A 70,662-nucleotide genomic window follows, 5' to 3' on the forward strand; every position below is an offset into this window, starting at 1 on the left:
CGAGCAAGACTGGGCGGTGCAACCTCCCTGACAGAGAGGTGGCACCGCCTGAGCTCGGTCTTCGAGCTCTGGCAGAGAGGTGCAACCGCCTCAGTCAAGAGGTGGCACCGCCTGGGCTCAGTCTTCGAGCTCTGCCAGGCGGTGCAACCTCTCCAGTCAAGAGGTGCAACCGCCTGATCCCGGAATTCCGGGATTTGATCGTTTTGAGCTCCAAATTTGAATTGGGTTGGGGCCTATAAATACCCCACCCATTCAGCACTGAAAGGAGATAGATCCACACCGAATTCTTGATCTTTTCAGTGATTCTAAGAGCTCAAATTTGTGTAAAGTCCAAAAGTTCTCCTCTTTTCTGTTCTTCAAGTTTTGAGTTGTAAAGAGAGGAGAGAAAGGATCTGTAAGGGTTGTCTCCTGAGCCCGTCAAAAGGAGAGAAACTGTAAAAGGGCAGTTGGCCTTCGCCTATTGAAGGAAGGCCCCTAGTTGACGTCGGTGACCTCGCCGGTGGAGGAAGCCAAAAGTGGAGTAGGTCAAGACTGACCGAACCACTCTAAATCTCTGGTTTGCGTTTATTTTGAGCACTTTATCATTACTGCAAACCTCCTACATAGCCACTGCTCTCTGCGCTTTTACGAACAAGTTTCTAAGTTCTAATCTTTCCGAATCTGCATTCAGACGTCAAAAGGTGTTTTCGTACGATCTTTACATTGCAGCTTACATTTACGTCTTGAATCTGTTTATAACTGCGAACTGTCTTCTGTGCTTTTACGAACGAGTTTCTTTGCTGTTTACATTTACATTTTGATTCTATTTATAACTGCAAACTGTCTTCTACAATTTTACGAACGAGTTTCAACATTTAGACGTAAAACTGCATTTAGACGTAAATCGGCTTTCCTCGCACAATCATCAGATTTCAGTTTACGTTTACGTCTTGATTTCAACTGCATACTGCCTTCTGCGAGTATACAAACGAGTTTCAAAGTTCAGACGTAAATCTGCGTTTAAGACGTAAATCTGCGTTTAGACGTAAATCTGCGTTTAGACGTAAATCTGCGTTTAGACGTAAATCTGCTTTTTGCATATTACGTTTTGAGCTGTATAATAGCAGCACATTGTCTTTATACTTTTGCTTAAACTACGCTTAGACGCAAACTGTGTTTAGACGCAAACTGCGCTTAGACGCAAACTGCGCTTAGACGCAATCTGAGTTTAGACGCAATCTGCATTTAGACGCAAACTGCGTTTAGACGCTAACTGTGTTTAAACGTAAACTGCACTTAATCATAAGTAATCTTAGAATCGGCTTTTGCATCAAAATAGTTTTTATCGAACGAACGCAGCTTTCGTTTTTAATCGCTGAAAGATATCCGCTGCACTAATTCACCCCCCCCTCTTAGTGCTCTCGATCCTAACATTTATCCACTGCACTAATTCACCCCCCACCCCTCTTAGTGTCGACTCGATCCTAACAGTCTACATACCCCAAGCAAGGGCTGTTGACTAAGGAGGAGAGGGAGAAAGGAGTATAGGAGGTGGTCGCCAAAAAGGGTCCAGCCTATGACTCTTTAGTTCTCTCCTATTTACAAAGGTCCCCTATCAACTTAACCCTAATGGATCCAATCATATTGGGTATTGGATTTCCATTCAACTACTTAAGCTTCTTGGATTACTAGATATCTATCTAATAATCTCTCATTGACTCTTATTAAATTTTATCTACAAGATCCAATAATTTAAGGGCTTATTAGACATACAATAAGATATGGGCTCCAACAGATATCTCATATCTGAACCTTTACTCGTCGGAATACTTACCATATGTGTATGACGCTTTAAGCTCAATATCGAGTTAATTGTAAGTCATACATGTCAGAACTCCTTCTAGCTCAATGAATTATTATTTCTATAATAATTCACTCGACTTATCAACTTCGGACGTACTAGGTCATTACGTCGTAGTCTCTAGACGATACAGGAGAATCCAATCCATTAGACATATCTGCCCTCAATTACCATATATCTATAGTCCCATATCTATCAAATATCCTAGAGACTATATTTCGAGCATGGTACTTACTATCAAGCCCATATAAAATATGCTTGAGTCTCGCTCTAATCGAATCTCCCAAAGAAGTCTTTATCTCTCAATCCGAATGACTTTGGCTAGAGATTTGCTTGAGTGAGAATATATAAGATATTTCTCTTATGACATTGAGAGCGAATGATCATCTATTGACACTCAATAGTACTCGTAAAGTTGGTTGCCACTCCTGATGACTAGTTGTGCTAGATTTGAAACTTTCATGCCTATAAGTTCGGTATCAAAGAGTGGAGTACTCATACAGGAGATCCTTGATGTCTCAAGTCTAAGGACCATATACACTACTAAGACGATAGAATCACTGTTTGACAATGAGGTATCATCAACCATCCAATATTCCATAAGCGGATCGACTAGTAAACTCATTCTCCAATGAACACTTGTATTGTATCCCTAGTGTGCCCACACGAGTAACTACGAGACCAATTGTATCAATCATATGGATGAGTATATAATACACCGGTCTATCCGGTCATCTCGATGTCCTTCTCAAGTGACCTATGATCGAGATTATTTAGAATATGTTTAAAGACGAATTAGTCTCATTATCATGATCTCATCGCGATCCGATTCCTATTGCACAAATCAACGGACGTCATAATATATGCAACAGATAATATAAAATATTAAATATTAAATAAATAAATAAATAAAATATATATCATATCACATGTATCATTACTCATATAATTAACTTATAGGACACTTATAACTAGGAGATATATAGATTCAATCAGTTAATCATGATCTTAAGCTTTTCTATCATGATTTGTATATTAAAGAATAATTATCTTAGAAATCTTCTAACACGTCTTTGTTGCAGGGGCCAAGTCTGAACCCAATTAACTCCGCTCCAACCAACCAATCAATCAATTCAGAGGCGTTAGTGTACAGATCCCATCTTCAGCTACGAGGCTGACAATTACAAACACCACATTAGTAATGCCATCTCTTCAATAAGGAACAAAGGGTACACAGATTCATTTAGCTGCAGTACATGTGTTTGGACACCGCGCATGCATACTGACAGCATCCTTCACCCTCCGGGATAGGTCAGGGCCACGAATGCCATGGTCTCCCTCTCCTGTAGAGAGGATAACCTGTCACAGCATCGACGCCCGAGTACACGAAGAATCACGGAGGAGGACAACCGAGTCATGACTTATGGTGTTTGAGTGTACTCCGTGGATGCCTTTCCAAGGAAGACAGGGTGGGGAAGAAATAAAAATGAACGTAGACACGCTAATATAATCTGTTATACTAATTGTTGTTAGATGTCCTTACCATCATTTTCCATTTATTTATACACGGTTTCTTAGCGGCTACCGCAACCTTAATAGATTGATTGCTTCATGAGGAATTGTACTTGCAGGTGGCAACAACATAGCAAGATCTAATTATTTGTATTTGTTGCTGCTTATCTTGTATCTCAAGCTAAGCTCGGCAAATAAAATATAGACTACTAAATAAGTGCACAGATGATAAGATATTTGGCTAAACTCAATTAGTATTTAAAGTACAGATATGGCTTTTTATTTTATAATAGTCCTGAGGATTCCGAAAATTTTTACACCTAAGATATTAATCTAACTTTCAAAAATCTAATGATATTAGATCTTTAATCATATTATCATCAATCAAAGTTTTTGTTAGCTAAACTAGATTGCATAACCTCATCCAATAATAATTTAAGAATATCATTTAGCCTGGTTAATAAAAACTTGATGAATAATAGTAATATCATTTATCGTTTGTCAAAGAATTTGATTTTAGTTAAAACACATGAGAAAATAAAATATTAATCTGATGAGGATACACCAAACTTATTTACGGAAGATTAAAATTTCCAAGCGTTATCCAATAAAAAATATCATTTAGCTCGATGATAAAAACTTTGATAGCAATATCATATCTCATTCACTGTTTGTTTCTTATAAAAGGATAAAAAGAATAATCATTACAAGTCCAGGCTTCACGTATGTTATGATAATTGAAGAGCACCCAAGTAGTCCAACCTAGACATAATTTATGACTGTGGAGCACATAGAAAGTACCCAATGCTTGAGTGCAGCCTTCTTCCCCCCACCGCCGAGTGCAGCCTTGGGATCAAAGGTGAACAGCCGCCTTCTTTTCATCTTCCTCCTCTTCTCTTCTGCTTGACCAATGTCATGTCTCGATGTCCCACGGTGTAGTCAAAGCACTGTCTCTTTCTTATACCCCACAAACTATGAGCTTAGTCTTCAGATTCGGTCTTGGGAAAACTCTTATTGAACTGATTCCTTTCTTTAAGGAAGAATTCAATTAAACTGAAGATCGTCTACAAAATCACCTTTGAAGGTAATCCAACAAAGTGGATATTCCTTCCAAAAAACCATGTATCAATGCATATACTAATTGGTTCTCATAGAATAATTAATTAATTAGTTTATTAAGTTTAAATTATTAATCTAAAATAATAATACACCCAATTGAGACCAAATCAGACTAAATAAATAAAAATAAAAATCGAAAAATACTTTCCCAAATGGAAAATTAAGATAAAGATTTGATGATTAATTCTTTTAAAAAGATTAATATAACAACAACGAGAAGAAGAAATTTAAGGTCGTAATTATTTGAGATTAACTATATATTTTTTTGAAGTAAAGAACCAAAAAGTATGGCTCATAAAATGTTCCTTAACTTTTGATATATTGCTCACACAACATTTACATATTTATCAAATACATTTTATTTTTCAAAAATATTTCCAGATGTAAAATAAAATGCAGTTAAATAAAAAAATACTAATTTATTTGTTTAAAATATTAATAGATGCAAGATAAAAATGCACTAATTCAACCCATAATCAATATGTTTTTTGTTATTTTCTTTTTTGCCCCCACATATTAGATGGGCTCGGCCCAAATACTATTTAAAGGCCCATCTCGAGTCCAAAGGCTCCAAGTCGAACTCTCGTAGGGACATTTTGGGAAATTGCTTCCGGAGCAATCATTTGCAGAGCCGAAATTAACTCCGGATTCGCGTCCGTTACTTTTATTTGTATTAAAAATGAAAACCCACCTCCGAAAAAGGAGGGGGAGAGAGAGAGAGAGAGAGAGAGAGAGGCGAGAACGATTCAAGAACACAGCGGAGGAAAAGAAACCGAGAGAGAGAGAGAGAGAGAGTTCGGAATCTGGAAAAGGGGGGAGTATCCGAGGCAAGGGAAGAGGGGCGAGGTCTGGCGGGGCGCAGGAGAGAGGGATTCCGAATCCACTCACACATTCCGATCCAAGAAAAGGTGTGCTCCGGCGCTCCACCTCGGTACACTGGCTGGCGGTTTGCGATTTCTGGTTTCTTTTTTGGGGTCGGATTCCGTTGTTGATCGTGCCGGTGAGTTCAGATTGCTAGTTCACTTTTTGAATCGTAGTGTGAAATGTTCGTTTTCTTCTTTCATGTTCTTTCCCCCCTTTCTTGATCGGTTCTAGTGTTTGATGCTTTCGTGTTGGTGCCTTTCTTGATCTTTTCTCTTCTTTTAGGTTAGTCATGCTCTTCCTGTGGTTTTGTCTGGTCTTATGTCGATCGTGATATGTATGTTTGTCTTTCTCTGGTTGGAAATTGCTTCTTTTGGTAAAGAAAGATTTAAGATATCAGAGTTACCACTACCGTAAAGAACAAAAGCTTCTTATGATTTGTTGTCTATCGGGGGATCTAATTGGCAGTGGGTTCTTAGTGGTTTTGGAAGATCTGCGAGATTGGTAGCGTGCTTTCTGTCCGTGGCGTGACAATTTTGCACTTGGTGTGATCATTATGTGTGGAAGAGGGCCGATCAAGTGAGACAATATCAGTATCATGGACTTTGAGGACCCGTGGGATTCACTTTCTTGATTTTTCTTCTTTTGTGTTTAACAAAAGTTGGCAAGAATTGGATGCGATCTCTGTGACAACGTGATGAAAGTGGGGGGGATTTCTTATCTTAATGTTGATAGCCTCTTTAGTTTGAGCAACGTGTGATCTTTTGGAGGACTTGCTGCTCTGCTCGACACAATTACTTTCAATCTATGTTCAGTGTGGCTGTGAATTATGCAAAGAACAATTCTTTTGATGCATTCAAGGAGCTTGTGAAATTTTGTAGAAGTTTTTCTTGGATGACGTTGACTAGTAATGAAGTGACTAAGTGCTAGCGAGATTGATCCAAAAAAGTGAATTTGCATAAAAGAATCGATATGACTTGTGGTTACTTTGACTGAAGTTGTCATAGAGAGAGAAAAGATATCACAAAGATTGCAATGCTAGATTATAACGATCGCCAGTAGTTAAGGCTACAGACATGATAATTGGTTAAGCTAAGGGTCACGATTGCCATATACTTTGCTAGCTTCTCAGCGCACACATTCTACATGTTACATGTTACCTTTCTGTCAAATATGAATAGCATGTGAGACAAAGATGGGGGGTTTTTGATAAAAAGATCGGATTGCATTTAATACTTTGCTATACATTCATGGTTTGAGGACAAGTGTCTTGATGCTAGATTTTAATAATATATAATGATTCTTATGCATTATTGCCAATAGGCAAGGCTATAAACATGACTACAGGTTAAGCTAAGGTTCACGACTTGCATATACCTTGCTAGCTTCTCAGCACACATTCTACAAGTTACCTTTAAGTCAAATATGAATGGCATGTAAGACAAAGATAGGGATATGCAATAAAAAAAATTCAGATTGCATTTAATACTTTGCTCTAAATTCATGGTTTGAGGACCAGTGTGACATACACAAGATTTTTTCTGCTTTAAACATTGATCAGAAACTATGAACCATTCATTGTTCTCGGATGGGTCTAAATTAGGAACACACTGAGTTTTATAACTAAAACTTAAATATAGCACGCCAGTTTTTAAAGTGTATGCAACCTACTTATGGGGAAATCTTGTGGTAAAATTTTCGTATGGTTGAGTACTAAATATCTGATAGGGATCATATCCCAATTGCTCATGACTATTCTTGAAAAGTAAGTATAAGTCGACAGGAAAAAAAATCTTTGAGAAGTAGATAATTCTTCCAAGTTTGAATTTTATGCATGCAAGCCCATAGATCATCTGCTTGAAAATTTTCATGTTGATACTAACTCTTAAGTCTCTTTTTTACATGCACTTGTTTTTGTGTTTGTTTGGATTGAGCTTCTCCCACTATAGATTAGGATTCTTCTTTCTAATTTTAGTTATGAACTTATGATTATCGTGACTAGACCTTGATAGTTTCTTTGTTCTGTTGTATTACAATTCTGAGCCTAGTGATAAGTAATCTCCTGTTCCTCTCAACCTTAAGCATAAATGTGCTTTTGCTAATGCAACATAACTAGTGATAGAAATTGCATTATACCTGTTAGACTTGTTATTGATAACTACTTATATTTAGTATCAAACCAAATCCTATAGACAGAAAATTATATTCAACAAATAAGTAATATCAATGATTGACCATACACTATCGACCCAATGAAATTTCTTAATATCATCATGTACTGCATGGTTGTAAAGCATTTTATTTTTTATTCTACAAGTTTGTCATATTATTGTTTATGTACATCTGAACATCTTTGGTACTTTCTTTGTTATATTCTTGTGTTTTCATGTCATTCCTGCTGAGATTTCAATCCTCTTTTAGGGTGGCTGTGGGTCCTTGTCATGATATTTTATTGTATATTTAACCACGAGGCAACCATGAATTGATGACTGGCAACTTGTGGCACTGGATGTCTATGCTATCAGAAGGTCGACATGGAGCATCTTATTGGTAATTCTCCCCATCAAAGGAAACTTAGAATTTAAACATTTCCAAAAAAGACTATAGTCTTTTATATGTTTATAAAGTTCAGATGCTTCACAGTGATCAGTAGGAAACTATCTTAACTTTTGATATTTTTGTTGTTTCTCTTGTTAGTTTTTCCTGTAAATTTGTCCTCTTATGGAAATGATATGTTTCAAGTGCCTTTCACTATCTTTATCTGTTACGAGGATCGGAACTCGAACGCAAAATACTGTGGACAACATGTCCCAATGCATCATATATTGAGCGGCTTAACACTTAGTCGAGACTTGTGTATACTATATGTAATGTGGTGTTGCACAAGACACGTTAGCAAGATTATGTATGTTCAGCATTGCAAGGCAGTATCTTGTGCAAAAGTTGGTTGTTTACTGACTGTGGCATCATATTTTACCTCTATGTAATTTCTTAGAGGTTGACATTGTGTTTTCTTGATGCTTTCTGCATCTGACAAAAGATGTTGTTTTTCCAGTACAAAGTTTAATTATTGCTTCATAATTACTGAGACAATATATTTTGCAGGCAAAATTATATGCCGAATTCTGATGCTTGCAATTTGGTTTTGCGATTTTCAACATGTGGTGTCACAGAAAACAGATTTTAAGCCCAAGCCTCATGTTCCTGACAAATTTGTTCTGTCTGATCCACCTATTGGACTCTTTGACCCCATAGAGATATCTCCTGCTGTCATTCCAAGGAATCCATATCCTGTTGAGCCACTTCCACCAATGTACCCATCCTTTCCAAGCACTTATGAACCAGTCTTGACTGGGAAATGCCCCGTCAACTTTTCTTCAATGTCGGACATCATAGACAAGACGGCATCCGACTGCTCTGCACCTTTAGCTGCACTAGTGGGAAATGTTATTTGTTGTCCCCAGGTTAATAGCTTGATGCACATATTTCAAGGTGCTTATGGTAGTGAATCCAACATGCTTGTTCTCAATCAAGCTACTGCTACCTATTGTTTCTCAGATCTTATCAGTATATTAGCCAGCAGAGGGGCAAATAGCACTATTCCTACTCTTTGCTCAGTGAAGTTGTCAAATCTTACTGGTGGTTCATGTCATGTCAAAGACCTGGTTACGTTTGAGAAAATAGTAAATACAAGCAAATTACTGGACTCATGCAGCACAGTTGATCCGCTTAAGGAGTGCTGCAGACCAATATGTCAACCTGCTATCATGGAAGCTGCACTTCAGATCTCACTAGGAGGAGCAAGCATGCTCGACAATTCTAGAATACCTGGGACTGCTGCTGGGATTACTGTTGTCAATGACTGTAAAGGAGTGGTGTATGCATGGTTGTCTAGGAAACTCTCATCAGAGGCTGCTAACACCGCATTCCGGATTTTATCTGGTTGCAAAGTTAACAAAGGTTTGTTTTCTCATGTATCCTGATTGATTTTGGTATCAATGTCCCATCTTATATAATGACATCTTTTTCTGGCTCGTTCTTTCTTTTATGGATATTCCAATAGAATAGCCATATTTTTGGTTGTGGAGCTGCAATTCATATTTCAAACAATTACATACTGCATATGCATCTTACACGCAACAATGTCTAGTGCAATACTTCATATCTGCATCAATTATGATATACTTTTGTGCCATTTGTTGCATGCAAATGATGCCCTATGCAAGACTTAATCTGCATTTATGATAACATCAGTACTTATATAAGTTATCCATGTAGGCCTAGTGAGTCTAAAAAGAAAGGGAGTATGGTGCACAAGGCTCCCACTGGTGGTATGATGTGGGCTCTGTTAAGGGGTAATATATGTAGCTCAAGTTATGAGGCCCTAATAATACATGTAACACTTTGGTTTAGTCCCACGTTGAAATTGGATAAAGATAGATTGATATATGGAAGCTTTATCGGTGTATGACTATTAACTTTGGTTTAGTCCCACGCTAGGAGCTTTTTGTTGATGGTCCGGTTAACTATCGGGATTGAGTAGAAAAGTACTACCCATGGACAAGGCTAGGATCACATCATGGTATAGAGCTACCGCTTAGTGGGGTCTCACATCCATCATGTTTGATTTTAGTCTGTGGGTTATATTGGTCCTTGATGGGACGTTAAGTCCTAAAGTGGCAGAGATTCTGACACTGGTATAGTTCCACGTTGAAATTGGACAAAGACTTAGATTTATAAGGCTTGATGTATTATTGTTAACCTGGCTTAAGCATTTTAGGCTAGTGTTTTAAACTAAATAAGTTAGTGAACTAGATATCCTCTCAGGTTGGGCTGTGACAATATCCATACCTAGATCAGTAGAGATGGGTGAAAATGACTATACATATATAGCTTGATAGAAAAGATCTTGTATCTATCTCGTCTCCCTAGTGAACTTGCTTTGATTTCTTTGTGGTGGAACCGTCAGAACATTTGTGGTCGATATTTGTGTTGTGCTTGATGGAATAAAAAAATGACGACATACAAAGACTTTTGAACATTTGATTAAGCATCATATTTTTTTTGTTCAAGAGGCTTTTCTAAAGTTTATTGATATCCTAGATTTGTTTCTTCCATAGAATGACATTTTGGTCGGATTGTACACACCGGTCTAGGTATGAACCAGCATGCAAACCGCCCTTGTTTCGGATAGTTTAGTCCACCAATATAAAAAAATCCATCTAGCCCTAATCGGGTCTCGTGCGAGCAAGGCGTATCATGTGATCTTTGTCGTGCATTGTCATCACACACCGTCATGGTGCACCACCATCGTTTGTCGCTAGGCATTGGCACAACGCACCATTCCCGGGCCTCTCTTCTCCTCCCTCATCCTCCACCACCTCCTCTCCTTTCTCGTCTTATCTTTCTTTCCTCCACCGTCTCCTCTTTTTCCTTTTTCTTCCTCCTTTCTCTTCCTCTATCTCCATCTCTTCTTCCTTCCTCTTTCTCTTCCTCTTCCTTTTTTTTTCCTCCTTCCTCCTCTTCTTCCACTGTGCCTTCCTCTTCTCCTTCTTCATTATCTTTGAAACACTGTTATATATCGATGTATCATGTGTCAATACATTGGTATCGATCGATATGTGTCGGTTCGATCAGAGATTAATATGAGTTCAGTACAACATTCCTTGGTTTCTTCACTAATGAATTTGGAGTTTGTAAATTGTTAGAAACAAGGTATGCAATTTCGAATAATACCACCCGGTACGGGCAGTACGTACCGGTCCGTCAACTGACCGGTACACGGATCGTCCGTTATCGGACGGAACGATATATATATATTTATATATAAATATTCGTCAAAAAAGACGAATATATATATATATATATATATATATATATATATATATATATATATATATATATATATATATATATATAACGAGGCAACGTCGTGTCGCCCCACGTGGGAGAAGGAAAAGACGACATCGCCTTTTATAAAAAATATATATATATATATAAATATATATAATCTTATATATATATATATTTATTTATTTATATACTGAGCAGTATACCGTTCGGTATATCGCTCGGTATATAGTATCATACTGTACCGAGCTAACGTCGAAACTCCGGTACGATACGAAATTGCGAACCTTGGTTAGAAACATTGGTAGAGTATTAATACAAGATGGTTCATTTATCCGGTATTAAGGGAGTCATGAATTGACAATTTTGACTTCTTATGAAGGAATAACATGAGGCCTCTGTCAAGATGAAACAATAGAAGATGGAGCCTAAGATTGAGATTGAAAATTTTGAAGCTCAAAGATGTGACCCTTGAGAGTAGCTTGAAGACGTTTTCCAAAATAACCATTTTTCCTTCTTTTATTTCCTTCACAACACAAATATTATTTTAACTAGGAACATCAGAGTTACTCGATCCATAATCCTATACACTAGTCTAATTGTTGGGAATGTAAAATAATTCAAAAACGTACAACACAAATTTCTTGGGCTTGATCTGAATCAATCTAATGTGGAAATGAGCCCTCTGTAGAATTTTCTTTTATTTTTCTTATTTTCTCCATTTTTTTCTCTTCCTTTCTCTTTCTCTTATTCCTCTCTGTTTCTTTCATGATCTCTTTTTCTCTGTTTCTCTTACTTTTACTCCTCTCTCTTCTTTTCTTTTCTTCTTTTCCTTTTCTTTCTTTTCTCCCTTCCTCTACTTGCAGTTCTCACACATACAAAGCCTCTCTCCTTCGTTTAAGAGAGATGTGACAGGGAGAGTCAGTAAGAGAAGCAGTGGGATATTTTTTTTATTTTTTTTGCAATTTAGTCCTCATAAATATTATATTTTCATTTAGGTCCTTATATGTAATATCCCTATTTCACCTAAATGGAAATATAATCTTTATGAGGATTAATTATAAAATGTCAACAAAAAGTTAAACTCCATTCCGCTTCTCATGGACTCTCCCTATGGCCTCTCTTTTAATCGAGAGAGAGGGTTCATGTGTGTGAGAAAAGGAAGAGAGGATCTCGAGGAAGAAGAGAAGGTAGAAGAGAGAGAGTGGAGAGGAAAGGAACAAAAAGAGACGATTGGGAGAGGAGTTGTCTCATGAGAGGAGAAAAGAATGAAAAGAAAAGAAAGAAAAGGAGAAATGAAAGGGAAGAGGAGAAAAAAAGAGGAAAATAAAAAATAAAAGAAAATTTTATTAAAAGCCCTTTTTCATTCCATTACTATGCTACTAATTATACTAGTGTACAGGATTATATATTGATTAATTGTGATGTTTCTAGTTAATTATGATATTTTTGCAGTGAAAAATTAAAAGAAGAAAAATGATTGTGCAAAAATAAGAAAAGAAAAGGAGACATTAGAATTATATATTTGTATCGAGGATATTTAATTCAAGTAAGTATTCGATGACTCCATCGAGTCTGTTTTTGAAATTAATAATGCATGTATTTAAAATTTGTAAATGCATATGATTTACATGATTTACAAGCCATTTTATTATTTTAAATATTGCAAAAGAATTTATATATTGATAATTTAGAAAAACAAATGATTTAAATAATCATTTGTTGTTTTATAAGCATTTATTTATTTATGTTGTTTAAATTTACATTAAAATATCTGTTTTAATGATATATTTGAAAAGAATTAAAAATATCGAATTATTATTGGTTTTAAATGATATATGATTTTATTATATTTGAAGGATTTGCTCAAACTCTTAGTTTGTAAAAGTTATGCATGTTATTGTACATGACACTTGTCTAGTTAGTATAGCTATGATATGGATCCTACCAAGGGTGGTTATATATTGGTTGTATATTCAGAAACTAGTTTCTTTTGAGATATGTGTCACCTATTTGATGGGGCTAAACATAGTTCTGAGCCTTGTCATGGGATATAATATGACTATAATCATAAATATTGCTGACTTCTGTTCTGGCATGTGCACCTTAGTTCTGACATGTGACCTTAGCTATACTTATGCTTATTAATCCTTACTTATATTTCTACTTATTTGTGAATCACTAATGGCAGTCTTTTGCACTACAATGATGATTTATGATATGATATATGACATTGGCTACATTTGTGCTTTCATTATGAAAATGCATTTAGATACATGTTGCTTTGAAAAATATGCTAAGCATTTTATGTTAGCAATTTCTGATTTAAAATACATATGAAGCTTAAGTTTTTGTAAATTGTATAAGCACAAAGAAACATTTGATATTCCTGCATATTTTAAAGGCATGTATTAAATGCATAAAGAATTCACATGTTTTAAGCAAAACATTTATTTATAATAAGTTTTGCCAGCATGTGAGTCTGAGTTGTAGTTTGCTCATATGATTATTTTTTAATTTTTTAGAATTGAGGAGTAGCTTATTTTTTGATATGGATAGAAGAACGATTTGAAGTCTTGGGCATTATCGTATACATTTAGATTATTTTTTATGTATATATTATTTGGACTAGAATATTATGAACTCTAAAAGAGTTGTTGAAATTATTGAGGTTATGACTGCCTAGAATTGTGACATTGTGCTACTGGGCTGTTTCAGTGAGAGAGGGAGAAAGAACGACAGTGTAAGAAAATGATGATAAAAATGGGAAAGAAGAAATGGTGATGGAAGAAAAGGACAATAGTGAAAGACAATGTAGGGATGACGATGAGAGTAAACATGACAGGATAAGGGGTTAACAAATAGAATATGATTTTCTTCTCATTCATCCTTATAATAAGAAAAGAAACGTCATTGCAGTTGGAAAAGAAACTGCCTTGTGTAACAAACAAAGAATCAAGGGCATTATAATCTTTCTAAGGTTTAGATGGTCTAGTTAATGGATCAGTTTGACTGAGCATTTGGTTCCCCATATTGGCCGTTCTGCCTGGGTCTTATAAGTTATAACTGTGGCTTCAAACAACTTCAGCGGCAATTCTTCTGAAGTTTGGACTCATCATAAACTTAGTGAAATAACAAACAAATATGGCAGAGAGGAGCTGCATGTTTTATATAGGTCTGGGTGTCATGAATTCCCAAGCCATTTGTGAGGTTTGTTATGTTTGCTGTCTAGTCATTTTGACAAAACATTACATTACTGGAGGTTATCTTGATTTGGTTCCCAGTTTTGGATTTGTTTTCTTGAGTTTTGGCTAAGTTTTGGAGGCGGGGAACACAATGGTTCATGTTTTGTCAATGATGTACAGTGTATATTTGGAATTAGATTGTGTTGACCATCATGGACACTGTGCTGTAGAGTGCTGGCTGAGCTGATATATAATGACTCTAAATCAGGGTTAGGCAAGCCAGCGATTATGAGCTTGGTTCAACAGCTGATCTAGCTTGTTTGGTTTGTATACTTTTCACAAGTACATTTGGCATGCTGCAGAGTCATAGTTTCTATATTCATTATTTTTTGTGACAAACCCATGAAATATCATGCCCATCGACACGTATATTTATCTGACATGAATGTTGCAACTATTTTATTCCTGAGTACTGATTTGTGACTTGTTATTGGTACTCCCATAGTTTGTCCATTGGAATTTGAAGAGCCTTCATCAATAATCAAAGCATGCGGTGATATGGCTCCTTCCAGTCTTTCCTGTTGCAGTTCGTTGAACACTTATATTGCATCAATACAGAAGCAGATGCTCATAACAAATAGGCAAGCCATCAATTGTGCGACATTCTTTGGGTCAATGCTACAGAAAGGTGGAGTTACAACAAACATTTATGAACTTTGCAACGTTGACCTGAAAGATTTCAGCCTTCAGTGTATGTTTTCCAGCCACTGGCCTTTTAATTTCAGACTAAGCCTCTCTTGATGTTGTATGATATCTAATACTAGGATTTTCTTCTTTTTCTGAATGCATTTGATGGGTCCAGCATATGGCCAACAAGGTCCGTTTTTGCATTAGAGAAATTTAGTTACATTTTTTATATGGTTAACAGTACTGCCCGCATCTTAGTTCTATAACTTTCTGAATGCAGGATGTTTGCTTCGCAGTTTACCGGCAGATATTGTGTTTGACAATGTCACAGGCTTCAGTTTTACATGTGATTTAAGTGATAATATTGCTGCTCCATGGCCTTCCTCATCCTCTCTCTCGACCTTTTCTCTCTGCGCGCCTGGTAAGTAAAGTCCATGGCTTGAGTTATTACCTTGTAGTAAGGAGATTGTTAGGGTTTCTTGATTTGGATTGTCATAAACATTAGAGTGTTGGTTTGACTTTGACATATTTTCTGGTTTGCCTCTTTAACTTTTGCAGAGATGTCATTGCCTGCGCTGCCTATACCTGAGGCTTCTATAAGCTCAGGTAAGTCATATTTGCTGATTTCGCTTAAATTCACATTCTTATTAACATAATTTTCTTGCCCTCAAGGAAGTATCATTTATCCCATAGCTCTTTTCACAAATTTTCTTTGAAATTAGACATTGTTGAAGACTCAAGTTGAAGTGATTTGGGGATGATATTTGGGTTTGCTTATTTACTTTCCTAGTCAATTAGTTGCAAAAGCAAGATATTGGATGACACTTGTGACCAATTGTCATGCTGGTTTGGTTGCCCTAGATGCCATATATTGTGCCTGTTATTAAGAAATTGCTGAAGTGAACTGGTCAAAAGTGACTTGTGCATGATGTTTGATTTGATGAATCAAACATGTGAATATCTTTTGTTTCTGTTTCTGATGTTTGTTTTTGTTTTAGAATCATTAACATTGTTTTGTTACCCTTGTAGGTAGCTACAACACTGCAAGAATCATCCTCTCCATTGTACATGTCATCTTCAGCTTATTGCTATGACCAAGTCTGAGCCAGGGGGTGATCCAGATGTCAGGAAATCACTTGTGGAGCCAGTTTACATGTACATCGAGACGATCAATTTTCATGTATAGCAGCTTATTTTCGGAGGAAAGCATTTGGATCTGTGGACTGGGAGCAATACTAGGGTATGGGGGAAGAAGAGGTGGTCTCGGGAGCAATACATGGGAGAGAGACCAGAGGAAGAGGACTCTCGGAATGGTAGGCTGCCTGATGGCAAAGGTGTGTTGTGAATAGGGGTATGGATGCCGTATGTGTTTGTTTGTATTTGGGTTTTCTTCGTGTCTCCCTCCCATTCTCTCCTCCATCCGTTTGTTATTTTATTGCATACTCGGCATGCTTAGTTGATGGGTTGGGAATTGCTGATTTGCATTTGCGTTTACACCGACTCCAATTTTGGTTACTGATGCTGACATACAAATGAAGTACACATTTTGAGCGGCAGGTCATTGTTTGACGTAGCTGGTGGCATCATCTAACAATGAGACCAGAATTCAAACCCTAAATTCTGAATGTGTGTGGTTTCTTGGTCGATTTGGGAAAAAGCTCGAGGACAGGCAATAGAAGACAGCTCTCTCGTCTCCATCGACTCATTTTAAGCTTCTCCAGCGACGGCAACATGGTCGGGAGCAGCGCCATGGCCGGGTTGATCGCCGGCACTGGGAGCGGGATCGTGAAGCAGTACAGCCTCGGGGGGGAGAGTTCTAGTGTACGGGACGTCGCTGATCACGCGGCGGTCGTCGAGGCTGTACCTCGTCTTCGTGGTCGGCCCCGACGACAACGCCCCCTCTTCGTCGAATTATCTGCTGCCGGAGCATCGGGACAAGGACTCCGTCTCAGTGAACTACACCGCCGCGGGTGAGTGGGCTTCGCGCCGCTGCTTTCACGCATGCACTGGTTGCGCTGCTTCATGGTACGTGGGCAGGTGTGGTGAGCTCGGACGACGGCGGCGGCGGAGACGGCGAGGGAGGCGACCCGGTGTTCGGATCGCCGAGGCAGCACGCGTTGCTGGTGATGCTGGCCGGGGTGAGGGGTGCTGATGCCGGTGGGCCTCGCGGTGGTGCGTTTCTTCAAGGACTGGGATCCGCTGTGGTTCTACTCCCACGCGTCGATACAAGGGCTCGGGTTTGGGCTGGGCGTCGCCGGGGCGCAAGTGGCGTGGACGTCCACAAGGGACTCGGCTTCGCCATACTGGTTTTCATATTAGACATTAACATTATCTAGAATTAGGATCGTCGTCGTCAATTTGGAGGATGATATATCATGCATGCCACAAAAACTCGAGGCCAGTCACATGCGTTAACTTTGCCTTTCTTCTTCCCGACGCTGACAGCACTGACTTGGAATCTAAGAACTTGATGGTGGTTGAGGTTATGAGGTCTGCGACTACCTGCGTGCAGGTGACGGCCGTGCTCGCTTGCCCTGACAAGGCGTCCAGGGCGGCGAAGTACTGGAACTGGTTTCACCGCTACGTGGGGCCTCGCTTACGGCGTTGGGGCGATCATCGCTGTGACTTCGGAGACCAGAAGGTGCATTGCGAGGTACGAGTGAGCGAGAGCAGAAGTTAACGAGGCAGTGCTTTTGTTTGGTTGCCAGTGGCTTGCACCTTTTGCAGTACAAAACTGGCACAAGTTTGATGGCAGCAAAAGATGTAGTGGCATCAGATTTAAAACCGGAGCAGGAGCTTGAGCTCTCTCTGTTCTCTATCCAAGTGGATTTCAATCGAGATAACAATACCTACCAAAACCAACCATTGATAAATCCAAGTAGTGTAGTAATCAAGTACAAACCCTGGATAAAATTTCCCAAGTTTCTGATAATGATAACTATAACAAGTTCATGTTGGTGCATGATAATTGGGTCACAAGCAAGAAGAAATAGCTTATAAAGAGATGATGGCACCAGGTTTTCACTCATCATTCACTCCTGAAGCGGAGCACTCTCCTGGGATTGAGAAGCCAAGGCTCTTGTTTTCAGCTCGGTCGAGGGGGGCTGCTGCTGTGGTTGCAGTTCATGTTGTTGCGGGAGCATCTGCTGCTGATGCTGAGAATGGATGTGAAGTTGTTGAAGTTGGTGAGCTGCCATGAGTGATTGCAGTGCATGATTGTGGTGATAATATTGCTGGCCTACCCCCGAGGATGACGTCTGCGTGTAGTTGACCATCTGCGCACCGTTAGCAATAGCCGTTCCGGTCGCAATTTTCAATCGCTGAACCTCCCCTCTTAGTGTCTCATTTAATGCTGGTTCAAGAATTCAAATAAGTTAGACAGGCGACACTTCTTGTGTAAGGCAAAGCAAATTCCAGACTGATCCTGACATATGGGACACAGGAAAGGCTTCAAACAAGGAAAACTTGATGTTTAAGGAAAAAGACTATGAAAAGTAGCACGAATTTTCTGTCTTCACCGATAATTTGTTGTTATAATCCTCGCATCACAATATTCCAAAAACAATATCACGAATACGAACAACTACACAGCCAACTTGGAATACCTCATAAGAGATAACAGGGAGTGCATGATATCAAAGAACTATTGAAGCCTTACCATCCTGCAGGTGAACCTGCTGCTCCATGGTCTGTAGGCGTAACTTCAATTCATTGTTTTCAGCAGTCAAAGCAGTATTGTCTGTCTGACAATGTAGACCAGCAAGGGAAGATTTCAGTCAATTCAGATAGGCATTCCAAGTTCATTGCTATCAGAATCTAACAAGAAAATCAAGACATGGAAACCGAAATGATTTAAGCCGATCCATGTGAAGAAAATCACATACCACGAGCAATTCTAGCTTTACATGTATTTTACTTCTGGTTTCCTATTTTTTCCATAAATCTTAAATGTCAATATATTGGAACTGTTGAATGTAAAATAAATAAACACGTCTTGGCTCGCTAATGTAACCAAAGAGTTCTTTCACTAGTCACTTTGAGTTAAAGTTATTCTGACACCGAGTTCTCTACTAGTCCATCTTGACTAATCTTTTCAATATACTAAGACAGCTTACTTTTTCTTAATGAATACACACAATTTGTCATTTATGATCATTTGCAACAATTTCGATGGCTGTTTATATGAAAATTATCTGAATCGAGGAACTTATAAATCCTATAGAACAGAAAACAACAATTTCGATAACGAGATGTATGGTTAAGCTGGAAACACTCTAATATCCTCCAATCTACAAGCAAACACCCAAGATCCTTATTGAAAATAAAATGCCATCTGCCATGTTGAAATGCTCTGGATAGAGCACAAATTGTTGCTTCCTTTTTAATCAACTCTTTCAAGTTGTTCCGTCTTGTTGTGCAGTTGTCCTTTCATCTTAGTTCTTGCAATTTAGATCCAGAACAATAAAGATAGATGAACTTTGCAGCATGAATTAATAAGGTCCAAAGAGTCAATTGGTTAACTGATGATAGCTTTCATGTTCAAATAACTTATAGAAGAACATGCACCTGAAACATGGTTAACTGAGATGACAATGTTGTTGCTTCTGTCTGCAAAGTTAATATTTTCCGCTCAAGTTCTGCTATGTACCGAAGCTTCCTTTCTTTTGACCTGGCAGCTGACTGCCTATTTGCCCAGATCCTAAAACATTTTACCAGAGTATTTATCACAAGATAATGTACCTTAGTGAACTTGTAATACTAGATTGGTATTTCACAATTGAAGTTCGTGCAAAGGATCATCTTGGAGCAGTATAAAAAACTACAAAAATAGTTGTATAAGGCATATATCTGATTCGTCTTTAGACATTAATCTAACCAGGAAACAGAAGAATTAGCATGACATCAAGAAAAAGAAATTATGATGTAATCCACAGATCTGGCATGCCACATATTAGATAATTCACTAGCTTAGCATGTCTTGAACAAAAATTATTGAAACATTGGAAACAAAAATACTTACTCCGTGTCTTTCTGCCTTTGCCCATCATTAATCCATCCCCTTTCCCTATGTCCATAACATGCTATTGTTATTAAAGTATGGGCACCACGAAAGGGCTCCAAAATTGATAGGGTTTCAAATGTAAATATGGTTTCAGTTATAAAATTAAATCGATAATTATCTCATTATAAAAATAAGAAAGGGAATGGAATGAACAGAAAAAGTCAGATGAAGACAATAAGGAAAACACATTCACCTTATTGACCAAGAACCCCTTTTCATTGATGTAGAGTCACCAAAACACCATTAGTTTTCCTATCGAGGATACATGACAGAACAAACATATGTATCCAATAAAAACAAGGGGCCTTTTCATTGATCCGACTTCATTTTGTGAACAATTAAAGTTTCGTCACCTACATACCTTATATATAGACTCCTCAGATCTAAATCTAACAGTGAACTGTATAAGAAAAAATCTCAGGTCACTTGCCTCTTCTTTTCTTTTCGCTCTGCTGAATTAATCTGGATTAAAAAACTGTAAGATAAGTTCTAGTTGTAACACTCCTATTGTCCTACAAAAGATAATGAAAGCATCTGTGATGGTGTTTTCATGTCGTTAATGATGTAGTTCAATACACTTGAGCACTGAGATCTGAGAAGAGAACTGTCTGTAGCATAGTCTTAATTAACCAATATCATTAAATATATAACAAATTGGTTTAGAAGAACTGAAGCAAGAATTCTTTCCTCTTGTTCAGTCCACTACTGATTTCCACCCCATCATAAATTACACAATTTTCACACTGAGATGCTTTGTGATGAATGGCCCATGTAACCGTACTGATATCAAGTATCACACCAAGACATTGTTTGTATGCATCCGGATCAGAAACTTCAGTTTTATCTTAGAATCCTTATTGTTAATATTGTTTTTAGTTTAATTTCAGGATAACAAATGGAACCTCTATGCTTGTCCGCTTTGTGACCTATTTTGATATCAACCAGAAAATGCTAAGCACTTGGTTCTCTAACAGTATGTGTACCTGTAAAGAATTGTAGGAAAAACAAAGACTCTGGCAACTATGCTTTATTTCACCAAAATGCATGGTGGACTTCTAAAAGAATTGATAAAAGGAAATCTGCTTCACTAACTAACCTTTTTGCTCGCTTTGGGTCGATAAGTGCAAGTTCAGCAAGCTTTGCCGCTGACATGGCCTTCTTTTCCTCTGTCGAGGACATTCCCTCTGTGCCCGATGCCAACAGCTCTGGCTTGATAGAAGTAGACCCGTCGAAGGACTGACTATGCTGGTGCCTGACCCTTGGCCTCTCACCAGAAGCTGCAGCCACCATCTCAGCCTGAGAAGAAGCAGGTGCACCAGCAGCTCCAGTGCCAGAAGTTTCACTTCCCTGCAATTCCAATCCTGACGATGCCGAGGATGAAGCTATCTTGTCCAGATCAAGATACATGGAGATCAAATCTTCCTCGGTCTCATCAGACAACGATGGTCCTTCTCCAGAACCTACGATACCGAGTTCACTGTCGAAGCTTATGTCATCCGGGAGGCTCAAAATCTCTGAGTGAGCTCGCCGGTGGCCAGCATTTCGCGGTGGATTATCCGGCATTCGGTCAATGTCATGACTGAATCGCCCACCACCATGACCGTCAATGGGAGTAGGAGACACAGCGGGTGTCTCGCACTTGGCAGAAAGGGTGCTCGAAGTCGAAGCCGAGGCAAAGGCAGCAAACCGTGACGAAGGAGGAGGAGGTAAACCACCACTCTCGTGAACTGCCGACTTATCCCTCTCCATAGCCCTAAATCATGTAACCCTAAAAAGCAAGCCCCGAACCAAGAACCAATCCTTCGTGGAGGGCAGCCAGGCTACAAAACCCTAGAAGTTGAGAAATCGAGGCGTAAAACCTCACAGAGACCACGATTCAGAAACCCTAAAAAATCGATCTTTAGCCCGAAGAACCCAATCCAAAGAAGGAAAGCGCGAAGATCACAAAACAAGATAAAACAATGGATTCATTCGATCTGAGCTCCAAGAAACGATCTTTTTCCCACGGGAAGCGCCCAAGAACGCATCAAGACCACAGAATCACTCGATAAGCTGGCATTGCGATGAGATGGAGGGGATTGGCCTGAGATAAAGCAAGAAGAATCGACGCCGAACGGAAGAACAGTGGAAACACAGAAGCTTCTAGAAAGACGTCCGTTCTACAGGGAGAGAGGAACCATTCCTTGCGACCACTAAAATTATCGGATATGTTCTTCTCATACAATTACATATCTGTCCCCGGCATGCACCTAAATGTTACATTTGTTGTACCTGTTCTATCATAGGATTTCAGAAATGGGTCCCACGATTCTGATCAAGGAAGGTAGCTAACGAGGGGAAAGAAATATTACTTCTTTTCTTTTCTTAAAATATTTTGATAAAGTTAATCACGATTAAATTGGGATAAATCAGTAAATGAATCTTTAATTCAGAAATAGGAGGATTTCAATTATGTTTTTTCTAAGAAAATTGTTCTGATAAAGTTAATCATGATAAGATTGGGTTAAATTGATAAAAAGGAGCATTTAAAACCTAATAAAGTTACTTATGATTAAGTTGGGCTAAATATATAGATAATTAAATAAAAGCACGCTTCTAAACTATATTGATGGGTAAATGTGTAATTGTGAAAACGTTGCGAGAATATTTACGTAAATTTGCACTCCGAATAAGCCACCAAACGCTTTTTAACCACGTTTGGGCACCCACTTGTTTACCATTTCGCGTACGGCTCTCATGCTTCTGGTGGGTCCTTTCCTGACGACCAAGCAGAAGACGACACCGTGGAATACGATCACCGTCCTCTCTGTCTCTCTCTTTCCTCCGCTGAGAAGCAACCCTTGGGCTCGATCCACCCCCCACCTCCCCCGCTTACTTCTCCTGTCGCCGGTGAAAGCCTCCCGGCTTCGCAGGAGAACCCAGCCGGAGGTCCACACGAGGTTCCTCTTTCCCGATAACGGAGCAAGGGAAGGCGGCGATGGAAGCAGCCAGCGTTCGACAGAAGAAACCTAGATGGCCCTCCCTCTCGCTCAATTCCCAGGTTGGTAATGCTTTCCCACCATCTTCTCTTCTTCCTCAACTTCCAGTCCGATTTCTTTGATATCTCTACCCTTTAAGAGCTCCTTACTTTTTTGCTTCAAATTTAGGGCTTTTCTTGTTGTTTGCGGTGTTCTTTCTGTAAGTTGAATTGAGGATTGAATCTTTTGAGCGAAAGATGCTGTTTAACTGCATTTCTTGGTTTTTTTTTTATTTCATTTTAGGAATTGATGGGAGATGGAGTCGAAGGACTCGACGATGGTGAGTTGCTTGATGAGAATGCCGGCGCTGAAGTCGAAGACAGAATGCCCGAGGTGGGCATGGTGTTCAAGAATCATCAAGAGGTGTCCAAATTCTACAAGAGATATGCTCGCCGGGTAGGCTTTGGCATTGCAATAAGAAGATCTGCCTTCACCAAAGATGGCCACTGCCTGTACTTAGAGCTGATGTGCTGCAAGGGAGGTCGGAAGCGGCCGGAGCCCAAGTACCGGAAGAGAAATTCGGCAAAGACTAACTGTCCGGCTAGGATTAAGGTGAAGCTGTGGGGTGATGGGATGCTGCACTTGGTGGTGGCCAACATTGACCACAACCATCCGGTGAGCCCCTCAATGGCACGGTTCTTGACCTGTTATAGGCAGCTGTCTGGTGCTGCCAAGAAGCGTGCCGAGCGTAACAAGGATGGAGAGATTGCACAGCCGAGTTTGCCGCCAAGGATGTCCATGAGTCGATTAAGCACACTTGAGGAACTACTATTTAGTGAGAGTGAACATAGGAGTTTTGTGGAAAGAGGTCGGTTGAAGCTTGGAGAAGGAGATGCTGAAGCTCTTTGTCTTTTCTTTACACGAATGCAGGCCAAGAATATGAGTTTCTTCAATACTGTGGATTTAGATGAGGAAGGTTGCCTGAGGAATGTATTTTGGGCGGATGCACGGTCTAGGGCTGCTTATCAGTATTATAATGATGTTGTGATGCTTGATACGACCTATGTGATTAATAAGTACGATTTGCCTCTAGCTACTTTTGTTGGGGTGAATCATCACGGTCAGTTGGTGCTACTCGGTTGCTGTCTGCTCTCGGATGAGACCATGGAGACCTATGGATGGCTGTTTAAGACATGGATAGCATGTATGTATGGGGAGTTTCCCAAGGCCATGATTACTGATCAGTCTAAAAGCATTCAGACCGCACTTTCTCAAGTGCTGCCTGAAGTTCGTCATCGCATGTGCTTGTCACAGATAATGAAAAAAGTTCCTGAGAAATTAGGTGGATCAGCAGATTATAGAGCTATTAACAAGGCAATGCAAAGGGCTGTTTATGATTCCATAACAGTTGACGAGTTTGAGGAAGATTGGAGAAGGATGGTTGAGATATATGGACTTCAAGGTAATGAATGGATCAGGTCATTATATGAATATCGACATTCTTGGGTCCCTGTTTATTTAAAAGACACATTCTGGGCTGGGATGTCCAGCACCCAACATAATGAGACTGTGGCCACATTTTTTGATGGGCATGTAGAAGCAAAGACTTCCTTGAAGCAATTTCTTGGTAAATATGAGATGGCATTGCTGGATAAAATTGAAAAGGAAGTTCAAGCAGATTTTGAGACATTTCATAAGAGACGGCCGTCTGTATCAAAATTTTACATGGAAGAACAACTTTCTAAAGTATACACACTTAATATATTCAAAAAGTTCCAGGATGAGATTGAGGCCATAATGTACTGTCATGCATCACTGGTCAAAGTGGATGGACCAGTGTCTACTTTCGACGTCAGGGAATGTATTTTTTTTGATGATGGAAAGAGGACAATGAACAAGAATCATGGAGTTGTATATAACACAGAAGAAAAGGAGATTCAATGCATATGTGGTTCATTTCAGTTCAGAGGGATCCTATGTCGGCATGCTTTGTCTGTATTCAAGTTGCAACAAGTGCATGAAATTCCATCTCAATATGTTATTGGTCGGTGGAAAAAAGACTTTAAGCGATTGCATTTTCTTGCTCATTCTTCAGATGATGCCATTGCCAATAACAGAGTTGACCGATATGATTACTTATCAATGCGATGCCTTCAGCTGGTTGAAGTAGGAGTGTTGTCAGATAAATACCAGCTAGCTCTCAAATTGATAAAAGATTTGGAGAAGTTTCTTCTGAGTGATAGAACATATGATGATACACAAGCTAAGATCAGGCCTCGGATTCCTAAAGCAAATAGATTGATCTGGAATCACAGACACAATGCTGAAAAGAGTGTGACTTCTGAAAATGGAAATGCAGTGCATCAGCCTGGTGTGCTACCACAAGTAAATAAGATCCATGTAGTCAAATTTAAATGGATGCTTTAGTTTATTTTAGTTAGATGCATTTTTTCCTTTTTTTTAATCTGATTTGTAATGCTAAGATGCCATGGACCTTATTGTGTGAGCAGCTTCTTCAAGGAATTACGAAGGCTGCTGAATTTCAAGTTCTTCCAACTCCATGTCTTGCCACCCAGATCAGGCCACTGCTAAACACAAGACCAATGGTTCTGACAGTTCTTAGTATCTTGCTGCTCTACATTATTATTGTTGTTATGTAGAATTGCTCATTTTTTTCTTGGAAATGATGTTTATGGTAGGAAGGAGGAAATCCAACTGTCTTGTCTCGCAGTCAATTTGGCTTACCATTGAATGGGAACCACACACCAGTTCGGCCTGGCATTGTCTACATGTTCCCGGTTTGTGTTACTTGCCATTTGTCCTTTCTCCCCAAACTCCTACGGCCCTTTTTTCATGTTAAAAAGGTTGTTTCATGCTATGTGAACTTTAGTCATATATGCAAAAGTATGGTCATCAAATCCAGCTCATTAAATATTCGCCCCTATAGAAGCAAATGAGTCGCTGTGTTTGGTATCCTAACAGAGGATTGGGCTTTGAGCCTTTCATTTTAAGTAACTTGAGGTTATTTAACATTGCCTTCTCAAGCTTTAATTTGCAAATTATATGTCACAGGGTGGGTTTGATCCTCAAACATTCGGAAATGGACCCATGATGCCATGGATCTATCAGCCAATGCTCCAGGTTTACATTAATTGCTCCGCATTTGCTTTGATGGGGATAACTTCCATTACATTGTTCATGACATAATCTGAATACACGCAGGCTACTCGGAACCAAAAGGATTCTCCGGCACCAGCAGGTCTTACACCAAAGAGACGAAAGATGTATCGTGGTCACAAGCCTGTGGAAGCAACTCAAAATCCAAAAGAACCGCCTGTTGCAACAACTGGATAATGAAAAGGGGATCAAGCTACAGAATGTAACCCTAGGTGTGTTCACAAATCAAACCAGAATACATGTCCTGCATATTGATGACTGACCTATTTCCATTTTCTAGTTCCACCTATTTCTTTCTTTGATCACAACCACGTGAAAATTATTTATTCCATATGCTACTTTGGAGGAGAATGTGTGGCTGCTTTAACTAATAACCCCAGCTCTATCCATTGGATTTATTTGCTACATTATTAGGAGAATTAATTGCATTTGTGATTTGAACAATTACATTTGTGTCAGGTTGGTCAAGCCGCAGCTGAAATCAGAGCCCACTCTCCAATTATGATTGCTTTGGGGAAATTTAGATGTCAGCACGAAGGCGCAATCCGAACTCCAGTCTCATTGTACAATCTGCAACTTGGGAGAGGTCCTACATCTAATTACTCTAGGATATGGCTTCCGACCAGAAGCTTCGTTCACAACAAATTATTTCAATATTTGGCCTGGACTGAGCTTGCTGGAAATTTCGAATTCTGTGATTGAAGTTACTGTTAGGAGCCTGTCTTGCTAGTCTCTCTTACAGAAATTTATCTGAACATAGAAGTAATAAGTTTTTGCCCTGGTAGTAGGCAAACGAATTGCCTTGCCTTGCAGCTGTAAGTGTGTATGTTAGTTTGCTGGTTATGGGGAGGAAGCTCATGATGTATGTTAGTACCGTAGTAAGGGTCTGGTTTGGCGACTTGTAATTATAATGTCATTGGGTTGCACGTGTGACTGTGAATAAAAAGGTTAACCGTGTTAATAGTTGTGCTTGTTCTGCTCATCTGTTGCCACAAAACCCTGATGTAAATGGAATAGCCCATCAAATTAGTTGTCCATCTAATACTTGTAATGCTCGCAACTGTCCGTTGAGAAAGAAAAAAGATTTTGAGTGTCTTTGTTAAGATATTATATCCAGCAGATTAGTGCATTATTGTACAAAGCGATAGAAGTAAACTTAGCAAACAAAATGTTGCAATGCGTTACAAGAGTAATCAGCAGAGCCAACCCACCCGGCAATAGAACAAACACAATGTTCATTTCTTTCTCTTTTGTGTTTCTGAATGAGATTGTAGTTCACGAAAAAACCATGAGTAAAGGCAAACACACCATTTAGCAAAACCCACTTATGTAATGAATCATCACCAGAGGAGGAAAACACAACGCCATAGCTATGAGGACTCAGGATACACCACCGTGCAAGCTGCTGATGTGAATCTTGACCTCTTCGAATACTACTGGTTATCTTCTCCATACTCGAATAGGAATACTAGTTATCATCACTTCTTGAGCATCCAGAGAAAGAGCTAAAGAAACGTCCGGATGACCTTTCGTAAATGCTGCAAATTATTATGTCCATTCAGTAAATGCTGCAAAATGACCATACAATACAAAGAAAACCAATGAGACGGGGCGCACACACCATAAAGCATCAATTATAATGTAGATATGCATTTAAACAATCATAGAATATAATGAAGGATCATGAGGATCTAAGATGAGAGTCATTGATTCCATTAGATGATTGCTATACCACAACTGTTCTTAAGCATTTCACAAAAGAACATCTTATCAAATGGTATTGACCGCCTGGAAATTCTATGTTGCACCGGAAGATTCAACCTCCAGTTCTTAGCTCATCTGCTGAACCTTCTTGGTTCATACCATCAATGTTACTCATCTGACTTGAATTCTGCACTCCAATCTTTCTTTGGTTTCTTTCCTGTATCTCAACAGGATGGACTATCCTCATCTAATTCAATGCATATACCATATATATGGATCACCAAATCTTGGGTAAGGACATATTAAGAAGCCTAATAATTACAATTCCGTCAAGAACACATATCCAACCACAAGGCAACTATAATTTCTGGTTCATAAGTACTACCCAACTAAAGGCAGATGCATGATAAAGCATTAAGTTGAAAAGGCACCCCTGCTCTGCAGATCTCGATGCTGGCCACAGTACACTCAGTATGCATTTAGGCACTACCGGTATTAGTATGCATTTTGATACAAATGCTATATTACAGGTTACAATGCTGACACAATCATCTCAAAAGGAGTTTCTCTAAAATCTGTAATTAAATTATCACAAGATTGTCGACAAATCAGTTATCATCAGTGGTGTTTGATCCCAGATTACTGTTGGCTTTGTGAATTTTGCTTTGTAATTCTCCCAAAAAGTCCATCTGCAAACACAACACAGAACAGTGATTTAGGTGCATGAAAGAATTACAAGTTAAAGCAAAAGAAAAATCCTCTCTGTGCCCACCTGATGGGGAAGTTTGAAGTGAACCCAAGACGAACCACTGGCTCCAGAGTACATGACTGGTTTTACTGGAATAGATGAAGACAAATTAACAGAACCAATACCATCAAATAATAATGATAACTGTCTGCAATTATAATTGGGGTGGGTCCGGAACATCGAAGCAGTCTAGCATATTTAATCAACTTCCAGCAAAGTGTATATACATCAATTTACTAAGTAAATGATATCTCAATCAATAAAAGTAATCATATATGTAAATGTATCAATTTATTTTCTCAACAGCTAAATTTGAAGTTTGATTAACAGCTTACCAACACTATTCAACAACATCCATAATGATAACGCTGCTAAACAAAAACTGAAGATAAAGCAGTCGTTGCATCTCATGTATAATTTCCCAAAAAGGACAGTTTAACAAGTACATAAAACCCTCCACATCTGTAGGGTTTCTGGGTTCAAAATCATGTGGAGGTGGAATCATAACCTTTGCTTTTTGAATTTCAGTTATCTTTTACTCAGAAGTTTTAAGAAAATCATAGGCCAAACCAAACAACAATAGGATGGATTTATTCCATGCTGGATTGACCTACTGCTGCTTTGGCCAACCTGCACCAGCACAGCAGGATATATATCTTGCACTGTTTGTCACAAGATCATCAAGCTCATAATTAATTTTTCGATAATGGCTGAAATAATCCAATACCCCATTGTAAAGCCAGTTGTAGGATCCCTATTTTGGTTTCCTATCTATTTCACTAGTAAGTAAAGTTCAACCAGAAACAAAATTTCCAGCAAGTTTGGCATTTTCAGAATGTCATATTATTACTCATTGGAATCTTATATTTTGCTACAAGCACTGGCCTCTGCGATAGAGCTCAAAAGAGACTGCAAGACCTGACTTGCTGCCCAAGTGTCCGATTCCTAAAAGGAAACCAATACCGAGAACAATAAATCCTGGCCGGTTTGCAAGGATATGTTGTCTGATATCTGGTGTGCCCTGGATCTGCTATCTGACATTAAGGCTAGGATGTGGCCTATAGTAATTTATCTCTGAGGTAAGCCTAATTTAGAAGTGAAAGAACAGTTCATAATGGGGTTCACCATCATGATTCTTGTCAAGGAAAACAATTCACCAATAAAGAGAACTTAACTATCAAATAAAGTACAATAGGATTGGCATTAAAGAATCTCCAAACATTATGCACAGATACTAACTTTCAATCCTTTTGTATTGTATAAAATTCACAGTTCAAAGTGTGACTCCAGTAGGCAATAAAATTTGACAATAAATATGTGCATAGAATTTTTTCCAGAAGAAGACTATTCAAATTTTTAATACTAGCAACCATTAAAAAAGTTAAGAGATTTGACATTCTACAATAGCTATATGAAGATATCAAAAATCTTTGTCTAAGTCATATATGTAAAATCATCCATCATGTGCTGTCATTTAAGTAATATAGCACAGGACAAAATGGAAGAATGTGAAGTGATTCCACAAAAAGACAATATTCTAAGCCAATTACAAGAAACTTATTTCTTTTTTAACTTTTAAGTAGGAATATATGTGGGTGGATACTTCTTTAAAGTGATTCTCAGACTGAACAACTAAATCACTCAACAAAGTAAAGACGAACTATATTCAAATAATCCTAGAATGCAGATGCATATAGCTCACCAGATACATCAGCTGATGAGTCGTCCAACTGATGAACAGCAGCTGCCCACCCTGCATAAAGAGAAAAGGGAGATTGACTGCAGCCAATTCATATGCAAACACACATATACACTAACAAAAAAAATGAATGAGATTCCTTTTTGTTGGTGTTGCATAATGCTGACTTGTTTTTAACAAAACTCTATAATTGATAATACAATTGTTATAAAAAGATAAATCAAAATGATGTGAGATTCAAAGCAAGAACTTTATATAAAGAGGACAATCACATATTTAGCAAAATTGGAAGAGCACAAATTGGTGATAAGGAAAAATGGTGCTCATAATGGTTAATGTTGCAAAGCATAAAATATTAGAAGCATCATAAACAAGTTGAATCATCCGAGATGATAAAATCCTGTAGAAAAGTGGCCTTGTGAGACAGACTTAATGTCAAGAGGATAAACAATTCTAACCTATAAGTGCTGGACTGATCCAGACTGAAAATAAGAAAATTCATCCCGAATTATCTTTTTACCAATGTTACCTGAGACAAAAGTAGTGGAAGTTGAGAGGCGAATGAAAACGAGAACATGGGATAGAAATAAAAGGGAATTATGGGAATAAGCATGTCGCCAAGAAATGTATTTGACCTCAAACTAATCAACTATATTTTCTCTTCTCCAGCAGATCAGACCTTCTTGAATTACTGATAGCCAACTCGGTCAGCAGTTCCTTGCTGACTTGAAAAGGATATTGCAACTAATTAAACATCTCAGTCAGGCCTCTTAAAAGCAAGAGCAAGGACTCCCATACTTATGAATTAAGGGTTTCCAGACAGAGAAAAGAAGGGTAATCAGCCTTTCAGGTGATTGTTAAAAACATTATATGGCCAGTGGAAGAGTATAATACTGAGAAGAACTTCCAGGCAAATAAAAGCATAAAACCTAGCCTTCTTACGATCCATTGTAACCTAAAATGAGATAATAGTTGCACACCTGATATCATAAGGCTATGCATTACCTGTTTTGCCTCCTAAAGAGGTGATCAACAGCACACAAGGCTCCTACCAATGCATGGTCCAAGGGCCGTCAATGTGCTCAACCTTGCCTTTGCAAGTAGAGAAACTGTTTTCAAGACTCAAACTTGATCACCTAGATGACAAAAAACAACCTTACCAGAAAATCAAGCCTACCCTTTACGTGTTCAGCCTCCTAATAATGTGTTATAAGAGACACCATATACTTGGAGTTGATCATAAAAGATAGACACATATGATTTATCATAAGAACATTAATTCTGCATGACATTCAAGAAAAAAAATGTTATAGGGCTCATCACAAAAAATATTGTGCATGACATATTGTTAAAAAATGCTTTACATGCTTCAGAAAAAGGTTCCAACAATCAACTTCAGATATGTAGAGATGGTCATGCAAATTTCCTGTAGAAAATGACGCAAGAATCATTTTAAATAAAGGGAATCATGCATGCATGATCGCAAAAAACAAAGATGGCTTTGCTAGACTAGTATAAACACACGTGAAAAAGAAATACAGTCGAAAAGTTAGTAACAACTTGCAGACAAAAGGCAGCAGACCAGCAAACTCGGTCGTAAAATAATGTCCAAAAGCGAGAACATTTTTATGATGAAGTATTTTTAGAAGTTAGACCTTCGAAGCACCATTCAAGTACCAGAATCTAAAAATGATGTTCATATGTTGATACAGACAAGTACAATCAGTACACCATCACATTGGTATGTTTTAAGCAGTATGGTCAGTATTTGAAACCATGTCTTGTGCTACATCCAAGAAACATTATATAGAACAGCAAGGAATCATGTACCAGCAGTGATGCAAACATCTAAAAGACAACAGACATCAACTACCATGAGACAACTTTGCAAGCACTTAAAAGAAGAGGAACCTGGATGGCATTTGAAAATCAAAACCTTAGCAGAACTCATGGTAATAGCCATGAAAAAATTTTAGAGAGTAGTTTATATATCTTCAAGAAATTGGAGATTGGACTCAGCATTACCAATCAAGGCAAGCTATATAACTATCGCACTGCAGTTTTTATTACAACCCTAATATTTGGATTAGGCAACCAATAGAAATATCAATGCACATCAAACTAGCAACTTCACATGGCCACAAGCTAATGATACAGGTATGACCAATAAAATTAATATGCTAATCCTTGGAGTACAAAATATTCTGTAATGAAAACTAAAAAAGAGAAAAAGCAACTTCAAGAGGTTAAGCCTTAGACGTAGATGTATCAGATAAAATATGCATACACATACTTACGATCTGTTAGAAATTTCACAACCTCACTAGTAGAACACCCCTCTAAAGGTATCAACTTCTGATGAGTGTTCTCCTTTGCAACATTGTTACTGCCTACCTCCCCATTTTCCACAGCAGGAAAGTTTCTTGGATAAGATGCTTGACTCTTTTCGCCATCAGTCCCATGTGAATAGTTCACTTTATCATATGCAAGGATAAAATAAAAGCCAATTATGCATCCACAGAGATATTTCAGTAAAGAAATATCTTACAGTATGTCTTCTCATGAGTGGATGCATATAAATAATTTATAGCCTTGAGAACCAAGCAATCACAGTATGGATTGATAATGCTTTATGTATAAATTAAGATGCTAAATGACCATCATTTTTTTCTGATAAAAAGTATATTGGATCAAGCATCTCATATGCCGACATCAATTCGTGTTGCTCATGCACTGACATGAAGGCAAATTACCTGCATCAGTATGTGGGTTAAAATTGAATGTGATATATCTGAATAGTAAATTTCATGCTTTTAAGATATTCTGCATATGAGCAAAACGAAGCCCATGTGTTCAGAAACAATGTACTAGGTACTTTTAACAGCAAGCTTCTAAGATTTAGCACATAAAATACAAGAAACATTGCAGAGTTTGTTCTTTTTTTCATACAAGTGAATGACAAGATGTACTCATGAAATCAGGAAGATTTCTACTCAACTTGGAACCTTGAAACCATGATCTAAAGAATCAATCTATTGTCATACTACAAAAAACGACCAAGTCATGTAAATGAAGCCACAAGACTACAATGTGTCCAAGTCCTAATTTCCCAGAACATCTGAAAAATGCTTAAATTTGACCAGTGAAAGAACCCTAGACCATGATCAACAAACCCTAATCTACTTATCTGACCAGACATAAATGAAACAAGAGAGAATACCTCCAGATCTGCGCCGATTGATTGAACGATTCCTGCAACATTAGTAGGCACCCGATCAAAAAGTTGAGCTTCGGTTAAAAAATAAAAATAATAAAACAATCTGCAGCTACGAGACGCAATTGAACAAACAGCTGATGAGCGTGGCGCTTGATGGCGCAAATGGACCGCGTCAACGCAAGAGAGGGCCAAGACCACGCAAAGGATAGGGGATTCAGGCGTGACTAACCTGGAGGCAGGGGGTACGAAGCGCTTGACGCTCTCCTGCACGTTGTCGAGCATATTAGCCGGGCAATCGACGAGACTCCGCGCCGCGCTGGGAGGAGAGAGAGGAAGAGGAGCCCCCTTTCAACGCTCCCACGGCGCAAGTCCGGTGCGAGCCCAAGCGACAGAGAGAAAGAGGTGAGAGAGAGAGAGAAAGCAAAAGATGGGGCCGTGAGAGCACATAAAAATTCCAAGGCCCTGATGTTTAGGTGGCCCGAGTCACCCCTGGCACTGGTGACAGTGACACCAAGCGTGTGGGTCCCAGAGAAGGGAACACAGTGACTCGGACACCAAGCGTGTGGGCCCGAGAGAAGGGAACACATCACCCCTGAACGATATCGGGGGCGACTCAGTAATGTCCGATATAGCAAATTTTTCGTGAGATTCTTTTTCGTTCTTTTTTTCACTGGAACGCACGGCCACGCAGCCGACTCAAACCGCAAGTCATTTCAGTTGTGATCTCAATTCACCGTTAAAGTTATCATCACAATTTGTGCCATTTGATTGCGTTACTATTAGACTTACTACTAAACTACACAGAAACAAACACTTCAAGACACGCAGCATTAGAAACTGAGGGCACCCATAAACCTACATCAACTCAGACATATGCAGTAAAGTTGGATTCATAGAGATAATATAAAAGCTATGTTTCAGTGATCTCAGCTCTCCTCCCTCCCCATGTTATCTCGGTTTCTTGCAATATCGACACACTGTCTGCTGATTGCACTATCTTGTTCTTCTTTGCATGGGTAGCCCAATCGAGAAGACCGGCTTGCACATTATCTTCGTATATGGAGTTGTTGAATGAACTCTCCATCTGGACTTCCAGAAGAGACACCCAGTTACATAAGAGGATTCAGAGCAGGAGTGCATGATACTAAAGCTCACCTGGGTAACAATGGCAGGGCGCTATAGATGGAGAGGAGCTGTATGATGACAGTGAATACCAGCAAAACAACTAGAACTAATCAGACAAGTGCAGTTGCTGTCAATAGGTTGCCGTCTGCCTGATTACTAACCTGGCAACACGAAGCCTGCTTGCTGAATGATGCAGAAATGGGAGACATGCCGTCTGCATCACCAAAAGCATCAGTTCACAAATGACTTTATTCAAACTGAAAGCTTCTTAATATTCTTACTACGACACATACAAATTCCCTGACAAAGGAGTATTGGTTTCTCTGTCAATTTTGCAGAAAGAACTGATTTTTGTCTGGGTTAAGAAAGTTCAAAAACCAAATGCTAGTAAAACTAATTTTGTTCAGTTTTGGATGGCAATTTTGAAAAACCACTCAAACTGCACTGAACAGAACCATATATTTGTTCGATCAGATACTAGAAAATTATGAATCTAATGCATTTCGTGAATACATATGAACATATATTTGCATGGCAATTATGATATTTTGTGATATTGTGAATACATATAATAGTAGGGTTTGAAAACCAGACATGACCAAATAATTTTGGTTCAATTTGTTTTACAGTTCAATCTAGTCTGGTTTCAAGTTCTACAATTGTACTAATTTGTTCAGTCTGAAAATACCCTCAAAACTAAACTGAAAGCCCACATGGGGCACTTTCTGAAATGAGTGATCAATTCTGTCAATAAGTTTGGCTACACAATATTGAGAACCATGTCAATATACATATGGAACCATTCCACATGCAAGAAAGCAAAAAAAAGCAGACTTTTACAGAACCAATAAAGGCAATTACTCTGGAAAATAATATTGGAGATAAAAAAAAAGAGGCCAATATATGCAGAACTAACTTAAACCACAAACCATAATATGTGTATGCGTGTGTGTGTGCATATATATAAATAAATAAATAAATATATATATATATATATATATATATATATTTATTTATTTATTTATTTATTTATATATATATATATGTGGAATTTGCTATCCAGAAGAAAAATGCAACCTTGAAGGCATTTTCATATAGAATGTAGTGTATCAAGATGACAATTCGTGGTCCTGAAGCCGGAAAAGATGGTCCAATGGTATAACCACCAAGTTATCTTCATCGATAGAATGTTTATCAGCAACCTCATGGACCAAGTGAGTGATAATATTGTCCAATTTGGTATGAACAGCAAGCAGAAGTTGTGATATCACCAGATTCAAGTCAATATTTCAAGAGAATTTCCCATAGTGCAACTGTGCAAGTCAGATTTGTGTATGCACAATTGAAGTACAAAATCTTGGTTTCATATGTGCTTTGGGAAAGGTGGCAAAAATTAACCAAAGTAAGCATGCATACAAAAATGTACATGCCAAGCTGCAAACAAAATGATGAATGTAAGAAGATGGAACACAAACAGAGAAGCTGTAAATCTAATAGCAGCAGCAAGGATGTCACATCATGATGATACTTCTGAATTAATTATGGTGTGTGGACAACAATGACAACTAACTTGAGGTACCTAATTTAGTAATTTAAATTAACTTGTGAATTTTAGTCTTATTTTGCAGTTTTTAAATGGAAGTTTGTCAGTATTTGACAATCAAACTACGAATTATGATCATAGAAGGAGAAGATAAAAAAGACTGATGATCCAGCATTAAATTCCTGCAATATTATGGTTTTGTCATTTTGATTTCTGGTAGTGAAATGGTTTTTTATTTGGTTTCAGGAATTTCCAAACCGTAACTAATCAATTTGGTTTGTTCTCATCGATAAACTGGATCTAAACTGGACCAACTGAACCATATACATCCCTATCAGACTGAATAGGATACATCATGTCAAGAACTAAAAAGTATATAGGATCATGTGTCAGTTTAAGCTTACGAAATTTCTACGTGCAAAGTTGATCTTACCTTCAACAATTAATAACAAGAATATCATAACAAAAAACCCACAGGCATCAATTACAAAACAAAAAGGAAAAAAGAGAAACCACAATTACATAGATAACATAAAAATGATCTCATATTAGGCTATTAATCATAGTCCCAAATTGCCTGAACAAATCAATTAAACCTAACTGAACTTTAGGAACTCAAATTTACAAGATGCATGTATTCTTGTTTACAGTTACCTTATATCAACAACTTTTTTTGAGTCAGTTTCAACGACTCATTATATATTTGTAAACACTAAATTTCCATATTGAAGAAAGACAGGAATTAGGACTGTGAATAACAGCCAACAATATGCTTACCATGATAAATACCGGTCTCATATTAGTGTGGTCTGTCTTGGTAATGGATCCATATATTGCTTAAAAAAGAATGCTGAAACATACTCAAGTTTGATTTAGAATTTAGAAGAGCAGATGCATTTTTGTCATGTAACATATCTAACACTAGAAAAGTGACTTTCTGAAAAGAAAAGAATCAAGTGTTGTGGATTATCAGGTAAAAACTATTCTCATTACAAGAAGAAGTCATTTTTACTCCAAATCTTTTCCACAAACAGAAACATGTCTGCACAAACTCCAACTGCAATAATATGAAAGGATTTTAGCAAATCTGATTCCATTTATAACAGACTACAACAACAAAACTCAGAATCCATAAGCTTTATCATGGTCCACAACACTTATACATAGAAGCGGAAATTGAATGTTTCATTTAGTTTCTTTATGCTCTTGGTATTCAATTATAGAATAAGCCAGCCGAAATTTCCCTTTATTTTATAGAAAAGTTAGAACTTAGAAACATCATATTAGGATCAAGATGCATAGTAGTTTTAATACATGGAAAAGTAATATCCTACATACCATCCAACTCAATATGAACGAGTCCGTGCCAAAGCCCTCGAAATGTTTTTTGATAAATTCAAATTGCTGCACATGGCTGATCTTTGGAGGAGCTGCTGCATATCATTGTCTTTTGGTTAGCACATCATTGGCATTGCATCAAGTGCTTTTCTTTTCACATAAATATCAAACAATGTAACCAACACCAAATAGTTTAAATCTTACAGCTTGCATTTTTTTTTGTATATATAATATCAATTCATAGTATTTTAAAGCAGAAAATCATTTCAGATATTAGCTATCATATGCAGCATGCTGTCAATCCATCAGTACTTTGTTCATACCATTTTGCATCATTTTTCTGAACTAACTCCTCCCAGAATCTCCAATTTGCATCTAAAATATGAAGAGTCAAAATCAACATACTCAAGGAAGAATTTAGCATATTTGCAGAGAAACAAAATAAACAAAATAAACATACTCAAGGAAGAAATTTTAGCATATTTGCAGAGAAACAAAATAAACATGAAAAAAAATTATAATAATAAATGGATACCTGTGCAGTTCCTATAACAAAAGTGATAAGGTTGAGGACCACGAGTGACAAAGAAAACGAAATAAAGGTACAAATTGATGGATAACCAAACAAGTAGTAATAATGGAACATTTCCAAGGACCAAGGAAATATATCAGACCACTAAGGTTCAGTTGTTCACTCAAACTATAGCTCCAATAAAAATGCCTTTATTCCTTCATTTTCTTGTTTGCAAGAAATGAATGCTGATAGTTGCAGCTCAAAAGTAAAAACTTTCTTGTTCCTCAACAAGCAAATTGAACTGTTGGAAGAAGTCAATATTTAGGAAATATTGCAAAAAGAAATATAAATGTCAAGAAATCCAATGAGTTCAAAAGGCACACTATCATGAGCTGCAATTGTAAATCATTTCATAAAAGAAAAGCTTGTGAATAATTAATTGGTCATCACAATGAGTCCATGGAGATCATAGTCAAGATCCAAGTAGTATTTCTAGACAATTGCTGAGTCACAAGCATTTAAATATAGAAACCTAGCAATGAAGTGTTTGTGTAGTTCAATTGTTTACAAATTTTCAAAAAATAATTCTTTGCATTGATCCTTGTTGATTTCAGTTCCTCGGGAAGTACAGATTACTGACCTTACTCATAGTTTTTTCTAAAGGAAACATCGGATCCCCGCAATATCAAACTTTGCAAGATAAGGCACAAGGTTTCAATAATAATCCTAAATCAAAAATAGGATATAAGATCCTTACAAGCCCACTTAAACCCACTGACTCAGCTACTCACAAAGATGGATACTTGTTTAGTCTTTTGGACATAATGCTGAAGTCAAGGCATGAGGGTATGACAAAATAAATGCATAACAAAGCTTCCACCCTTCCATAAGGGATGCTCTATCTTTGAAGATATCAAAGGGTAAAAATAGTTTGCATGAATAATTGTTTAAAGCACGTTTATCCCAATTGACACCATTGTTGGAAATCTTCAAACTACATAGAACACATTACCAACACCAAGACAACTTGTGACCCATCCATAAGAAATAGGGAAGACAGGAGGCGTTCATATCAAGCTTCCCTTATTAAAGAAGAAAATGATCAATGTGCAACCACACTCATAGCCATGTGCTGAAAGTTTATATGAACTAGCAGTATATTGGTGAATGCCAAAACTGCTAGAATAAGCGACAAATTTTAGAAATAACAATAAGTGTCTCCTACCAATTTAGCATAATAGTACAGTTTCCAAACCGATTGCATGATTCAGACAATTGCCATCCTTTGCAAATACTTCGAGAGCTTGTCCCTTGTCTACATGTTCAGATGAGAGGACAGGCTTTCTATTAAATAAATTCATAAACACAAATTTCACTACCTCATCAAACAAGCAAGTTTAGCACATGGTTTACCTAGCACTACTGCATATACAGACTGCTCCCCTTAATTTTCAGTAACATAAAAGTGAGAGGCCACCATTATCACTGGCCGGATCATAAAAATATATTTTTTGTAGCATAAATTTTAATATCTCAACAATCATGCAAGTTTAGCATTGTTTACCTAGCACTATTTCATATACTAGACTACTCCCCACAATTATTAGTAACAAAAAGATGAGTGGCCACCTTTCTCACTGGCCATATCTACAAAATATTTATATATATGACCAAAAACACATTTTAACACCAGACCGCATACCAGAAACTAACAGCCAAATCTTTATACAAGAATATCCCAGAAAAAGCGATTCCTAACTAGTAAGAAGGAAAAAACTGAACACTATCCTGGCAGAGTGAAACTAATGGTAGCATCAAACACACAGAGCTAAGATGGAGAAGATGCTCATGTCCATCAAGATTTACAACTCCATGATTTTTCAACATCATGTGATATATTCTATAGTCTTGCACCATAAGCCCAAGGATGATCATTCAGATAAGCTTGCACCGCTTCCTTGATGGCCAGGTTTGGTACCAATTGGTGTTGTTCCAGTGGTTCTCGTGTGATTGGGTCAAAGTTACCAACCTACAACATGAAAATCTCAGTTTCCATGAAGTGATATATGAAATATTGAATGAGTAAAAGCTCTAATAGTACAAATTTGATACTGAAATACAACCAAACCTTCTGTAGATGCTTAATTATCATTGCCCTTTCATATGTAATGCCACTAGGAGCAATCACAGGATCCTGAAAGATGTTAAGTGTAATCTTACAGCAAAGATAGTCAGGCACCTGAAACATCAAGTTAAAATCAAGTATTTCTTGTCCAGAGAAACAACATAAATAAATAGAGATTGGAGTCTTGAGTGCTCACTTCTGTTGGGGTGTCAACAGATGCAGTTTTACTAAACACCTCATTGAGGACTCTGAGTTGTCCAACAACATCATTTTCTGCCTCTTTAGGGCCATAATCATCTTGAGAATCATGAAGAAAATGGTACTCCGTCAAAGCTTTTTCACAAGAGTCCCTGTTATGTAAAAGAAAATGTTGCAGCAACACGAAAAGCATAATCAAGTAATTAAACTTGAGGCTCTCATCATATATAAGATAATAAGAAGATGTGACTGACTTCAAGTTTTGTAGCATCCACTCACGCTTGCTGGACAAAAGTTCCCATTCATTGTACTTTGCTTCAAAAAGACTCTGCTTAATCTCCATCACCATATCACTTTTAGGGTTGATGAGCCCCTCAATATTCAAGGCCTATGCAATAAATTTATTAGAACTAGTTATTCAAGAATCAAGAGTAGCTTACAAAACATTTCATCAAATCACAACAGACAAATGAAACCCTGACGATTGAACCATATAATGATGAGTTTGGCCATGACCAATGATTATGTTATTCTAATCAAGATCTAAAGTTTCAGTCAGACCAGTCCATACTATGGGTATTTATTTACCAGTTCAACCACAAGCAGGAAAGCAGACCAGAAAATATATCCCAGTTTGTATTTATATCGGGCATAGTGCCTGACAATGTGACTGGTACCATACTGTATTGGATGCGGCAGTAATCTTGACTAGACACTGGCTCATAAGTTGAATTGTGGTGATAAAAGTACACTTGAAATGGTTGAGTACAATGTCTTATTTATACATGTGGGAAGGAAGGATTTCCCTCAACTGTCCAGCGAGATTTCCTCATACAGTTGAGGAAATCTTATATGCTATCATGCCTCCGCAAGATTGAGCTTCTGTCAAGGATGCCAATCTTGGACCGATGCAACGAAAATAGTTTGCAGACGAGAGGCTTCGTGAGTGAGTCTGCTAGTTGATCAGTCGTATGTACGTGAGAAACACGTAGTTGATGTCTGACAACTTGATCTCGCACAAAGTGGAAGTCGATGGCAATATGTTTCATGCATGAATGGAAAATCGGATTGGCACATAGGTAGGTAGCTCCAATATTGTCATAATATATTGTAGGAGGAAAGGTAGAGATGACGTTGAGTTCCTTGAGTAGATTTGTGACCCAATTGAGCTCTGCAGTAACAGTAGTGGCGATGGCATGATATTCAGCTTCAGTTGTAGATCGTGCGACTATCTTTTGCTTCTTAGAACTCCAACTGATTAGATTAGCTCTAAGGAAAACAATATACCCCGACGTGGATGTTCTATCATCAAAGTTTCCTGCCCAATCAGCATCAACAAAAGCATAGAGATGAAGCGGGGTGTGTTTGCGAAGAAAGAGGCCCTGATTGAGGGTCCCCTTAAGATAACGCAAAATTCGTTTGACCGCAGACCAATGCGTAGTAGATGGTCGATGCATGAATTGTAATAATTTATTGACTGCAAATGAGATATCTGGACGAATGAGAGCCAAGTACTTATCGGTATTGAGTAGAGTCCGTAGCAGGACTTCCATCATATAATTTAAGTGATTCACTAGTAGATAGGGGAGTTGTAACCTCTTTTGCATCCTGCATATTTGTCTTTGATAATAAGTCTTGAATATATTTTCTTTATGATAGGAGGAGACCTGGGGATATGAATGTTGCTTCTACTCCCAGAAAATAACTCAAGGTTCCCAGATCTTTGAGGGAGAATCGATCAGCAAGTTGCTTTAGAAATGCCTGAATCTCCAAAAGATCATTGCTTGTGACAATAATATCATCCACATACACTAGAAGATATATTGTATTTCCATTTCGTTGTTGTAGGAATAACGATGTATCAGACTTGGAGTTGATGAAGCCCGTTGATATCAAAAAACGAGCCAAGTTCAGTATACCAAGCTCTTGGAGCTTGACGAAGTCCATAAATAGTTTTTTGTAGTTTGCAGACATGCCTCGAATACTGTGGATGAACGAAGCCAGGAGGTTGCTGCATAAGGACATCTTCAGTTAGAATCCCCTGTAAAAAGGTATTGTTAACATCTAGTTGTCGTAGGTGCCATCCTTTTGAGGTGACCAAACTCAGGATAAGTCGGATTGTTGTGGGTTTAATAACGGGACTGAATGTCTCTATGAAATCAACACCAGGTCGTTGATAAAACCCTTTGGCTACTAGACGTGCTTTATATCTAACAACGGATTCATCTAGGTTCCGCTTAATTTGAAAGACTCATTTACACCCGATGATGTTTTATGTTGATGAAAAGGTACTAGGGTCCATATAGAGTTATGGAGGAGAGCATCATATTCTTCACACATGGCTTTACGCCAGTGATAAGATTTTTGAGCTTGAGTAATTGTGGTGGGTTCACTAGCCTCAAGAGAAGAGTTCGTTATAGCATGTAGGTCAAGGACTTGACGTGGTTTAAAAATGTCACTTTTGGAGCGTGTTGTCATTGGATGTCTAGGGGCTATGGAAGTGGTTGGTTGTATAGTTGGTATAGCCGGTGGTGAGTCACTAACATCGGTCGGGCCAGTCTGCGGCACTTTAATATCACGAGGTCTAGGAGAAGATGAAGCCAATGGCGATGTTGCCTAGGGTATTGCTTCATCAATAGGGGAAACCTGTGAAGCAGGGAGTGGAGGAATAATGAAGAGAGTGAGGAGTTATTGAACTGGATGAGTGTGTTGATCTTGAGGGTAAGGACTGGACGGTGATGTAGGAGGTTCGTGTGACGGGATTGGAGAGATATTCCACTGATGTATGTTTGTCGGAGTAGCTTGCATGGTAGGATGATCATGATTTTGAAAAGGAAAAGAAGACTCCACAAAAATAACATAACGGGATATAGACTTTTTGAGTTTGGGGTTCGTAGTAACGGAAAACGTTATGTTCAAGAGAGTATCCTATAAAAATATAAGGCTAAGATCGTGGTGTTAGCTTATGTGAGGCATAAGGACGTACCCATGAATAATATAGATAACCAAAGATTTTGAGTTTTTGAAGGTTTGGAAGCTTGTGGAATAGTTTTTCCAAATGGTAACTGGTATTGGAGGACTGGAGTGAACATACGATTAATGAGATAGACTGCAGTTTGAAAGGCTGCTGACCAAAGAGTTGGTGGCATGGATGCCTGATGTAGAAGTGTGAGACTAGTTTCAACTATATGTTGATGCTTGCGTTCGGCAGAACCAACTAATTGGGGAGTATGAGGGGGCGACTTGAGGTGTTGTATACCACAAGCTATGAGACAAGATGTGAGGGCTTGATATTCGCCTCTGCCATCAGAGTAGACTGTTCTAATGGAAGACTGAAAGAAATTCTTAACCAACTTTCTAAAGTTGGTAAAGATTGTTGAAACTTCAGATTTATGGTGGAAAAAATATAACCATGTGTACTTAGTAAAATAGTCGATAAAAATGACATAAAATCTGAACTTGTCAAAAGAAGGGGTTGGGACGGGACCCCAAACATCGGTATAAATAATTTTAAACGGTTTAGAGCAAGATATGAAGGATGTTCCAAAAAGTAGTCTATGACTTTTATTGTTACGACAAGCATCACAATGAGTTATAGTACTACTGGTATTAAATGTAGGAAGAAAAAAATAAGAAAGTAATTTTTGCTGGATAAAGGATTAGGGGTGACCAAGAGGTCGATGCCACACATCAATTGGAGCTGCAACTGAAGAGTGAATAGTAGACTAAGTTATTTGTGAAGCTGACGGCCACTCATAAATGTTGTCTTTGTTCTGACCTTAGACTAAGGATGCCCCCGTGCTCATAAAGATTTCCTCAACTGCATAAGGAAATCTTATCTGCTATCACTGGCCTCCCCATCTTTTTCCCTTTTTCCTCACTTAGTTCCTCTTCCCTTGTTTCTCCTCCAGCAACAGCTCCTTTCCTCTCCATTTATTTTATTAATTTCTTCTCCAGATTACTTCCTTTTTGCATCAAATTTCTTGAATAGCTTTGATTTTGAGCTTTTTTCGTGCTATGGAGCGAATCTCTTGAGTGGAAGTTTATTATTCCTCAAATCAAGTTGAATCTGAATCTTGCCACCACGTTTCTTTCGCTTAAGAGTGGTCTTCTGCTTAGATTAAAACTAAAAATTCTCACAACAAACATTTAACTGATGGCAGATCTATGTGTATTGATGTATATATAAATATGTGGAGGTATGCTGAATCACTGGACATCTAGGCCAGTGAATCTGTGTATTTTGCATAGAACTATTTAAATGTATGTCAAATCTGCATGGATCCCTGCTAGATCGTGTGGACCAGCCAATATTTGCATGCAACTATCCCATATCAATGCAAATTCACCCAATATCAGCATATATCTAACACAGAACTTTGAAGATCCAACCATGTAGATTTAGACTAGAATGGCAAGGATGTGACCGAGAGTTACCCATATCCACCCAAGACCAACAAGAACAGAGATCTAAATCCTCACAGAACTAGGCTAGATCCACATAAATTTAGGCTAGATCATGCAAATCTGGCCAACATCTGCATAAAGCCAAACTAGAACCACAGGGACCCAATCCACATAACTGCAACCAAGATCTTCATAGATCAAGCATAAAGTTGCATCAATTCAATAAAGATCCATGTAGATCTAGGCTAAATCAGCAAGATCCAGCTTAGATTTACTGAGATCTACAACAGAACTAGCTTGTCCTTTTATTAGTCAATTTTTTTTTTAATTATGTATGTGACTCCGTTTGTTCGTGTTAATAGAAAAATGACACCAAAACAACAGAATCAATCCAATATGGCAACACACGTCAATTGGAGCACCACCATTATTGGCAATGCATCCAGTGGATGAATAACAAGATTGAAATAGCATTTGGCCAAAGAATTTATTGACATGGCCAAATGCACAAAAATCCCACGATAGAAAGACAACGCTTTCAGGGCTTGATAAGTGGACAATGGGGGAACCTTGATAAGTGGACATTCAAGCATCCTATCTATGATAAATATAAGATTTGATTGGACAACATTTGAGGACCTAAGCTTGCTACTTGTATTCATGCATCATTGAGTACTCTCATATGCATGAGGAAAGTATGAGACACCAATATCAGTTCAGCTCATCTCATTAAAAGCATGAAAGTAGCAGTGTCAGTAGCGCTGGTCCATCCCTGATCAACGGATCTTACAGCATAATGCAAGCCAACAGTAGTGGTGCAACATATGATCCTAAACTAGGTAGTATTGTTAGTATAAGGCAGCTAACTAAATTTCAACCCCCTGAAAAGGACATCAGGGGTCTCTTCAGCTATTGCAGTAGAAGCCAACATTTGATGTTGAGACTGGTCTTATGGCATCCCCCCCAAAGGGCCAAAAAACATAGGATTGAAGGCTACTATGGGTATGAGAAGAGGAGGGATATAGGAAATATCAAGGTATCAAATTTTGATCATATCAATCAATAGCTATGATTTATTCTCAATATTGACCACTATGTATTGGTCTAAGTACCAGTATCAGGACATATATAGCTTGATACCAGTATATTACTACTGTAAAAGAAATAAGCTGTTGAAACTGGTATAAGATCAAAATATAAATCCTTGGGTAAGATAGTTGCAAAGAGATTCGATTTCAATCTCATTCCTCCTAGCGCAGCTTGGGACACGTATTACAGATCCATAGTACCACATGAATATAATATTTTAAAAGATAAGTGTACAAGGAGATTATTGCAAAATAGTTCCATGAATGTGTTCCTCTTGGAGAGGCTTAGTGATGTAGGACAAATTTCAACGACCAATGGGTATTCTTATTTTGAGTATAAAGAAATGAGAGGAAGAAAAAATAACAACAGAGAAGATGGGATAAAAAGAAATGAACAATTACCCGACTTGCTTTGGCACAAGGGCACAAGGAAAGAACTCTTAGGATGCATCACATGATTCATAGTTTCATACCATCAAAAGAATAAATATGATCTTGTACCGCACTACCACTGGTACATAATATGAGCAATGAAGAAACTTCGCAATCTCGCCATAGCAAAGCATCGTGGCGAATCGAGCAAGACGGGGCAAGCCGGATCATTGCCCCAAGCAGCCGCAGGTGGGCTGCAAGTGCAAACTCGCTCTCATGCTGTTGGAGTCGCTCTGGAGGAGCGCAGCAGTGAACATGATGAGCGAGAAGTTGGCTACTCTCCGTGAGCAGAGGCGGCGCAATTTGGAGCGCCAACCGGGAAAAAGAGCCATAAGGAGAGATTCATAGTGGTGGAAACCCGCCTGGATGTTCTTAAAGCGAGCTTGGAGGAACTCTACCAAGGCCAACGAAGGCTTCTTGGGGTAGAGAGCTCGCAAGAAGAAGCTTAATCCCGAATCGACAAGGTTGAGGCCAAGTCGATCGACTGACGGACGATACCAAAGACTTCGTGCAACATTTGCACGAAGTCATGGCGAAACTCAATTCTAAAGTGATAGCACTCACAAAGGCACTAAATGCAAGAGGCAGCAACACCCGCGTTGCGCCGCCACAAAACTTGAGGGCACCCGAGCCTCATTGCTATAGAGGTGTTAGGGACGCAAAAGAGCTCGAGAATTTCTTGTTTGACATGGAACAGTACTTTCGAGCTACAAGGCCCAACTCTGAAGATATCAAAGTTTCAATAGCAACCATGTATCTGAATGGGGATACAAAACTTTGGTAGCGAACACGTTGAGAGGAGATCCAACAAGGTCGATGTCGAGTGGACATATGGGAGGACTTGAAGCGGGAGTTGAGAACTCAATTCCTACCCAAGAACACAGAGTTCGTTGCAAGGAGGAAGTTGAGACAACTCCACCAAAGTACTTCCATCCGAGGCTACGTGAAGCAATTTTCTGCACTAATGCTAGACATACAGGACATGTCCAAGAAGGATAAGTTGTTCAGCTTCCTCGATGGCCTGAAGCTATAGGCTCAACAGGAACTGCATCGAAGGAATGTCACCGATGTGATCGGGGCAATTGCGACTATAGAAAGACTCACCGACTTTGTTTCCTCAGAGGACTCAGGGAAAAGGAAACAATCTTCAGGAAAACACCCTCCAAAATATTCTTGAGGGAAGGAGCCCGGGGCCGAGCAAAGGAAGAAGAGTTCCCATAAAAGGCCAAGCTCAAAAGGCAAGGCCCCAAAACCTGGCGGATGTTTCTTGTGCGATGGTGAGGGAGTGCCCACAGAAACAAGCACTCAATGCCTCAACAACTTCAATCCATCCCCCAAATCAGACTAGGGCAAGGCCGTCGCCCTCAGTTCAAGTAGTTCAGAATCTAGCAGCGACGATGAGGAGTCGCAAGGTCCCCGAATGGGAGCAATACGTTTATTGAATGCATTGCGGGATCAAGTGGGGGAGAACATGAAGGCAAAGCCACAAAAAGCAAGGAGTAGTGAGTAGTGAGTTGATGTACCTGGACATTAAACTCAATGGCCAAACAACCTGTGCAATAGTGGACATGGGCGCTACCCACAACTTTATTGCCGACCAAGAAGCAAAGCGACTTGGACTGATCTTGGAGAAGAACCCAAGTCGAATGAAGGCGGTGAACTCGGAGGCCAAGCGGATCTTCGAGTTGGTAAAGGGAGTCCCCATCAAGATCGGAACATGAAGCGGGAGCACAAACATGATTGTGGTGCTATTGGATGACTTCCAAGTGATTCTCGGAATAGAGTTCATGCATGCAGCGATGTTGGTGCCAATGTCGTTCCTAAACTCCCTATGTATGATGGGAGGTAACGACCCCTGTGTGGTTCCCGTCTCTCGGAGAGGAACCAAGGACCCCCAATAAATGTTGGCATTACAACTGAAGAAAAGGGTACGAAAAGGTGAATTAACATTCGTGGCTACTGTGAAGCTAGAGCCCCAAGACGGGGAGATCATTCATGAACTTGCTGTGGTGGCGAGCATTCTGAAGGAGTTCACAGATGTTATGCCACCCGAGTTGCCGAAAACTCTACCACCACGTAGAGGCGTGGATCATCATATTGAGTTAGAGCCAGGAGTGAAGCTTCCAGCGAGACCACCCTACCGCATATCCCCTCTAGAGTTGGTAGAGCTCAGAAAGCAATTAGATGAGCTACTAAGCGGTGGTCTCATCCGTAGTTCTAAAGCACCATTCGGAGCTCCAGTTCTCTTCCAAAAGCAAGGTTCGCAATACCGTACCGTAACGGTATTTCGACCTGGGCTCGATACCGGTACGGTACGGTATACCGAGCGGTACACCTGGGTGTACCGAGTACTGTAGCACTGCTACATTGGTATAGTAAACTGCTACAATGCTACAGTGCCTCGGACAGGTAACAGTCGGTCCACGTACCGAAAACCTGTCGGACCGGTACGTACCGCCCGTACCGGGCGGTACGACTCGGTACGGCAGACCCTGTCCAAAAGAAACAAGATGGGAGCCTCCGACCATACGTCGACTATCGAGCCCTCAACAAGGTGACGATGAAGAAAAAGTATCCCATCCTGCTCATCGTGGACTTGTTCGACCAACTAAACAAAGCAAAGTACTTCTCCAAACTCGACCTTCGGTCGAGGTACTAAAAGGTGCACATTGCTGAAGGCGACGAAGCAAAGGCTACTTGCGTGACCAGGTGGCAGGTACAGAGTGTTTAAGTTCTTAGTGATGCCTTTCGGCTTAACCAACGCTTCGGCCACATTCTACACTCTTATGAACCAACTATTCAAGGAGTATTTAGATAAGTTTGTGGTCATCTACTTGGACGATATCGTCGTCTACAGCCAAACACTCGAGGAGCATATAGAGCACCTTCGAACAATTTACAAGGTTCGCAGGGAGAACACTTTGTTCATGAAAAGGGAGAAGTGCTACTTTACTCAAACGGAGATCTTATTCTTGGGGCATCGAATCGGTGATGGTTTCATTCGGATGGACAAATCAAAGGTGCAAGCTGTTACGGAATGGCGAACTCCAAAGAAGGTACCAGAGTTGAGATCCTTCCTTGGTTTCATCAATTACTATCGGTGCTTCATAACTGGGTATTCGAAGCGTGTAACTCCACTGACGGAGTTGTTGAAGGAGTAGCCTTGAAGATGGTCTGACAAATGTGAAGCTACATTCCAAGATCTAAAGGTTGTTGTATTGGAAGAACCGATGTTCAAATTACCGGACTATGGGGAGCCCTTCGAAGTCTATACAGATGCTTCATATTTCGCTATTGGGGGAGTACTTATGCAGAAGGGTCACCCGGTGGCCTACGAGAGCCGCAAGCTCAACGAGACCGAGCGGAAGTATCCGGTGCACGAGAAGGAGATGACAGCGGTGGTCCACTGTCTATGAGTTTGGCGGCACTACCTTCTCAAAGATGCAGAGGCAAGGACATGAACTCTTGCAGAGGCAAGAGTTTGGCGGCACTACCTTTAAGGTGCATGTGCCGCGAAGCTCCCTTCGTCTTTGGCACCATGCAAGATGAGTCCGCTCCGTCAGAATGAAGGACCCATGGAATAACATGATCCTACTCTTGCCTCTGCAAGAGTTCATGTCCTTGACCTCTGTCTAAGAAAAGCACTGTGCCTCTGCTCCATGTTCCAACTTCTATGCTGGCTCCCTTCATGCGGCTTGAGTACTTCGCCAAGTTACACCCAAGTTGCTCCGCTCCCCGTTTTTGCATTGAGTCGATGGTGGCCCTCGCGCCCACCATTCCACGGGTCAGCCCTCCCTTGAGTCCGATCTCCATATCGACTCCAAGTGTGCCTTCATTTAAGTTGCTTTGGGTCGCTCCCCCACTTGATCTCGCAATGCATCCACCAATGCATTCTCTCGAGCGAGATCATGCGACGACTCCTCGCCGCTTGCTCAGTCCATCGAGCTTCGTGGAGTTGTTGTTTGTTGAGGTACTCCTCCTCAACATGTGAGATCCGTCTCACATGATTCTTCCTCTGGAGAGCCGGGACTTATCCCTCCTGGATAACTATCCCGTTGGAGCAACATCTCTCTTCATTTCGGAGACCACCATCCTCTTGGACTACTCCGATCTGCTGAACAAACTGTGCACTGTTCTGTCTCCTGCAAACGCACTTGCTAGATTGCGACTCCATGTCAATACAGCCCCCGCTGCACCCCTCAAGGCCTAGCAACATGCTGAACTCGTTGCACACTTTAGCCTCCGATGGACGTATCCTTCACATGCCGAAGAGAAAGTTTCAATACTCCATGGCGCCGAGTTTCGGTCGCCTTGGGATGGCCACGAACATTCCGTCGTCCGCATACAAGCCCATGCATGAGTACCAAGTTCTTCGAGTTAGCAATTCCCCTCACCTCTGTGAGCTTTGCAAAACTCTTTTGGTCGTTGAGCAACTCATTCCACCTTGCATGGTCTCATTCTTGCCAAGCGCCTCGCTTGCCTAGAGCACCATCAAGTATAGTTGTCAACGTTGAGCCGTAGCTCAAACTCAGTCATCCCAACCTTTGTGCGCTCCAAATTCTTCCAAGCTTGCCTGTTCTCGTGGTGCCTCTTGCGCGAAGGGTTGGCCATTCCTCTGAATGCCAATCTCATATGCCCGCTCCTCTGAGCGACTCTTTTCCCTACATCTCCATGCTCGTTTTCCCTCAAACGGTCGCGCGTGTGCTGACTGCTCTCAACGCAGTCCCGCTAGGTCCCCCACGTTTGCATGCTAAGTGTTTCTATGAGTGTTTGTCCCGCTCTGATACCATATGACACGGACTTAGCTGGTTTTGCCTAAGTCGTGCGGCACCCTTGCGTGTCCGTCCGCAAAGGTCAGCCTCCCCGAAGCCTCCCATTGTCCCTTAGGACCACCAAAAGAGAGAACGGGTTAGAGAGAACGCCTCAATCGGGATCCACAAGCAAACATCTCCGAAAAACACTTCATAGACAATGCAAATTACAAACAGACTTTACAAGCTCTGAACAGTGGCACAACAAAGGGTAAAATGGTCCATTACAGACCGAGAATCTCTCGCACGTGTCCACATGACACAACCTTTATTTACAAGCCTAAAGAGGCTACCAATCCAACTAAAATGGGACTATTAAGCCTTCGGCCACCCCTTTACATGCTGTACAAGGCATGAACATGCCAACAGACACGGACAGATATAAGCATTACATCAAACACCTTGTTTAGAAGTTTGTCCGTGACATTCTCCCCCACTTATCCCTTCGACGTCCTCGTCGAAGCCGTTGTGAACACTACAACTCTTCGCCTTTGCTGAGTCTTCAATCTTCTGCTCCAGCTGCAATGCGCCTCCTGGCTCCCAGCTGCTCTCCGCTGCTGTTTTTGAGTAGTCGAACATTTGATCCGCCATGCTGCTTCAACTCGCCAATGACTCTGACTCTGGTGTGGGGTTGGCTGAGTTGTATTGATCCTCGTTGATTCCTGCGGATCCACCAAATGAAGGAAAAGACCATTCTTACTGCGCCAGTTTCTCAAAATTTCCACATGCTGCTTGAACTGGGTGGATGCTTGTTGGAGCTTTAACGAGCATCGCCTCGCAAACTTCTGAAGTTTTGGGTCCTTCCTCCACAAAATCTGCTCATTGACTCTTCTTTCAGTTAGTTGTCACATCCAAGTAGGTTCGCATCACTTCCGCTTTCGATTGGCATTTCGTTGGGAAATGGAGCGGACAATCTACTCTCAGTAGCACTGATCACCGTTGGTGAGGATTTGACAACTATTGTCTTCCATTATCTTCGAAGGGTCTTTGAACTTGTGCAGAGCTCCTCTACTGGATAGATAAGAGAACTGGGGTACTCGGTTTCGCCCATTCTCTTAAGAGTTGAGAAGGCAAAGGTTACTTGACTTCGCCCGCCTCCTCGAGGTTATACTTCATGCATCGAGCTGGTTACTAGCCTTCGCCTGCTCTTTGCTCACACTTCTGAAGCACTTGAAGTGTTTGCACTCCTTGCGTTGAGTTAGCTACTGTGATTCACCTTCTCAATGCCATCGAACTTCTGGAATGCGAGAAGTTTTCACCCCAACTTGGAGTAATTCTCTGATAGATGAGGTCGCCTCTGGGATTGTACCGTCTTCTCCATCAACCATGCCGCCTACTCCACTGAGTAGCAAAGGTACAGCACCGCGTACTGCTTGCTTCGTTCCTTGGTCGTGCACTCTTGCATGACCCGAAGTCCTTCACTTACGGCTATCTTGATGAGAAACTTGTTGACACCGGTCTTACGAAGTTTCTTGGCCTCTGCCCTTCAGCCTTGTCTCGGTACTTGGAGATTGCCTCTGCATGCTCCACCTCCTCGGCCCCTTTCACGACCAAACGCTCTCCCTACGTGAGAGCAAGGGATCAATGACTTTCACGGAAGTCCCGCCTCTGCGGTACCATGGCACTGCCATGCCCATGGCCCTACTATCCGTCTCCTCGCATCTGCATCCCTTTTCTTCACGATCAGTAGATATGTCTCCGTGGCACTCCTCTGAGTCCACCCCCATTCTGACTGATGCTTGATTTTGGGTAGCTAAGTCCCTCTAGACTCGTCGTCGCTTCCTCGCCCCTTTCGACCTCCTGCTTCAACACCTCTGTGTTCTCCAAGCAGTCTGTTTGGTCGATGGAAAGACAGACTGCAACTCCCATGCATGGCCTCTGCCATCACATTGTAGGGTTTGCACCAATTCTGTTCTCCTTAGCTTCCTTGGTAGCAACGTTCGCTTACTCGACCTTGTCCTCTGACTTGTCGGGCTCCCTTAAGCGAATATGAGCTCTGGAGCAGTCCAACTCTCCAGCTGCTTCGATCATACCTCTGCATGATCAAGTCCCTCCCATGGAACTCGCTGGTACTTGCATTCGAACTTTTCCCTTGGTGGAACCCAGCCCCCATATGCTGATGACCAAGGTTTTCATCCGATGCAAAATTCGGTGCACGCCCGGAAGACCCGCCTCTGCGGTACCATGGCCTTCACTCCTTGAATCCATAGCCCTTCTTGCCGTCGTGTTGTTCACCAAAGCGGAGCTCCCAGTAGCTCCCGATCATACCTCCATATGATCTCATCCCTCACGGGACTAGGTTGTGTGTATCGCATTGCCACGAACTGTTCCACCACGATCCGCTGCACCATATCGCCTCTTGGTGACATCTCCATTGCATTGTGATCCTTGTGGAATAAACTCGAATTGTGAACCCTCCATGTGTGGCCTCTGCCAAAACATCGTAGGGTCTCCTCCACCTTCGATTTTGTTCGCTCCTTTGGCAATCGACCTTCATCCACCCACTCTTGGGTCACACCTAGATGAAGCACCGCTCTAGGACAGTCCGTCGCCTAGTAGCTCCCGAAGTCCACCGACTTCACTATAATTTGTGCACCATTGTCTGGATCCTGGGCCTCTGCCCCTACCAGCACAATCTCCGCTGCGCACCGCTTCCTTCATAGCAACTCGAATGGCAACACTGTGGCATATTCTTCAAGAGTACCCGCCTCTGCGTCCTCTTGCCCCGTGCTAAGGCCTTCTGTACCCAACTTTGCCTCCGCAAATTGAGTCACCTTAGTTCCTCCATCAAATGCTTCTCCGAGTTAAGGTGCATGTGCCGCAAAGCTCCCTTCGTCTTTGGCACCATGCAAGATGAGTCCGCTCCGTCAGAATGAAGGACCCATGGAATAACATGATCCTACTCTTGCCTCTGCAAGAGTTCATGTCCTTGACCTCTGTCTAAGAAAAGCACTGTGCCTCTGCTTCATGTTCCAACTTCTATGCTGGCTCCCTTCATGCGGCTTGAGTACTTCGCCAAGTTACACCCAAGTTGCTCCGCTCCTCGTTTTTGCATTGAGTCGATGGTGGCCCTCGCGCCCACCATTCCACGGGTCAGCCCTCCCTTGAGTCCGATCTCCATATCGACTCCAAGTGTGCCTTCATTTAAGTTGCTTTGGGTCGCTCCCCCACTTGATCTCGCAATGCATCCACCAATGCATTCTCTCGAGCGAGATCATGCGACGACTCCTCGCCGCTTGCTCAGTCCATCGAGCTTCGTGGAGTTGTTGTTTGTTGAGGTACTCCTCCTCAACATGTGAGGTCCGTCTCACATGATTCTCCCTCTAGAGAGCCGGGACTTATCCCTCCTGGATAACTATCCCGTTGGAGCAACATCTCTCTTCATTTCGGAGACCACCATCCTCTTGGACTACTCCGATCTGCTGAACAAACTGTGTACTGTTCTGCCTCCTGCAAACGCACTTGCTAGATTGCGACTCCATGTCAATACAGCCCCCGCTGCACCCCTCAAGGCCTAGCAACATGCTGAACTCGTTGCACACTTTAGCCTCCGATGGACGTATCCTTCACATGCCGAAGAGAAAGTTTCAATGCTCCATGGCGCCGAGTTTCGGTCGCCTTGGGATGGCCACGAACATTCCGTCGTCCGCATACAAGCCCATGCATGAGTACCAAGTTCTTCGAGTTAGCAATTCCCCTCACCTCTGTGAGCTTTGCAAAACTCTTTTGGTCGTTGAGCAACTCATTCCACCTTGCATGGTCTCATTCTTGCCAAGCGCCTCGCTTGCCTAGAGCACCATCAAGTATAGTTGTCAACGTTGAGCCGTAGCTCAAACTCAGTCATCCCAACCTTTGTGCGCTCCAAATTCTTCCAAGCTTGCTTGTTCTCGTGGTGCCTCTTGCGCGAAGGGTTGGCCATTCCTCTGAATGCCAATCTCATATGCCCGCTCCTCTGAGCGACTCTTTTCCCTACATCTCCATGCCCGTTTTCCCTCAAACGGTCGCGCGTGTGCTGACTGCTCTCAACGCAGTCCCGCTAGGTCCTCCACGTTTGCATGCTAAGTGTTTCTATGAGTGTTTGTCCCGCTCTGATACCATATGACACGGACTTAGCTGGTTTTGCCTAAGTCGTGCGGCACCCTTGCGTGTCCGTCCGCAAAGGTCAGCCTCCCCGAAGCCTCCCATTGTCCCTTAGGACCACCAAAAGAGAGAACGGGTTAGAGAGAACGCCTCAATCGGGATCCACAAGCAAACATCTCCGAAAAACACTTCATAGACAATGCAAATTACAAACAGACTTTACAAGCTCTGAACAGTGGCACAACAAAGGGTAAAATGGTCCATTACAGACCGAGAATCTCTCGCACGTGTCCACATGACACAACCTTTATTTACAAGCCTAAAGAGGCTACCAACCCAACTAAAATGGGACTATTAAGCCTTCGGCCGCCCCTTTACATGCTGTACAAGGCATGAACATGCCAACAGACACGGACAGATATAAGCATTACATCAAACACCTTGTTTAGAAGTTTGTCCGTGACAAAGCGTTAACGAGGGCGTCGACAGTTTAAGTGGGGGAGAATGTCATGAACGATCGTCGCGCTCCCGCAACAACTTCGTTCAACAAACCGTTCGTCACTTTTGCATGCTTGTACAGAGACATGGCAGCATGTTTTGCCTTGAGTTTGTGTGTTTTTTATTGAAAAATGTAAGCAACGACAGTTCACAGCGCTGTAGTGCGACCCTCATCGCACCGGGCCGAACTGCCCCAAAATGTCTTCGTTTTTGTGTGTCACAGCTTGTTTTCTATAAACCGCAGCTACACGCTAAACGTCAGCCATCTCAGCACCCTGGAACCCCCCGGATAGCACTGGGCCGGATAGGGCTTCGGTATATTGTCAGGCGTTGAACAATTTTCACAAGTTCGCACATTAACTTGACGGGAACTTGCCTTTGCGCCCGGCACCCGATGAGCAGTTGTTTGTGAACTTGCAACTATTCGTTTTACCCTCTAAAGTCCTTGTTTTCTCGTTCCTCTCTTTTCTCTCTTGCACTCAAGGTGCTCGCTGAATTGCTTGTAAAGCTTCCCTCTTCGCGAGATGTCGGGACTTGTCCGTCGCTCGTTTTTAAGCTAATCAACTTTCTGTTTTACAAGTCCTACTTGACTTGTATGAGGTTGCAACTAGGCTGACCCTTTGCGGACGCATATGTCGCAAGGGCGCCTCATTACTTAAGCAATCCTAGCTAAGTCGGAGGAGTTGGCGCAAGGGTGCTTCACGACTTAGGCAACTCCAACTAAGTCCGTGATTTTACCGCAAGGGTTCCTCACGACTTAAACAATTCCAACTAAGTCCGTGATAGCAAAGCACTTCGCAATGCTCCCGTGACAGTCGTATCCGGCGAGGATCTAGCCCAGGGCGAGCTCATCGCCTGCTCCCCCGTCGCTGTCACCCTCAACGACTGTGAAGAAGAAAACCAAGATGACGATGAGAGCGAGAAGGGGAAGCAGTAGTCCAACCTAGGCCAGGTCCTTCACCGTCGACTGCAACCTCCCCGATCACAGCAGCTACGATCCCTCCACCCCCGACCACGTTTCACCTGACGAAGCGAGGACCCGCCCCCTACAATGTTCCGCCCAATGAAGCGAGGACCCTCTCCCTACCGCGTTCCACCCGACGAAGACTTCTTTGAGTCCCACCACATCCAACTCTCTTCTCCGTCATGTCTTCTATGTCCAACGAGCGTCATAGCCTTGTCTTCCTCGCCGTCGTGCTCCTCGTCCTATCCGCCAACTGATACCGCCCAATAGCAGGCGGTCCGTGTGCCAATCAGCTGGCAGATCGGTATGTACCGCCCGTACCGGGCAGTACGATTCGAGATTTGAATCCATGGTAGGAAGTAAGCTTACGATTGACAACTTACCTAATAGAATCAAGCAAGTTGCAACTCTTCTACAAAAGCAAATCTATCTTGAAGTTAAATTGGTATTCTTACATCTGGTTCATCATAATTATCAAAAAGGTTCATCGTTTACCTCTAATAAGTTCAACTATCACTAATAATCCAAGGGAAAGTTTCCTGAGATTTCGGTGTTTCTCATCTCCCTCATGTGGCACCTCTGGGATTCTAATGTTTAAACTGGGATTACCAATTCCAACCAGCCTCATGATCAGGATGATGCATATCATGGATTCAAACTTACTGAATCATAAGTGCATTTCAATCCCTTGGGGAGAACAGCATATGATTTAGCATGACCAAGCTTTACAAGTAGGTGCATGTAATATAATCATTATCTATGGTACATATTTTGAGCAATGTAAATGTTCTTGACAGATAATCAACATGATGATGAGAGCATGACCTACATCAGTTAATACAATTGCCAACCTTTTCCAATTCTTTGATTCCTTCAGCATATTCCTGCCTCTCTACTAGTGTGAGTCCCAACATAAAGTGAGCCTGCAGCAAAATTTGAACTTGTTCACAAACTTAAAACAAAAGGATATCCTTTAGACAGTCCAATTTGTAAACTAAGAAGAAAATGCAGACACCAGACTGGGGTTAGAGAAAACAAAAATATTCCAATGAAAACACAGGAAAAATCAGAATAACTGACCAATGATTTATATATTCAACCACAGGATATATCATATGATAAATCTCCAATTCTGCCAATAGCCAATAGAAACCCAGGTATACACTACACAATATAGCTTATCCAAGAATCAATAACTTTGTATTAGTAAAACAAAGGAATATCATGACATAGATAGCTTGGAACAAACTAATATGCACAGCAAAATATCAAGATTGTATCTTGCTGTCGTTAACACTTTGTAGCTTTCAGCTTTTACAGATACATAACTGGAAATGCTTACTCAAGATTGTTTTCCTTACATGAAAAGTATAGGTTTAAAGAAGCAATATGACTCGTTAGCAGTAATTGTACCTTAGAGCATTTAAGCTATCAAAAAGTTGGTGTGGTTAACAAACTAGAAGCAATTTAGATAAAAATATACAGAAACAAGTTAACAGAGATTAAAAGTACAGGATGAAATAAGTTATGACAATAATAATATTGTAATATTGTAGTAAACTATGCTTAACAAAATAAGGTGTAAAGGAAGAGAAAAAAAAAAACCTTCCATGGCTTTTTCCTTCTACACTCTCCCTCAACAATAGCTTGCTCCCAAGGTATTCAACTTTAATTAGACATGTGGATGACCATAAACTAACAGGAGGCATTAGTTTCCATTTCTCATTTTTTTCGCCCTATCTTTCTCAATGGTTGTGCATTCATGCTTCTCTTATTCTCATATTAAACAAGAGAGGAGGCATTCTTGTGTTGCAATGTGAGATTATTACCCAAGGGACTATGATTTCGCCCGGACTGGTACGCTTCCTCCTCTTCTCCTCCTGCTCCTCCTCCGTTGCTTCCTCTTCTTCCTTTCTCTTCCTTCTTCTTCTTCTTCCTCCTCCTCTTCCTCCACCACCACCTCTTCTCCCTTCCTCTACCTTCTTCCAATTCCTCCTCTTCCTTTATAGCCTCCTCTTCTTCCTCCTCCTTTCTCTTCCTCCTCCTACTTCCTTCTCCTCTTTCTCCACCACCTCCTCTTCTTTCTTCCTCTTCCTTCCTCCTTCTTCCTCCTCTTCCTCCACTGTTCGGACCAATACGCCTAGTTGGTATGACATGGCAAACCTTGATCACCCCCTCCTTAATCTCTACTTGTTACAATTTTATCCCTAAACGGGTTCTTTGTTTGGCCTTACATCCGGATGCATCTAATACATCTATTTCTTGCATAAATTCCACCAACCTAGGTCTTGGATTTAGTTACAATTTCATAGTTCAGTCTACAGTCTATGATCCCTTGTAGAACTTTTTTTTTCCTTCATCTTACAAAAACCCAAATCAATTCAAACTTATATTTTATATATTATGCCACAAAGACAATATCAAGCTAATCAAAATCAGAAACTTAAATTATCAAAAACATCATTCATTTAATATCTTACATTATACTAATAGCAAGACATGCTATGGTACATGGGATTGTTGGACTTCATGCAATTGAACATACAAGCATTTGAAATTATGTCAGTGTCTGCTCAGAAACTACTGTATCTTTCGATATGATACAATGAGAAGATAGATAACATATACCACTATCAGAACATCACATAGAAGGCAGAAATGGTGAGATAGTTGGAAGACATATATAACAATACTGAATGTGAGAGCAAGGAGATGAGCTCACCTTGGTGGATCTACTGTCAAGCTCAAGTGCTTTCCTAGAATCGGCTTCAACCTTAGTCCACTGGCTACAGAACTCAATAAGCAACACAAATCAAAACAATGGAGACAACGGAGACGATCCAAAACGAAAGAAACAAAAGAAAAGAAGGGGCGAAGATGAATCAGCTGTTCGGACTTCAGCTTCGTATAGCAGATTGCTCGGTTTGCCCAGTATAATGCCACGTCCGGGCAGAGAGTAATTGCCTGCAAAATTCAAATCACCAAGGACAAACACAAATCAAGAAGACAAGAAATATATAATAAACTGAGCCAAAGTAACAAATGGTGAGAAATTGAAACGAATATTGAATCGCAAGCCAAGAGAAAAAAGAGTCAACGGAACAAAATGGAAAGTATAGTGCAACTTGGAACTTAATGTGAAACCTTGCGTCATGATACTACCCATGCCCAAGAAATCATAAAGCGCAAGAGAGATGTACCAACGAGTAACCCGAGGTCCAAACCCTACAAGAAAATCGGTGGATCTTTGATGTAACCCATATGGTATCGACACCATTCGACTCAAAGATCAAACGAAAGCCAACAGGAAACCCAACCGAACCATGCCCAAGAAATCACGAAGCGAAAAGGATATGTACCAAAGAGTAACCGGAGGTCCAAACCCTGCAATAAAATTGGGGGATTTTGTTACGTAACCCAATGTACCGACACCATTTGACTCGAAGATCAATCGAAAGCCAACAGGAAACCCAACCGAACCAGAAACGACGTGGAAATCAAGAAACGATCACCACAAACCGATGCAAGTAAAAAAGGGGGAACAAGAAGAGGAGAAGAAAAAAAGACGAGTCCACCTCGGTGTGGGCGTCAACGGCAGCAAGAAAGCGTCTTTTCTCGAAGTATTTCTTGCCGTTTGCGTCGAGGAGCTCGGCTTGCCTGACGACGCTCGCCGGCACCGGGGCCATCGCTGTGTTCTCCACCTCGCCTTCGAAACGGCGAAGCAAATGAAGGTTTCCTCTCACAATGGCCCAGTAATTCTATAGCATCTCTTCTTGCTTCCCTCGAAGGAAAGGAGGCGGAACAAAACAATTAATAATTATAATTATATATATATATATATATATATATATATTATATATACTTTGAAATATTACAATCTTAAATTTCAGAATGGTCATTTTTAATTGTGATCAGTATTAGTTCAATTGATTTAAAATATATATATATATATTATGTGAACTATTTTTAATATTTTTGTAAAAAATGATATATATATATATATATGAAAGTTTATAGGAGGTGTGTTATGTTGAATTTAGATTTGTGGGGATTAACATAGAGAATCACTAACTAAGAGGGATGTATGTGTAATTTTATTATTTTTATTGTTTATCATTTACACAATATTATTAAGCGATTGGAATGATGTTTAACTATAAAATTAAAAAGAACAAAATTTCACTTTATTAGGAACATTAATCTATATCTTTAGATCATATCTCGATATTAAGTGAATCTAGTACGTCATCATATCAATATTATATAATATAAAATTTTACATTTAATTACTATATTAAGATAAAAAAATTGTAACACTCAACTCATGATGAGTGAGTCTAGTATCTCATCATATTAATATTATATAATATAAAGATTTAAATTTAATTATTACAAAACACATAGTCCCGATGGGAAGACCATCGTAATTTGCCTTCGATTCATATAAGATGAAATTTATGAGCACATCACTCACTTGTCTCGTGCTAACAATAACAATTAACGGGTAAGAATATAAGTGAAAACTATTATCATTTTTTAACTTTTAATATAGAAGCTTTGTAACATTTGACTTAATCACATGTCGAAAATGAATTAAGACTTAGATTGATATATAAAAGACATTAACTTAAATATGTTAGTTCTTAGTAAATTTAACATATCAGTTATCCAATGGAAGTAAGTCGTGACAATTGATATTGATTTATAATGTGCATCAAAAACTTCGCTTACTCTATTGTGACATCACATGTGATAATTTTTTAATATATTTTTCGAATTTTTAAATTTTAATTTTTGGAGGACAAGAAACTCAAATATGAAAAAACTTTTATGTGGAGGAAATAAATTAAGTTTGATTGCCAACAAACATAGAAACTTTGAAATGAATTAAAATATGAAAATACCTTAACTTATCCACCAATATTTTGCTGTGATATCAAATATGATAATGTTATGTTTCAAGTAAAAGATATATATATATATAGATATATATATATATGTTTTGCTCGTATAGATCTTATTGAATCTCGTATTTTGATAATGAAACTATTTGATAATTATTTATGTTTTAGTTTGTGTTTTGAGTGACGTGGGATACTTCGATCAGGATGAGACAATTAAAGCAGGAAAAATAATGTTGGGCTGGAGGAAAACATGTCAGAAGATTAGACGTCAGGCTGGAGGATCGGTCAATGTATCGACATAAGGGTTCGGGCCGTGGATTCGGGCATCGGGCCAAAAGAGCGGATATTGCGCCAAGGATATCGGAGTTGCGGAGTCAACTGGCCAATTGGACAATAGACCGCAAGAGAGAACAATGTATCGAAGAATCGGACGAAGCGTCGAGGGACCAATGACTTGTCGGACAACATGATTAATACTTAGTATTAATTGTCTAGATCGAAGTGTGTTTTTACATGTGCAAGATTAACTATGATAGCAAGGCATGAAGCAAAATGAAGTCCTGGAGTCAAGGACATGATTTCGTTGGGAGTTCGAGAGTTCGTCGGAAGTCCGGATGTTCGTAGGAAGTTCTGGCGGAACCAGCCGAGAAGTCTCGGAGCTTGCCAGAGAAGCTCGTCGAAACTCACCAAGAAGATCGTCGTGAAGTCCAGGTGCTTGCCGGAAGTCCGCCAGAATATTGCCGAGAGATCGTCGGAAGTTCGCTAGAAGATTACCGGAAACTCACCGGAAGAAACCAAGACATAGGGACTTGTTTAGCTTAGCAAATGTCTTAGGAATTATAGTTAGCACGTAATTGGGTTTGGATTTGAGCTAACCCAATTAGGGGTCAACTAGGCCCATGTAAGGACTATGTTGGGCCCAATAAGAGGCCCAAACAGTGCCCTAAGAAGTCTCACTTGTTAGGATCAGAGCGGCACTAAGAGGGGGGGGGGGGAGTGAATTAGTGCAGCGGATTAAAACTTCGGTTTTGATAAATCTTTCATACGATGAAAAGCAATATCAATGGAAACCGATTTTCGAAGCTTGATAACTTAGAAACGTATGAAAGCGTAGTAACTAAGTAGAGAAGTTTGCAGTATGTAAACGGAAAGAGTAGGATGCAAACCAGATAACGCAGTAGTTTTTAAAGTGGTTCGGTCAAAATGACCTACATCCACTTGCGAAGCCTTCTTCGAAGAGGCTTCCAACTTCCACTAGCAAATTTCTTATAGGGGAAGGACTAATACCCCTCTTACAACCTTTACAAGTGGTTCACACTCTTACAATTCTTTTCAACAAGATGGGAGGAGATGAACACTTAAGCAATATGAAAAACAAGACTTGCAAAGACTATTCTAAGGCTCTTAACTCAAACTATTGCTTTTTAAAAGGTTGTAATCTCAGCTGAGATTTGAGGGGTATTTATAGGCCTCAAGAGGATTCAAATTTGGGCTCCAAAATTTGAATTCTCTTTGGGTTCCCGATGCTGGCGGTGCCACCGCCTGTCACTGTCAGACATTGACAGTGCTGGGCGGTGCCACCGCCCAGCTCTCGGGTGCTGGGCGATGCCACCGCCTAGGCCAATTCAGCTCACTGGTTGGGCTCCAAACTTGGCCCAAACCAGTCCGAACTCGGGCTCAATTGGCCCCTACTTGGATTATAGGATTAACACCTAATCTTAATCCTAATTAACATGCTAACTACGAATTTAAAGACATTTTCTAAGCTATTACAAAGTCCGCAAGTCAAGACTTCTTCCGGCGAGCTTCCGACGGTCTTCCGATAAACTCTCGGAAACCATTCTGCGGACTCCCGGCAAGCTCCTAGACTTCACGATTTGATCTTGGTGAGTTCCAACGAGCTTCTTCGGTAAGCTCCGATCTTTCTCGGTGAGCTCCGCGAACTTCCAACGAACCTTCCGGCGAGCTTCCGAAAAACCCTTCGGCAAGCTCCCTACTCATTCTCGGCTAGTTCCGGCAGCATTCCCGACGAACCTTCGGACTTCCGTCGAACTCTCGAACTCGCAATGAATCCTTCGTGCTTCACTCCGATACTTTGTTTTGCTTTATGTCTTCGTCGTTATCGTAGTTAATCCTGCACACACAAGCAAAAACTCTACTCCGATCTAGACAATTATTATAAAGCGAATTGACATTCTGTTGCCCGGCACATCATTGGTTGGCGCTTCGTCCGATTCTTCGACGCATCGTCCTCTCTTGCGGCTTGTTGCCCAATCAGCGGTTGACCTCCGCAACGCCGATATCCTTGGCGCAATTCCGCTCTTGGCCCGATGCCCGACGTCCAAAGCCTTCTGCCATCTAATATCCTAACGTGATCTCCTCCGACGCAACGTCAATTCCTCCTGCCTTAATTGTCTAATCCTGATCGAGTAGACTTGCATCACTCAAAATGTAGTTAAACATAAACATAATTATCAATTGGTTTCATCATCAAAATACGAGATTCAACAATCTCCCCCTTTTTGATGATGACAACTAATTGATGACTAACGGAGTTAACCATAACTCCCCGGAGTTTAACCAAACTCCCCCTATCAATATGCCATTGATAGAACACTTGGATTATCCCAAATCCAAGTAACATTCATCACATGTTATGAAAAAATTTAAACCATCATGTAAATATATATAAAATATTTAATTCAATGCATGAAGTCATCAATATACTTCTCCCCCTTTGTCATCAACAAAAAGGAGAAGTTCCTACTCTTATGTGTTTAGAGAAAAAAAGTTTCATACATTGCATGAAAAACATAGTATCAAATTTTATCGTCATACAATCTAGCAATTAAAGATGTGTAAGTTTAGCATGTTTGCTTTTCTTGAGATAACAACTAATTGTTCTCTTTAGACTACAAGCTAGCAATTTTTACGATATGTAAGTTTCACAATATACAAGCTAGCAAAAATTTCGAAAGCAAATGCAAGATAGCTTTCTTGTGTAAGGTCATAATTCTTGCTTCCTATTGCAATGTGCAAGTTGCAAGTTTTGCTTCTTGAGATAGGCAAGATAGCACTCTTGCAATTTTTGTTTCTTAAGATAGGCAAGCTTGTGATGTTCAAAATAACAAGCTCTTTCTTCTAGAAGTGCTATTTTTGCTTTCTTTGCAAAATGTAAGCTAGCAAAATGTTTGAAAAAGTGATCAAGTTTTGCAACATACAAGCTAGCAAAAATGGCAAACTAGCAAGAGATAATGTTTTACATGAGGCAAGCAAACAATTTGGCAAATGTTACATTTGCATCTTCTCTTTTGAGAAGTGCAATTTTTGCTTTCATCTTGAATTGTGCAAGCTAGTTAGTTTGCCTCTTTTCATGATGTCCACGCTAGAAATTCTTGCTCCCCCTTTGTCATTGTCAAAAAGAAGAGAAGACCCTTATATCAATTTTCATATTATGACAAAGGTAAGTATCATTCTTATTTGTGCATCATTATATATTCAAATTAAAACATACACAATTTCAATAACCTTATTTTTCATGCACGATACCGAAAAATAAATCAATCATCATTAATAAGCATATCATATATGATACTCAAACATTAAAATTTTCAAGCATTTATCAACATGTTGATCATCATACCAAACATTCATCATTTAAAGCATTCATGATACACATCATATGCAATAAATACATCATGTACATCATTATCATAAGTATTGCATACATCATTTTAACTTTATGAATATTTCATCATTGCATGCATCATACCAAAACATTTCAAGCCATGCAAGCCATAAATACAAAGAAATCATGTCATGAAGGATAAAATCATTTGAATACCAAAAGACATGATTCATATAGTAAATATCTTCTTTAAATAAAATATCAAGAAAAATCATAGGAGTACAAAGAAGAGATCTTGTTTTAAAAGAAAAATCAAGTAATAACTCCAAGAACTCACAAGGAAAAATCATGATTCATTTAGAAAATCTCCTCTCAAGAGAATATCAAGTAAAATCGTAGAAGATCGATTAATGAGAAATTTTGATTTATAATAAAATCTCATGTATCGAATGTTGAGAAATCAAAATGATGATTTATATAAAAAAAAAATCACAAGTTATATTCAAGAGAAAAATCATCATTCATTTTCAACTTATTCAATTTGTCACATTAATATTTATTAGATATGCATGATACCAAAACATGGTTTTAAATCTTTAACATATAACATGCATAAATTAAAAGGAGAATGGAAGAATTCAAACGTACAAAGATTTCAACCATCTCATAAACAAATGTAAGACCAAGTCATGAATCCAAAATTCCATGAATCAAAATGATCATCAAAGGTAATCTCATGTTATTCCAAGAAATCAATATCATGATTTTGATAAAACTCATTTCAAATTTAAATCATCAAAATCATCAAAATATCAACATTACTTTCAAGAGATTCAAAATGGTATACATAGATTTATCATAATAAACATCAAGATCAATAGGATAGAGAAAAATAATTTTTCAAGGAAAAAATATTTTCCACTTTTTAGTTGTTTCAATTCATATGATTTTATTTCACTTATACCAAATAAAAACATGTATAATGTTTAAAACCGAAAGTGTAAGATTTATTACAATAAAGATTAATGAGGCACTTTCATTATGGTAAAAATCAATAATCCATAAATCACAAGATTCATATGCATAATTTTGAAATTTATTAAGCATGATCATTATGCATGACACTAAAACATGGTTTCAAAATGTTTAATATTTTTATTACATCATTATGCAATGGTTTCATTGAACATAATTTTGAATGATTCTTATAGATAACTAAAACTTCTTTAGTTTTAATTTATGTGATTGACTTTATATTAGCATGCTCAAGTTTTGTTCTTATGTCAAAAACATATATCATGTTTGAAAACCAAAGACAAGGTTTAAAAAAAATCATCAAGCCTTCCATATAAAAACCATGCATCATCATTGAAGGTTAATATGGAAATCATCAAAATACACATTCTTGCTTCTCAAGCACATATATATGATTATTTAAATCTAACATTTTATTCTATTAACATAAAACATACAATTTTCAAGAAAAATAATTATTCAAAAGAAAAGAGAAAATGCATCATGGAAAACATCAAGTAATTTCAAAATAATTCAAGAGAGTTGAGTTACTTACCTTGTAGTCGAAGCCCGTCAAAGCCCAATTCACCGTTTCACCTTTGAAAGTTCTTGATTCATCCTTGGTTGCCTTCCTCTTCTTTGGCCTCTTCCTCCGTTCAAGTTCATTGTTTATTTTAGATTTTTGTTTAATAAACTTATTAAAATTTAATGTTCGAAATTCAAGTTCATCATTGTCCTCATCACTTGAGTCATTGCTCAAGTGGTATCCATTTGTCCAGAGTTCCAAATCCTTCCTGTTCTTTGGAATGTGATTTTGTTTATCATGTGCATTGTGCATCATTTCATATGTCATCAACAAACCAATTAGTTCTTCAAGTGGAAAAATATTTAAATCTTTTGTTTCTTGTATTGCCGTTATTTTTGATTCCCAAGCTTTAGAAAGTGATCGTAAAACTTTACTAACAAGTTCAAAATTTGAGAAACATTTGTCAAGAGCTTGTAAACCATTGACGACATCCGTAAAACGGGTGTATATGTCAATAATGGTTTCTCTCGGCTTCAATCGAAAAAGCTCGAAATCATGCATTAAAATGTTGATTTTTGAATCTATGACTCTAGAAGTGCCTTCGTGTGTGATTTCAAGAGTGTGCCATATGTCGAAAGTCGTTTCACACAAAGAAACCCAATTGAACTCATTTTTGTCCAAAGCGCAAAATAAGGCATTCATAGCCTTTGCGTTTAAAGAAAACATCTTCTTCTCCAAATCATTCCAACGGTTCATTGGAAGAGAAGACATTTCAAATCCATTTTCGACTATGTGCCATAAATTCAAATACAAAGAAAGTAAGAAAACTCTCATTCAAGTTTTCCAATAAGTGTAGTCCGTCCCATTGAAAAAGGGAGGACAAATGAGAGAGTGACCCTCTTGAAAGCCGTAAAGAGCCATTTCTATTTGGGTGTTAAACCAAGATAGAAAAACGTGGCTCTGATACCAATTGTTAGGATCAGAGCGGCACTAAGAGGGGGGGGGGGTGAATTAGTGTAGCGGATTAAAACTTCGGTTTTGATAAATCTTTCGTACGATGAAAAGCAATATCAATGGAAACCAATTTTAGAAGCTTGATAACTTAGAAACCTATGGAAGCGTAGTAACTAAGTAGAGAAGTTTACAGTATGTAAACGGCAAGAGTAGGATGCAAACCAGATAACACAACAGTTTTTAAAGTGGTTCGGTCAAAATGACCTACATCCACTTGCGAAGCCTTCTTCGAAGAGGCTTCCAACTTCTACTAGCAAATTTCTTGTAGGGGAAGGACTAATACCCCTCTTACAACCTTTACAAGTGGTTCACACTCTTACAATTCTTTTCAACAAGATGGGAGGAGGTGAACAGTTAAGCAATATGAAAAACAAGGCTTGCAAAGACTATTCTAAGGCTCTTAACTCAAACTATTGCTTTTCAAAAGGTTGTAATCTCAGCTGAGATTTGAGGGGTATTTATAGGCCTCAAGAGGATTCAAATTTGGGCTCCAAAATTTGAATTCTCTTTGGGTTCCTGATGCTGGCGGTGCCACCGCCTGTCAGTGGCGGTGTCATCGCCTGTCACTGTCAGACATTGACAGTGCTGGGCGGTGCCACCGCCTAGGCCAATTCAGCTCACTGGTTGGGCTCCAAACTTGGCCCAAACCAGTCCGAACTCGAGCCCAATTGGCTCCTACTTGGGTTATAGGATTAACACCTAATCCTAACCCTAATTAACATGCTAACTACGAATTTAAAGATATTTTCTAAGCTATTACAAAGTCCGTAAATCAAGACTTCTTCCGGCGAGCTTCCGGTGAGCTTCCGACGGTCTTCCGATAAACTCTCGGAAACCATTCTGCGGACTCCCGGCAAGCTCCTAGACTTCACGATTTGATCTTGGCGAGTTCCAACGAGCTTCTTCGGTAAGCTCCGATCTTTCTCGGTGAGCTCCGCGAACTTCCAACGAACCTTCCGGCGAGCTTCCGAAAAACCCTTCGGCAAGCTCCCTACTCATTCTCGGCTAGTTCCGGCAGCATTCCCGACGAACCTTCGGACTTCCGTCGAACTCTCGAACTCGCAATGAATCCTTCGTGCTTGACTCTGATACTTTGTTTTGCTTTATGTCTTCGTCGTTATCGTAGTTAATCCTGTACACACAAGCAAAAACTCTACTCCGATCTAGACAATTATTATAAAGCGAATTGACATTCTGTTGCCCGGCACGTCATTGGTTGGCGCTTTGTCCGATTCTTCGACGCATCGTCCTCTCTTGCGGCTTGTTGCCCAATTAGCGGTTGACCTCCGCAACGCCGATATCCTTGGCGCAATTCTGCTCTTGGCCCGATGCCCGACGTCCGAAGCCTTCTGCCATCCAATATCCTAACGTGATCTCCTCCGGCGCAACGTCAATTCCTCCTGCCTTAATTGTCTAATCATGATCGAGTAGACATGCATCACTCAAAATGCAATTAAACATAAACATAATTATCAATTGGTTTCATCATCAAAATACGAGATTCAACATCACCGTCGTGGCACAATCTTCGAGACTATGTCAAGCAATGGTACCGCCAGTCTGGGCGGTTGTACTGCCCCTAGTAGTCTGGGCGGTGGTACCGCCCAGGCTGGATGGTGGTACTACCCAGTGTCAGACTAACACTGGCGGTGGTACCGCCCGTGCCCGGGAAACCCAAGATGAGATGTTTTTAGGCTCCAAGTTTGAATCAACTTGAAGCCTATAAATACCCCTCTCATCCCTGGTTAAAAGATACAAGCACAGAGAGTTTGAAAGTAAAAAAATGCTATAGAAATCTCTTGTGAGAATCCTCCTCTAGTCTAAGTGTTAGAATTCTGTAAGAGAGGACTGAGTGCTTGTAAGGGTTGTCTCCTAAACCCGGTAAAAGGAGAAGAGATGTGTAAGAAGGAGATTGATCTTCGCCTATAAAGGATGATCTCTAGTGGATGTCGGTGGCCTCGACGGAAGAGGAATCGGTGGAGTGGATGTAGGTCACGATGATCGAACCTCTATAAATTGGCGTGGTCTCTGGTTTGCATTTCTGTTTAGCAATTTACCTTACTGCAAACCTCTTTAATTGCTTACTGCCTTCAATTCATTTACGAACATGTTTCAAGTTAAGATATTTCCGAGATCAGTTTTCAATATAAACAGTTTTATCGAAACAAAAGATTTTTTGAAGACGTGATTTTACCGCTACGCTAACTCTCTTAGTGCCAACCCCGCTCTTGATCCTAACAATTGTTATCCGAGCCTCGTTATTTCTCACTTAGTTTAACACCTAAGAAAAATAACTCTTTTCAGCTTTCAAGAGGGTCACTCTCTCATTCATCCTTCTTTTTCAATGAGATGGACTACACATATTGGAAAACTCGAATGAGAGTTTTCTTGCTTTCTTTGGATTTGAACTTATAGATCATTGTCGAATCTGATTTTAAAAAGTATTCTCTTCTAATGAAAGATTGGAATGATTCGGAGAAAAAGATGTTTTCGTTAAATGCTAGAGCTATGAAATCTCTATTTTGCGCCTTAGACAAAAACGAGTTTAATCGGGTTTCTACTTACGAAACGGCTCTCAACATTTGGCATATTCTTGAAACCACTCACGAAGGCACAAGTAGATTAAAAGATTCGAAAATTAACTTTTTGATGCATGATTTTAAACTTTTTCGAATGAAACCAAGTGAGACTATTGGAGACATGTACACCCGTTTTACGGATGTCATCAATAGTCTCAAAGGACTAGGTAAAAGTTTTTCGAATTTTGAACTCGTTAACAAGATCTTAAGATTACTTTCTAAAACTTGGGAATCGAAAGTAACGACAATACAAGAA

The 70,662-nt window shown here is 39.7% G+C and overlaps 6 protein-coding genes across 10 annotated transcripts; 3 read left to right on the forward strand and 3 right to left on the reverse strand.

Moving 5' to 3' along the window:
• The first annotated feature begins 5,175 nt into the window (after positions 1–5,175).
• Positions 5,176–16,610, forward strand: LOC135627959 (uncharacterized GPI-anchored protein At1g61900-like). The gene is made up of 8 exons (XM_065134437.1): positions 5,176–5,471; positions 7,754–7,882; positions 8,438–9,292; positions 14,873–15,118; positions 15,230–15,244; positions 15,335–15,475; positions 15,613–15,660; positions 16,084–16,610. The coding sequence occupies exons 2-8, from the start codon at positions 7,867–7,869 to the stop codon at positions 16,146–16,148; spliced, it is 1,386 nt and encodes a 461-aa protein (XP_064990509.1). The 5' UTR covers positions 5,176–5,471; positions 7,754–7,866; the 3' UTR covers positions 16,149–16,610.
• Positions 16,611–16,785: 175 nt separating this feature from the next.
• On the forward strand, positions 16,786–17,734 carry LOC135626399 (uncharacterized). Its single transcript, XM_065131647.1, has 3 exons — positions 16,786–17,005; positions 17,092–17,360; positions 17,567–17,734. The coding sequence occupies exons 1-3, from the start codon at positions 16,786–16,788 to the stop codon at positions 17,732–17,734; spliced, it is 657 nt and encodes a 218-aa protein (XP_064987719.1).
• A 170-nt stretch (positions 17,735–17,904) lies between these two features.
• Positions 17,905–22,288, reverse strand: LOC135627960 (probable transcription factor PosF21). 2 transcript variants are annotated; one of them, XM_065134438.1, is made up of 5 exons: positions 21,213–22,288; positions 20,075–20,119; positions 19,621–19,753; positions 18,713–18,797; positions 17,905–18,406 (listed from the first exon to the last, which is right to left on the reverse strand). In XM_065134438.1, the coding sequence occupies exons 1-5, from the start codon at positions 21,863–21,865 to the stop codon at positions 18,087–18,089; spliced, it is 1,236 nt and encodes a 411-aa protein (XP_064990510.1). In that variant the 5' UTR covers positions 21,866–22,288; the 3' UTR covers positions 17,905–18,086. The 2 variants fall into 2 exon arrangements, with proteins under 2 accessions (XP_064990510.1, XP_064990511.1); XM_065134439.1 differs by lacking the exon at positions 20,075–20,119 and having other exon boundaries at positions 21,213–22,285.
• A 623-nt stretch (positions 22,289–22,911) lies between these two features.
• LOC135627961 (protein FAR1-RELATED SEQUENCE 6-like) lies at positions 22,912–27,232 on the forward strand. Of its 2 annotated transcripts, none has more exons than XM_065134440.1 (7): positions 22,912–23,156; positions 23,377–25,473; positions 25,584–25,679; positions 25,773–25,871; positions 26,146–26,214; positions 26,296–26,462; positions 26,710–27,232. In XM_065134440.1, the coding sequence occupies exons 1-6, from the start codon at positions 23,094–23,096 to the stop codon at positions 26,425–26,427; spliced, it is 2,556 nt and encodes an 851-aa protein (XP_064990512.1). In that variant the 5' UTR covers positions 22,912–23,093; the 3' UTR covers positions 26,428–26,462; positions 26,710–27,232. The 2 variants fall into 2 exon arrangements, with proteins under 2 accessions (XP_064990512.1, XP_064990513.1); XM_065134441.1 differs by having other exon boundaries at positions 22,913–23,156; positions 23,377–25,458.
• A 1,062-nt stretch (positions 27,233–28,294) lies between these two features.
• LOC135627963 (uncharacterized) lies at positions 28,295–34,056 on the reverse strand. 2 transcript variants are annotated; one of them, XM_065134444.1, is made up of 6 exons: positions 33,848–34,052; positions 33,622–33,653; positions 32,699–32,875; positions 30,405–30,455; positions 28,727–28,791; positions 28,295–28,643 (listed from the first exon to the last, which is right to left on the reverse strand). In XM_065134444.1, the coding sequence occupies exons 1-6, from the start codon at positions 33,898–33,900 to the stop codon at positions 28,563–28,565; spliced, it is 459 nt and encodes a 152-aa protein (XP_064990516.1). In that variant the 5' UTR covers positions 33,901–34,052; the 3' UTR covers positions 28,295–28,562. The 2 variants fall into 2 exon arrangements, with proteins under 2 accessions (XP_064990516.1, XP_064990517.1); XM_065134445.1 differs by lacking the exon at positions 32,699–32,875 and having other exon boundaries at positions 33,848–34,056.
• A 5,700-nt stretch (positions 34,057–39,756) lies between these two features.
• LOC135627962 (E3 ubiquitin-protein ligase CHIP-like) lies at positions 39,757–60,539 on the reverse strand. Of its 2 annotated transcripts, none has more exons than XM_065134443.1 (8): positions 60,317–60,539; positions 59,638–59,705; positions 59,464–59,527; positions 57,593–57,664; positions 40,716–40,849; positions 40,460–40,613; positions 40,267–40,332; positions 39,757–40,167 (listed from the first exon to the last, which is right to left on the reverse strand). In XM_065134443.1, exons 1-8 carry the CDS (start codon positions 60,425–60,427, stop codon positions 40,039–40,041), a joined length of 798 nt encoding a protein of 265 aa, XP_064990515.1. In that variant the 5' UTR covers positions 60,428–60,539; the 3' UTR covers positions 39,757–40,038. The 2 variants fall into 2 exon arrangements, with proteins under 2 accessions (XP_064990515.1, XP_064990514.1); XM_065134442.1 differs by having other exon boundaries at positions 40,267–40,377; positions 60,317–60,536.
• Positions 60,540–70,662: the final 10,123 nt, after the last annotated feature.

Source organism: Musa acuminata, chromosome BXJ2-11 (genome assembly GCF_036884655.1).
Source record: "Musa acuminata AAA Group cultivar baxijiao chromosome BXJ2-11, Cavendish_Baxijiao_AAA, whole genome shotgun sequence".
In the NCBI taxonomy this organism is placed as follows: Eukaryota; Viridiplantae; Streptophyta; class Magnoliopsida; order Zingiberales; family Musaceae; genus Musa; species Musa acuminata.

Excerpts from the sequence above, each read along its gene's own strand:
- LOC135627960 (XM_065134438.1), bottom strand. The coding sequence starts at position 21,865 with ATGGAGAGGGATAAGTCGGCAGTTCACGAGAGTGGTGGTTTACCTCCT. Across the intron at positions 20,120-21,212 it reads GACCCAAAGCGAGCAAAAAG|GGAAAGGGGATGGATTAATG; the intron begins GTTAGTTAGTGA and ends TTATGGACATAG. Across the intron at positions 18,798-19,620 it reads CTCAGTTAACCATGTTTCAG|ACAGACAATACTGCTTTGAC; the intron begins GTGCATGTTCTT and ends CTACATTGTCAG.
- LOC135627963 (XM_065134444.1), bottom strand. The coding sequence starts at position 33,900 with ATGCTCGACAACGTGCAGGAGAGCGTCAAGCGCTTCGTACCCCCTGCC. Across the intron at positions 28,792-30,404 it reads CTCATCAGCTGATGTATCTG|TAAAACCAGTCATGTACTCT; the intron begins GTGAGCTATATG and ends CATCTATTCCAG. Across the intron at positions 28,644-28,726 it reads ACTTCAAACTTCCCCATCAG|ATGGACTTTTTGGGAGAATT; the intron begins GTGGGCACAGAG and ends TTGTGTTTGCAG.
- LOC135627962 (XM_065134442.1), bottom strand. The coding sequence starts at position 60,427 with ATGGCCCCGGTGCCGGCGAGCGTCGTCAGGCAAGCCGAGCTCCTCGAC. Across the intron at positions 57,665-59,463 it reads TTGACAGTAGATCCACCAAG|GCTCACTTTATGTTGGGACT; the intron begins GTGAGCTCATCT and ends ATTTTGCTGCAG. Across the intron at positions 40,850-57,592 it reads GAATCAAAGAATTGGAAAAG|GCCTTGAATATTGAGGGGCT; the intron begins GTTGGCAATTGT and ends TTTATTGCATAG.
- LOC135626399 (XM_065131647.1), top strand. The coding sequence starts at position 16,786 with ATGGTCGGGAGCAGCGCCATGGCCGGGTTGATCGCCGGCACTGGGAGC. Across the intron at positions 17,006-17,091 it reads GGGACAAGGACTCCGTCTCA|GTGTGGTGAGCTCGGACGAC; the intron begins GTGAACTACACC and ends GTACGTGGGCAG. Across the intron at positions 17,361-17,566 it reads GACTCGGCTTCGCCATACTG|GTGACGGCCGTGCTCGCTTG; the intron begins GTTTTCATATTA and ends ACCTGCGTGCAG.
- LOC135627961 (XM_065134440.1), top strand. The coding sequence starts at position 23,094 with ATGGAAGCAGCCAGCGTTCGACAGAAGAAACCTAGATGGCCCTCCCTC. Across the intron at positions 23,157-23,376 it reads CCCTCTCGCTCAATTCCCAG|GAATTGATGGGAGATGGAGT; the intron begins GTTGGTAATGCT and ends ATTTCATTTTAG. Across the intron at positions 25,872-26,145 it reads GCATTGTCTACATGTTCCCG|GGTGGGTTTGATCCTCAAAC; the intron begins GTTTGTGTTACT and ends TATATGTCACAG.
- LOC135627959 (XM_065134437.1), top strand. Across the intron at positions 15,476-15,612 it reads CTTTTCTCTCTGCGCGCCTG|AGATGTCATTGCCTGCGCTG; the intron begins GTAAGTAAAGTC and ends TAACTTTTGCAG. Across the intron at positions 15,661-16,083 it reads TGAGGCTTCTATAAGCTCAG|GTAGCTACAACACTGCAAGA; the intron begins GTAAGTCATATT and ends TTACCCTTGTAG.